At 42.8% G+C, this 54807-nt stretch overlaps 2 protein-coding genes across 3 annotated transcripts; one reads left to right on the forward strand and one right to left on the reverse strand.

The window, feature by feature from the left end:
• The first annotated feature begins 11712 nt into the window (after positions 1–11712).
• tac1 (tachykinin precursor 1) lies at positions 11713–15653 on the forward strand. The gene is made up of 5 exons (XM_034544962.1): positions 11713–11927; positions 13052–13154; positions 13238–13261; positions 15027–15083; positions 15165–15653. The coding sequence occupies exons 1-5, from the start codon at positions 11814–11816 to the stop codon at positions 15209–15211; spliced, it is 345 nt and encodes a 114-aa protein (XP_034400853.1). The 5' UTR covers positions 11713–11813; the 3' UTR covers positions 15212–15653.
• Positions 15654–15753: 100 nt separating this feature from the next.
• Positions 15754–31968, reverse strand: asns (asparagine synthetase). 2 transcript variants are annotated; one of them, XM_034544959.1, is made up of 12 exons: positions 31862–31968; positions 24968–25223; positions 22868–23105; positions 22594–22779; positions 22399–22500; positions 21956–22083; positions 21482–21608; positions 20368–20474; positions 19651–19751; positions 18858–18939; positions 18584–18739; positions 15754–17173 (listed from the first exon to the last, which is right to left on the reverse strand). In XM_034544959.1, the coding sequence occupies exons 2-12, from the start codon at positions 25214–25216 to the stop codon at positions 16964–16966; spliced, it is 1686 nt and encodes a 561-aa protein (XP_034400850.1). In that variant the 5' UTR covers positions 25217–25223; positions 31862–31968; the 3' UTR covers positions 15754–16963. The 2 variants fall into 2 exon arrangements, with proteins under 2 accessions (XP_034400850.1, XP_034400851.1); XM_034544960.1 differs by having other exon boundaries at positions 31761–31893.
• Positions 31969–54807: the final 22839 nt, after the last annotated feature.

The raw sequence follows: 54807 nt of genomic DNA on the forward strand, positions 1-54807 counted from the left end.
AGACTTTGGGTTACCGTGAATAAATTATGAAAACAGTCGTCAATCCAAGTCGTATTGGCCAGACATCGATACAGGGAACGTGTCTCATGTGAGCTCATAAGCAAGAAGGTAATAGACATCAGCTAACAAGATGATAAAGATAAGAATGAAACGATAAGGACCCACAACCATAAAATATTGATACTAATTACGGGCAAGAAAGTATGAAAATAGAGATGATCAACAGCAGCTGGACAAAGAGATACAGGTTGAATTGTTTGGATGCCGGTCTGTTGGACTATTGAAACAAATATTGTGTGGTTGATACTATAAATTGTACATGGTGGCATTGGTGGATAAAGTATATATACACAGTGAATAAAAGTACATTTATATGGTTGGTTGTTTTGTTTGTTATACAGTAGCTGTCAGGGTTAACTGCTGCCTCAGCACACAGGACATACCTTTTCCATAATTGGTCCATAAACATTACATAGAGCGTAAAAGTCACATTTTGTGTGGCTTCAGTTGGCCGAGGCGTCCACACACAGACCTCTCCAAAACACCTTTTATGTATGTTAACTTTATCCTCCTTCCCTTTGATGAGTCTTATGTTCACATGCCTCTGAATAACCCCGTTATCATCCATTATTAAATACATGTTCATCACACAGCAGCCGGAACGAAAGAAGCAGTAAAGTCATTAATTATTCATGAGGGACACATTTTTTAGGGTGGGAGACAGGGACTGAATCTCATATTTTATCTTATAAATATGACTCTCCTGAGCCTTACTGACGATTTTAGATTATGATTAGACTCGGAAGCTTTATTAATCCCCAGTGGGGAAACTCATTTTTTATCATCCAAAGTTATTTGTCCAGATTAATTTATTATCCAGATAGACTCCAATATATTTATATGACTGGACAATTTCTATCTGCTGACCCGCAATTATCGCTGGGGAGATCTTCTTCCTTCTGAAATCATTAACCAACTCTTTGGTATTTCCAACATTTAAGGTCACGCTCTTCATTATGAATAACTTTAGGCCGAATATAATTCTATGTTGGGATGGTGAAGCTTTTGAAGGCAAAGCTGAAGTCAGCAAAATGGATTGATGCAAAGTTGCCTGGTGGTTCCAGAGGAGGAGGGACTGGAGGAAACACGCCACAGCATCCACTGTACCGCATCATCCCAACAAACTGGTTGGGATCCAGCTATGGCATTGATCCTTCCAGTAATGTAAGTGGGGGAGTGGAGAGAGCTCCATGGTACCGAGCTTCAGCAGTTCAGCTTAGATACCATCTGGCCTTGGTGCCTCCCAGGTTTGCAACTGCCCAGTAGCTGTCAGACATCCTCCGGTGTGAAGGGGGAATGCACAGGTTCATGGAAGGGGGCGGTCTTTCAGCACCTCCTGACGGGCAGCATGGTGGTTATGGTATCATGGATTGTTTTGAGGGAAGCATAGTCCCGCCGCTTTTAGTTTGAAATCCAGGGTTTGGATTTTAGATACATGTATTGCATTTATGTTTTTCTGTGGGTATGGTGGTGGTAATGCAGAACTTCATGTGGACTGAACGCAGTCCAGAATGTTGTCTCACCTTGTGGGAATGTCCTCACACTGGTGGGGAAAGGGCAGAATAATGTCACATCTGCAGTTGTTGAAATCACTCACAATGAACACTGGGGCTTCAGGGTATTTTGCCAGCATCGAGCTAGCATTCCAGCTGTGCTGCTGCTCTGGTGTTAGCTCTGGTGTTAGCTCTGGATGTAGGCACAGCCAATGACCACGGTGGGGTCATTTGGATAAACTGAGATGCATTGCATTGTGGGGCAGTTGAGTATGTGCAGGCTCATACTCTGGGCATTTCTCGCACACACCTAAATATCCACATACAGTGCAGTGTGAAAACACTACATACTTAATTCTACGTCAGACTTAGTATGTATAGCATGCTATTCACTGGGTTAGCAGGTTGTGGTTTGTATTCACTCAATCAGACATGACAGCAGTGGTCGGTGGAGACACACATGGCGGAGAACTCTACCAAGTGCACTTAGTTTGTACTATACTTGCAGTTTATTAGAAGCCTTTGGCCGAAATCAATCATTACAGTTTCAATCCAGAAATATGAGTATGATAGACATAAAAAGATAAAATGACAAAATCAGTTAATGGTATTTACACACTTAAATATTTGTGGACACAGTTCATCATCCGTAAACACCGCTGTGTGTTCCGAGTGCAGCGCTGATTCACACTCTGCAATCCACAACAATGGAATATTAAATTGTACGGACCAGTAAAATCTATGAGATTAATATGTAGCTTCATACTTACTTAGCATTCTTTTTCACAAAGCCCATTTAATCCCAGGGAAAGGGAAAGACGGACATTACGTTTTATTAAGGCACGGGCTCTGAGACGTCCATTTGGACAAACTCAGGAGCATCATCTCGCTTGTGTCAGCACACTTGAAGAGAACAGGAGCAGGAGCAGGGAGGTGAGAACTGGTTCATGTAAGAAATGAGTGGCCATGAGAGTGTGTCGTGCAGAGCTGACGTGTCCCATCTGGAGCATCTTCAATAAAATTCCTCTAAAATGCGCCTCCAATGCTAGTGGAAGATAATCACCACAAAGCAACTTTCAAAAGGTGGTTAATTCTTTTATTCCCAATGTGTGTGTGCATTGTGTGGAATGGCAGATGAGTGCGGCAACTATTGTGGCAAAGTGGATTCCTGCAGATGTCACATTGCGTGACTCATTCATGCAGCATCCAAGAAAATTAAAGCGTCCTCACAAACTTCAAATTTGAAATTGTGTTGCGTGGCCTTTTGTGTGAGTCCACTTGTGAGAGAGGGACACAAAACTGTTGTTCTCCCCACTCCAGCAGGACTCCCCCCACTGCTGCATTCACCCTACTGTCCCATCCATGTACTTGACATTTCACGGCTGACAATAGCTCACTGAAGTCAACGGTGTGAAGTGCAGAGGACAATTGTACATCGACTCGTTCAAACGCCGCTCACACTGGAAGCAAACCCCACTCCTGCTGCTCCTGAGTGCTCGATGGCCGAGCACAGCCACTTCACTTTGCATCGCTCCGCTCAAACAAAAGTCATGGCTAGTGGGCGTTTTAGAGACAGTATTAGATGGTTGATCAATCATTTGCGAAAATGTGTGGAGAGTTGTGAACCTGAATCTAAATCTGTGAAATGTGCACTTGTGAGTCAGCAGAGAGCTCCGTTGAAAGATGACTTCTTTATGTTATGTCTATTTACTTTTTAACATGCGGAAATACACGTGTGTCCGATGTACTTCTCTAAACAAGACTAACTTGTTTTTGTCTCCACACACTTAGCGAGATATCAATGAGCTTTCTTCATCTGTAGAGATAGAGTAAGGAGTTCAGACATTTACTCCTTTGCACTCCTTGAGTAGAACGGCCCCTGTGGAGATGTGCCATGCAGCTCCAACTGGAAGGAAACCCTGGGTCATGCCCAGAGCACACTGGAGAGATTTTATAACCCATCTAGTTTTGGAACCCTTCGGGGGACCCCCAGAAAGAACTGAAGGACGCTGACGCTGGGGAGAGGGATGTCTGGGCTACCTCCCCTTACTGGTCTGATGCCACCGTGACCTGCACGCAGATAAGTGGCCGAACAGATGGATGCATTTGAATATGCACTGAAATTTGCACATGTAATTGGGACTTTGACATTAAAAAGTGTAAAGATATAGCTTCAACGGATGGAAAAAAGAGACTTTTCTGAAGTTACATTTTTAAGAAATCTTCTCAACTCTCTCTGAACTGACTAATGCCACACTTTTATCCTCTTTTTCCTCCAGTCGGTGGTTGATCTCCACAACAGGGCCATGGTTAGTGCCCTCAGTTGCCATATTATTTCATAATTAATCTCATCATCTTCTTGTGACTTCCCTTTTTATCATACAATAGGAAGTGGTTATTTGTTTGTCATAGGCAGTGGAAGAAAAGTCTTTGGCTCGCACTCAAAAATATGTTATCTCATACTTGTCCTGTGGATTAAACTTAACCTCATTATCTTTGGTGAGGCTTGTTTCTACCTTAATCTCTGAAAGTTATCAATATTTCCCACATCAGTCACCTGCCCACAAGTATCCATTATTCAGTTTATTTGTTCAGTTTATTTGTATAGCCCAATATCACAAATTACAAATTTGCCTCAGAGGGCTTTACAATCTGTACACATACGACATCCCTGTCCCAGGACCTCACATCGAATCAGGAAAAACTCCCCAAAAATAACCTTTGACAGGGAATTATCTAGATAGAGCCCAGGGGATCAACTCCATTAGAAGGTCACAACATTGTTCCTGCAAACAAACTCTCAGCAGAAAAGCCACAGAGAAAAAGAACAAATCCAAATACAAACTTAATGCAAGGCTATTTGTTTCCAGTGCCATAGCTGGTGAGACACAATAAGTAATGTAATCATTGTCAAGTATTATTTTCATTCAAAAAGTGACAGGTTCACAAAGTAATGGAAGATCTGTCAGACTTTGACAGTTTAATTTGAGTTTTGAATCTATTTCAAGATGAAGCTTTTTGAATATGTTTCTGCTCACACACAGACTGACAATTTGTAGCACTCGCCAAAATGTCTTTTTATTCTTACACCTTTTTGAGCAACTCAGGTAGAAAATTCAATACACTGAAATTTGCACATACAATTATCACCACCATGCAGGTGTTTTCTTCTCTGAACCCAATAAGCACCAACCAGGATTTCAACATTGATTTTTAGTTGAAAACTCTTAGACATTCAGATGTCTAAGACCTATTTTCACCGTCTTTTCAACTGGATATAATGCGGTTACAACATCAACGTGTCATAAAACACCAGTGTGTTTGAAAATGTTGATGGTTTGTTTGTTGTAGGTTGAAAGAGAAATGATATGAGTTACTGTCAATGGAATTCTCCAAAGTCATAAATTCACTGTTTGGCGAAATGTGGTCTTCACAAAGATGTGATTTGAACCCATTTAATGTTTCATATAAAATGTCATCAATATGGAACTATAGACTGTATGCTGCCAAAAGAAGCTCCCAGAACATCAGAGCAGTGTACCTTCTGTCTGTACATTCATGTCAAATAGAGTGTGTGTTTGCTGCTGGAACACAAATGCGCAGCTACATTGGCTTATACTGTTTCTACAACTTTGAAAGTTGATGGAATAAATATGAGGCTTCGCGCTATACATATGTTGGTACATATTCCATTAACACAGAGCAAAATTAGCACAATTTTCCACGATGAAGGCGAGGCTGCTAGCTTGTAGCGTTAGCATGTAAGCTTGTAATCTTGTAGCTACAGCAGCATGAACCAACAATAAACATAAACATGTGTGTAAGTTCATGTTGGAGACTGCCTTCATGGGTTGTCGCTGTAGCCTAAAGTTTATAAAAGTGTTTTATTTAACATTTTTGAATTACAAATTTTGTATTACGAAATATGATCTAAACATGCAACGTCTTTAAATAGTCGTTGAAGAAACTTTCACTTTTGAAAAAATTGACCATATTTGTGTTGTGTATCGGGTCATAAAGTTCAAGAATTTAATTAATATCATGATGCATTTAATAAACTGTAGTACATTTCTGTTTTTTATGACATTTATATACTAAAGAGCTGCGCTCACTAAATGTGGGGCTACTTGTGGTTCCTAGAGTCCTAAAAAGTAGGATGGGAGCCAGAGCCTTCAGTTATCAAGCTCCTCTTTTATGGAACCAGCTTCCACTTTCAGTCCAGGAGGCAGACACAGTCACCTCATTCAAGAATAGACTTAAGACTTTCCTGTTTAATAGTGCTTATAGTTAGGGCTGAATCAGGTTTGCCCTGGTCCAGCCCCTTGATATGCTGCTATAGGCTTATAGGCTGCTGGGGGATGTTTTAGGATACACTGAGCACCTATCTCCTCTTCTCTCTCTCCTTATGGATGAATTTACATCTCTCCATTGCACATTACTAACTCTGCTTCCTCCGGAGTCTTTGTTCCTTCACGTCTCATAGGGTCCATTGGACCTGCTGTGTCTGAAGCTGGTCCTGGGTCCTTGCCCCTGCTTCCTGCATCCAGCCTCTGGCCTAGGCCTCCTTCCCAATGGCCCTGAATCCTTCTCTTGCCTCAAAGGCCTGGCCTCATTGGTCTGGCCTCTTTCGCGGTGCCTCCTGCCTGGTGGGCCGGCCTCCTGCTTCCGTGGCCCAGCTGATGAACCCCGCCCACCCTCCCCTCTCTTTCTCCTTCTGTTTCATGTATTGTGGAATTCTGGATCGTGGTCCATGACTACTACTCATTATTCCTTCGGTTTCATGGACTGTGGAGGTCATATTCATTGAATGTGTTTATGTAACTCTGTAACACTGTTCATCTGTACACATGACATCTATTGCTTCTGTCCATCCGGGGAGAGGGATCCTCCTCTGTTTCTTCCCTTTTTCCTCGTGAAAGTTTTTTTTCGATTTTTTGGGGAGTTTTTCCTGATCCGATGTGAGGTCCTGGGACAGGGATGCTGTATGTGTACAAATTGTAATGGCAAATTAGTAATTTTGGGCTATACAAAATGAACTGAATTGAATTGAATTTAACTAAGCGAAAGCAACTACGATCAATGAGGAGATTGGAATAAGATGAAAACTTTTGATGATATGATATGGGCTAGTGTGCTGTTCATAACTGCCCCCCCCCCCCCCCCCCCCCCCCCCCTCTTCTTTTTATCAGGTGTTAAATCACTATGGTAGCCTATGGGCTCTAGGCTCAGAACTCAGGCAGCTCTAGAAAGCAGCTTGAATATTCGCAACGCTTTTGGTGTCATTCGCGCCAGAGAGGGGGCGTGGCTTATTTTTGTGGCTTTACTCCGTGGAAAGTTATAATTTCCACCACCCACCATGGAAGAAACAACCACTATATCGGCTTTGTGTCCATCTTTTACTCAATGGTATGGTCATCAACCTTTGAGACAGTCCTCCAAATCAAGCATTGTTTTTGTGTAGACAAATACAATATTTATTTAGATTTTCCTGAATGATACTCTTGCAAACCTTGTACTCCAGGTCAATCTTCACGTCAATAAATAAAACAATAACTCAATTAGGCCCAGTTGTCCTTGAAAATAAAAGTGAATACAACAAAAACCTGTCCAGAGAAGATCTTGTGACAGCAGGCATGGACACAGGAATACTACAAATGTAAAATAACATTACATTTGCTCAGCTGTGGTCATCATGACGGCACCCAGAGGTTTGAGCACCTGCGATGGTCAAATATAGCACTGTCATGAGTGATTTAGTGTAGCGAGAAAATACGGAGCCTCGTAAAATCAATTGCATTCCACACTGGGGGTGAGGGGAAGCAGATACAAGGTCTCTGGGTCTTAATTAAGATAAGGAGCTGACCCTTCTTTGAAGTTCTCGTACAAAACCAGACTCAGCACTTTTGTTGTTTGACCGGGGCTAAGGGGCGTAACCCTCATGTTGTGTAAGTAATGGTGTGACGTGTACTTCATTGAATCTTGTGTCACAGTTCCCTGAGAAGCTGTGTCATAACTTTCCTTCTTGCAAGAAATAAAACGGATACAGGCAACTTTGATTCAGACTTCATTCCTCCTCTCCCGATTGACCGAGACAATCTTCCATTGCACACCTGTTTGCCATTTTGGCCATCGTCATGAATAAAGTGACCATACTTTGAGCAATGGCCAGATATTGTTAGCATAAGATATGTTAAGTGCGAAAAACAGACTTGTTTCTAATATTCTTACAGGAAAAAATAAACAGACTATTCTTTTAATACAATGAGCTAAGCTAGCAGGCCAGAGATGGTGAGTGCAGAAACCAACACCTGCTAATTAGTGCTGAAACGCCATGTAAATAAAACTGGGATTCCACTTAAACCGAAAAAACTGGAGCACAGACTTATAGACATATTATTTGTCTGATATTTGCATGACAAATTCAGCCCACCCCTAATTATGCATAACTTTGAGCATTAATACAATTTTGGGGAGTTACCTATACATTCACTACCTGCACAGTTGTCTTGAAGGTTTGAATTAGCTATAGAGCCCAAAAGAGTTTTTTATACCAGGCTATAAACACGTTTGGAATTTCAACATGGGGACTATGGGGACTTAATAACTTCTGAAGCCAGCCTATGGCCACTGCCATTTTGGGCACTTCCTCATTGGCTTTTTCTTTTGGTGCCAGAGGTTGCCACTTTTGAGTTCCCACTTTGTAGGCACAGGTATGTATGCACAGGACTCACACAAAATACTTAACAGCACTGAACATTTCAGAGGATGTACAGTCGCCATGTTATCTCAGATAAAAGCTCCGGTTAGTGCAGCTGCTGCTGTTTGTTCCATTTCCAGCAATGGAAGCAACCTCTCGTGTTCAGGCAAATAATGTCCGTGATCTCTCGCAATTAAAGGTGCCAACCGACATTGTTGTCCAGGTTATAGTGACGCCACATATGAAATCCCTCATTTGGGTTTTTAGGGAGGAAATGACAAACGTGTTTTGGCGTTTATTTTAGAGGAACGGTTGCAACCTATCATTTTGTACAAAAAGGTCTCTCATAACTCCATAAGAAGGCTCATGGCTAGTGATATCATAACAGGTTCTCAGGCTGGAAAATGAACTTCACAAGGCCCCGTTGTGAAATATCTGGTGAGCGTATTATACCCACAAAGAATATCAACAGGCGTTAAATGGAAAACAAGTCAAAACGCTGTAGTGTACTTTGTGAGTTTGTCTGTATCTAAAGTTGGTAAGGTTAACACATGTATCATTTTGACATGAATAAATTATAGCCACATGATTTGCCAGACAGTGTAATTACAGTCAAAGTAATTACATCACACGCTCATTTGACAATGTCTTATATTACGTTACATACAAAGCAAGTATTACGGTTCACTGAAAGGGTTCTTCTGTGTACATTTCAAAAGACCCTCGTACTTATTTTCTGTTCTCGATAGTAAATATTTCTTCATCTCGGTTTTTTATTTACCATCTTATTGGCTGTTATAATTGAAATATAACTTGAATGTTTGATAGGATCCCTGTTTGCACCAGGGAGTTTCTGATTCACGTCGCTTGTGCATCAACTATTGGCACTGTGGTAAATTGGTCGTCTCTTCCAACAACCGACGTGCTTTGGCTTCATTCCATGCGCAAAATCAACGTATGCTCTAATATATTCATGCATCTCGGAGTCCCATTTGCTGCTGGATGCCTTATCAAAGTGAGAGGAGCATCCACAGTGAGCAACCACACAACCCATCGGATCCTATTACCCATGCAGCAGCGATAATGACAGCAAACACCTCCCGGTCTCTCTGGACCGACGTCCAACCACATTTCCTCACATCGTCGGCATATCTGTTTATCTCTGTGCCCAAACCTCCGTGGCTCCCCGCTCGCTTTACCTCCTGCTTCTTCCTTCTTAATCCTCCTCCTCCGTGGTAACTCCCTCCCGTGGTTCCAACAGCTCCATCACCTCTCTCTCTCTCCTCACCTCCCCCTTCCGTCTGTTAATTGGATGAGCTGTCACAGTTGTGAGGATGATTAAATTCCCAGTGCGGAGGGCCTCCATGAGCACAGAGCTCCCGTTGCTGTAAGTAAATGTGTATTAGTGTAAACCGATCCACAGTCGCACCACCTGCACGGCAAGTTCAACAGGACTTTATGCTTCCCACATGATGGGAATTTAGAAAAAAATATGATCATGGTTTGAACTCAAGGCTCTGAATTCTCAGAGATATTAATAACAAAATATACAGAATACCAACGTCAAATAGAGCTAGTCAATGCAAAGTGTCCTTCAAAAACACTCCAGTTGATATTGCGTCTTGGATAAATTGAACTAATAGATTAACAACACTTGCCATAGGAGAGAGACTGAGGTCCATGCCCACCCTGGGAAAAACATTTGCCAATAGCACATGGGTAAATAAAATTAACTCATTATTAATTAAATAAAGGCACTTGGGTAAATCAAGCACTCGTTGAGGTGCGTAGACACGGAACTTGATGTGGCAGAGTCGCCCTCTATTCATCCCCAACACCCTGCCCTTTAAAAAAACACCTTTCTGATGGAAATCAGTCACCCTCAGGTCACACGCCCTCTCCTTCCATTCACGCTTTGTAAACGGCCTTCTTTGAGCTGTCGGAAAAGGCTATATTATATAATGTCACAGCATTACATAATAAATGAGGTGTGAGTGTCGCCAAAGCAAATAAAAAAAACGATACTGTGTATTTACAGAAGGAAATAGATTTGCAATAATTTCCTCAACATGTCAAATGTGCACTTAACGTGATTGAAAACATATATCAAAAACCAGTAATGTGATCAAATGTCCTGGCTGATATTGTAACAACATTTCACTGATACTGTGCGGGTGCATTTGAGTCATAAAGTTTGTCGGAGGCTTTTAATGTCAGCTTTTCTGTTCATTTTCAGTTGGATTTCAAAACCATTTTTGAATGTGAAGTTGAGGCAGAAGAGACTTCAATAAGAACCATGTGGACTCAGGTGGAACAGAACATTTCACATAAATCCACTGTTTTCCCTTCACCGCTGGCTTGTGGATAACGCCATCTTCTGCAGCTTTTGTCTTCTTCTGATGACTTTACTGTAACATCCACTCTGGTCTGATGGACCAATCAGCGTGGGCGGCTTCATTTCCACATTGATTTAGTTTCATGGAAATTGGCCTGATCATAAAGCACCTCTTACCATCTGTTGTCGATTTAAATTTCGACATGAAGCATGGTTTACATTTCCAAACATGTCAGGACATGTTTAGTGTTTTCAATGGCCTAACACTGACAGTACACATTTAAAAAACAATACTTTTTTTACATTGTAATAGTATTTGTCCAAATTGTTACATTGTCAGCAAACAAAAAACAAAAAAACACCTGAAAAATGTTATTACAATATGAGTCAAGTTCACACTATTATTGAGTTGTATTACATTGTCAATCGGGTTAAGGTCGAGGCGTTATTACACTGCTGCTACAGACAGCTATGCCACATGCTATAGAAACACACGGTTCCGTCTTACTTCCGGGTGATCAAAGACACCGAGTGAGGACCACCCGACCAATCACTGAGGACAGACCGCAGGACGAGGCCCGGTGGCCCGAGCAGCCTCTACATGTGCCTGTTTGGAAGCGACACTTTCACTGCCACTGAATCACCAAATCAGAAAGAACACACCCGTGAATACAACACGAGCGTCCTTCTCTTCATTGGTCAGACTGTAACATGTCCTCCATCAAAGACTCCCAGCCATAAGGCCCCTCAACGACACTCAGCTGCCGGCTTACTCAAAGACTTTATGCATATCTCGGATCATATCGAGGCTTCAAGGTGGAGAACGTCCAGTGACGCACGACATTTACAGCGCGTGCAAACAAAAACAAAAAAGGGCTTTGCCTGTAACTTCCTCGCGAGTAATCACACTACCGGAGCGGCGGGTATATAAAGAGGCGCGCGCGAGGCTCTCCGGACAAGCAGAACGCACGAGACGAACAAGCCGCCTGCTGCAGTGGGGCTGAGCGCGCGCACAGCTTTTTGGGGATCCCGGCACGTCGTTTTCTTTTGACGCACGCACGCACGCACGCACGCACGCGCGCGCGCCATGGACTACTGTTGAGCTCTTTGGGAAAAGAAGCAGTGCGCGCACAGAACAGCTGCTGCTCGAGCCTCGAACCTCGCTCGTCTCCTCGTGCCATTGTTTCGAAGTTCCGCAGCAGCGAGTCCAGCTCGACCCCCGCCGGCCATGAGGAAGCTCCTTCCCGCCTTCATGGCGCTGCTCGCCGTCGCTCACGTGTTCTGCGAGGAAAAGGACCCCACGGAGGAGGCGGACTACTGGACGGCCACGAACGACATCCAGGTAGTCTGCTGCAACACACTTATTCATATTGGACAATTAGATACATTTGTATAGCTATGTGTACGTTGGGATTTCATGATTTGCTATAACTTCACACTGGTTATTAAAGAATATGCCACGTGTTCCTTTCATGCCTAGAGAGTAGGAACTCATATGCGTTCTTTAATCTTCTGGAGGAAAGTTGCATACAAACTGTAGATACTAGACTCTAGTTTTTGTTTGTTTTTACTTGAAGTTATTAAACGGGAGTTGCGCAATAATGATGAGATGTTTACAGATTATTAGAGTTGTGGGTTTTCTTTGAGTGTTTTTGTCATCTTTTAATCATGCTTTGCTCCCTCTCCATTCGCCATCATTATGAGCAGACTATGATGAATATGATGAAGACTGCTAACACGCTGTGTCACACTTCTCTACCTCCATTAATTGGAAGCAGTTGTGTGACTGATCAGTTTCAGTTTGTTCGAGAAAAAAAAGAGAGAAAAAGTGAGAGATAATGCTCCTCTGTGTTCTCCGTGCAGATTCAATAATATTCCAAAATGAGACACGGCAAATGCATAGTTTGATCAATAAAATGTGTTCAAATTGATTTGTATCAGAAAGACAGACAGACAGCTTTCTTATAGACCACCATCATGATGGAGACCGTCCGGCCGACCGGAAATTAAACCAGCCTTTAAGTGCACAGTAGTGGGAGCTGGAGCCCAAGCTTTGACATTGCGAGTTGGCAACGTGCCAAGCTGCTCCATCAGCAGCCTGAGCGGCCAGAGAGCCACTATCACTCACTGCCACTGAACGTGACATTAGTGGCCGGACTAATGCGCGCTGTGGAAATATATCCTGGAACACTTAAGGGAAGTTCAAAACTGCAGCGTTTATGGATTATTACTTAGTGCGTTGTGTGTGTGTGTGTGTGAGGGGGGGGGGGGGGTATATGATGTCAAATTAAGATGCATTCAGGAACAGTTAAAATGTTTGACTGCCATTTAATCATTTCTAACTGACCAGATAAAAATACATTTTCACTGCTTCATGTTCAAAATGTCTCCAACATGTTGGTGCTCTATGACATTAAATACACAGTAAAACGGATCCCCCCCCTCCCCCCTCCTCCTCCTCCTCAGGATGGCTGGCAAGCCAACGACCCACTGAGAGAAATCCTCCTGAGGATGACGAGAAAGCCGCGGCCGCACCAGTTCATCGGGCTGATGGGGAAGCGCTCCATGGGTACGACTCGCTCTCAGCACGCCGCCCGCTTGTCTTTTCCTGCGTGCGCCTGTTAACACACCGCTCTCTCTTTCCTCCCACAGCAAATGCACAGATCACCCGCAAGAGTAAGTAAAGCATCACATTCAGCTGTCATTTCATTAGCTTCTCCAAGTCAGTGAGAAGCTCCTCGACCCTATCGTCGTCACCGTCCGGTAAAGGAAACCCACCGTCTCCATAATTCATGCGTCTTCAGATAAACGGATTTTATGTGTTACGAAAATACTACTGTGCGGCATTTTAGAAATACTGAGGTCATAAGGGCCCCACCCCCCCTCCCCCGACACTAAAAAACAAAAGTTAAGTGTATTCTTATTCAAATGAAATCTTAGTGCTTTGTCAAAAAAAAAGTATTTTGTTGACTGAAAAATTATCACATCTAAAACATATGTAGACAAAGAAATACTGCAATCAGCCGAAGATATTTCCTCCACGTGTACATTTGTGACTGGATATCTTATAATATACCTTATATTTATATACCTTGCTTGGTGAACTGGAAATGGGTGAGCCGTTTGGTTTCAGGTGCAGAGAAATAGTGGAAGCACATCGGGGGGGGGGAAAGAGCCTTTCATATTTCACTCACAATAGTACAAATTAAATATGTATGTTTCCTTCAATGGTTAAGACAGAGTGGGTTGATCGGAGGGAGTTTTAATTAACTGAACAACAACCACAGAGGATTGTTCGCCAGCAAGGACGGCGGTCCAGAGACGACCGTGTGGGACTAAGAGGGACGAGATAAGGAGCGCTCGGGAACAGGAATGAGGAGGAGGGGATTTTCTCTTTTTGTTGTCTAAATTAGTCACTCACTCTGAAGCAACACACTGCGGCTTAAAGTGAGCATACATCTCATGCAGGCCTGACTAGAAGTCACTCATCATTAGGGAGGGGAGAGCTCCGAAATCAATGCCCCAAGGACATCCCAGAATGCAATTGGATTGTTTACGCTTGTGACGGATAAAGAGCATTCTACCCCCAATCTTCACTTTCACTCAACCGTCCTCCTCTCCATCTCCAGTCGGCGGGGGAATATTTGATAGATTTACCACTAACTCATCAGTCTAATGCAGATATTGATGTGTGTAATGTCAGATATTCCCTCAGGGCACTCAATAAATGTATAGCACCCCAATCCAATACATTCCCCCCCCTTCGTGATCATATTACAGTCCATTACTGTGATTGACAGAGGCCCCAGTCGGCCTGCGATGCAGCTGTCCGTCACATTTACAACACTGAAGAGCTGACAGGACGACAGTGAATACCTGAGATTCACAATAATAATCATCAAAATAGGCTTAAAACACTTAAAAATGGCACTAAGAAACCTGTTTTTATTCCATCCCAATTTCCTTTCTGTATTATTAAAAGCAGACTCCATTTTTCACTTCTCAAAGTAAAAACGCTCCTTTAGTCCACAAGTGATGCAAACCAGGAGAGCACAAGGTCATAAGGTCACACACAGAATACACACGGCTGCTTTTTTTATACACTCAATCCGAGGTTTCTAATCTGGGGACTGAGGTTCTAAAGGTTTTTAAAAGATGAGATGACTCAAATTAAAGTGGTAGTATTATACCCGGCAGTGTGGAGACAGCAGCTATGAACTAACATTAAAACCAATATGTAGGGAACTATTAACTGATGACTACGATGGTAGAAACATTTTAACAGCCGATGAGATCCGATATAAATCATCAGAAACGTTCTGACTTTTTAACAGTAGCTTTCTTCAGTGGACATGAGGAATTTTAACTTTTGACATCAGTGTTTCCAAAATTGTCTGCAGTTAACTTACGACGTTTCTAATCAAATCATCTTACTTTGAAGGGCATAAAGTCAACTCTTTTGTTGGCCTGATGGGGAAAAGGAGCCAAGAAGAGCCAGGTAGGTTGCATGCAGGGACACGTCTTCCTTTTGGAGCAAGCAAGGGGCCGTGTGACGCTAACGGGCTTCCTCCCTCTGCAGGCTCGCATGAGTGGAGCACAATACAGACGTACGACAAGCGCCGCTGAGCCTTCACCAGCCGGCACCTCGTCCAACCATTCCTCATCCGTGGGAGGGGGCACCACGGCGCTGGTTTCTCTTTTCATTCAAACTGTGTATAGATGTTAGTCGAATAAATATGATTCTGTTTTCCACATTGTAGTGACGTAGCGGTGCTGTGCCAGTTTACATTTGCCCCAGCAGAAGGTGGAGGAGCGGGGGGAAATGGCCTCGTTATCGATGTTAGTGGTTTCTGTGAGCGTTTTTCACCATCTGCCATGCTACAAAAGACTAAATGTTGTTGTGGACCATCAAAGCAAGGCTATGCTGTTGATTGTTCTATAAATACTACACACCGGTTCTCATTTTGGCTTTTAGAAGTTCTCCAGCTGGACACATGGTGTGATATGACAGGATACCTGTGTGTTATGGTTCAACAAATATTAAAATTATTTTCTTTACCGATTCAACTTTCGGCTTGCAAGTTGTGAATTCCTTGATTGAAAAACGACTACAAACTGTTGTTTAGAGGTGAAGTAAGGGCGCTCTCTGGTGGCCGACAGAGGCAGGACACGTCAGAAGTGAATTTATTTCAGCAGCAGCAACAAGTAGAAACCCAGTTGGGCAGGAGGCGGTGATGTGAGGTGGACAACATGATGTGAGCTGGACAACATGATGTGAGCTGGACAACATGATGTGAGGTGGACAACATGATGTGAGCTGGACAACATGATGTGAGGTGGACAACATGATGTGAGGTGGACAACATGATGTGAGGTGGACAACATGATGTGAGGTGGACAACATGATGTGAGGTGGACAACATGATGTGAGGTGGACAACATGATGTGAGGTGGACAACATGATGTGAGCTGGACAACATGATGTGAGCTGGACAACATGATGTGAGGTGGACAACATGATGTGAGCTGGACAACATGATGTGAGGTGGACAACATGATGTGAGCTGGACAACATGATGTGAGGTGGACAACATGATGCATCCAAACAGCCCGGCTGCGGACCAGAGCACCAATGTCTCGCACACATTTTGTAATCTGCCAGTCAGCAGCTCAAAATAAATCCATTTGAGGTTAAACTAAACCACCGTGGAGACACACGGCACATGGGTATGAAGTCCAGTGATAGTCTGAAGCTATTCAAATACATGTACAATATCATCACGCCTAAGGTCACCTATGAGGCCTGAAGTGTGGAACTCAGGTCAGTGCTTTGGGCGGGGCTACAAGGTGATTGACGGACAAAGACCAAGATGGCAACGGCCAAAATTCATTAACTGAATATTATGTATCAAACTGACACATTAAACTTAATATTTGCCAATCAGGGCTGTTTGTGCCTTCGAAAGTATTAGCCAGACATTGCAAACTGATATGCATATACATTTTGTTTTATTAATACCAGCCCCCTAACGGCTCATCATTCACGTGGGCTGCTGCCACCCAGTTCTATAGTTTTATTTTCAGATTGTAAAACGGGTTCACTGAATAAAGTCAACCCTGACATGATGGGCTGCCAGTGGGGACAAAGCTGTGACGCGTCCCATGTCTTTACGATCAACCCCCTAAAGCCGCAGGTCCGACTCATCGATACTTCAGCTGAGCCTAACAAACTCCATCACAAGGAGGGACACGAGTACGACACGCTCAGCACAACTCGCTCCAAATAAGCTCAAGTCAATCGGAGTTTAACAAAGTGAAGCTAACTATGACACAAAGTATGACACGGGTAGAATGCGCCCACACGGCTGCTCCAGCGAATCACTGCTCTTTATCAGGTTCGTAGATGGCCAGGGTGCGGGCCGATGGGTCGCTGGCGTTGGTCCAGCGCGGCATCCAGTAGTGGGAGAGCCACTCGGCCTGGCCGGGGTAGTGCTTCTCAAACACCTGCCTGAAGTAGTAGGCCTCTTTGGTGGCCGGCGGGTTGTGAGGGAACGTCTTGGAAGCCTTCTCCATCTGGTCGTCATTCACCTGAGAGACGGACAGAGCGCAGGTCAGACCCGGATGGCTTCCTGTGTACGTCGGGTAAATGTTGACATGTTATTCACAGCTAAATAAACAGACATTTGGATTAGAAAACCTTGCATGTATGCCTGCCAGTTCGCAATTTCCTTTCTCAAATCCCAAATAAAGGTTTTTTATCTCGGGCAAGTATCGAGAAAAGGCAGAGACAAACAATTATTGTAATGTAGAAATCAAGGTATGATTTGAGGTAAATGGGTTAAACACACCACATGAGGTGGTCCCTGAACACTCGTTTATCCACTCAGTGCTCCGAGGACGCACAGAGGCGCTTCTCGTTATCCGAAGGAACGCCAGAGGCCGGAGAAACTAAAACAACTGTGAAGAATCAAACACCATTAACCAACCCTCCACTAAGCTGAGGAGGGAGTGTAATTATCTGTAAACTCTTATCTCCTTTTCATAGACTACTGAATATCCTGTAAGCTATTTCATTTGGCAGCAACATATTATAAGATATAAGACCTATGGTCACAAAAATGCACCAGCAACACAAGTTATATAATGCTACATTTGGTTTGGTTTGTGTTCTTCCTGCAGCCACACTATTGTATTGTATTACTTCTACAGCTTTGACAGGTTGACTATGGCGCCTCCTGGTGGTTTCATCATTAAAGACATCATTAAAGAGCATTAATTATCGCCACTATACGACACAGGTTGCACAACGACCTGAAGTTGCGGCCCCATTTTGATATGCGTTGTATACATAAGCTTTATTATTATCAATCCCACAAGATGTGTTTTTTGATGAAACCTTCATTGCTCAACATGAGAGTAATAGCCTAATAGAATAGCACTGAAAAAATAGGATTTTCTACAAAACATGGTGGTTGTTGACAAAACTAAAAGCCAATGAGCTCGTAGATCAGGTGAGCGCCCGTCTTGCAGTCGGTGGAGTTGACGCGCGGCGCGCGGCTTCGCTCTCACGAGGTCGTCGTTGCCCACGTGAGTGACGTCAGAGCATTTAACCAGCATGCTGTCCTGGCTCGTCTCCAACAAGCCCATTAGAACTCCTTTCAACCGTGACAAAGGAAACGCAGACCAGATCCTCCCGCTCTTCCCTTTCACAATAAAAGCCCTGGACAAATACACTGCGTAACAGTTTACCAGAGGGGAATCCATAAAGCAGTTTACAGTAGCTTAAACTGAACAACAATGGCAGATGCTGCTCTGTGCCCAGAGGATCTTGGGAGTTGGTTGTCTGCTCAACCTTTTATCAAACAAGTGGTGCAACTGTCACAAATCTGCATCAGGTATGAATAGTTTTTATTCCTGTGTCGGTTGCACGAAGGCCTTCAACCTAAACTAGCGGCCAAAATGAACCCCGATGTGAAGGGAACACTGTTGAACACTTACCATGGACTCCAGGTGCTCCTGCAGGCACACGTACCACGACTTCTTCACTGACATCATACCGTCGCTGAAGGCCTCTTTGCGCCTCCACAGGATCTCATCTGGGATCAAGTTGAGATCCTTGAAGGAGTCCCTCAGGAGATGCTTCTCCACCCCATGCTGCGGAGGTAAGGACAACACTATTAACACACACACACACACACACACACACACACGCACGCACACACGCACGCACGCACGCACACACGCACACACACACGCACACACACACACACACCTTGGGGGTCCTCATCTCCTCGGGCAGGGAGAGGTAGTATGCTGTGAGTCTGTGGTCCAGGAACGGCACTCGGAGCTCCAGACTGAAAGACGGAACGCAGCGTCAGATGAGCTGAGACATGAATACAGAATTACATTCCATAACCAAATAATTCATGAAAAAGTGAAAGGATTGGAAGACATTTGGGTAAAAAAACTGAACTAGTGTTACTGTAGATGATCAATGGCCTTATTAGTATGACTCATTTTTTATTCAGAAACTTATTGAAAATAAGTATTACCTTATTGGCTTGGATGGACTCCATTATTGCAGATATTTAGGCCGGTATTAAGATATCATTAATCACATTCTGCCCTTAATTATAATGCGTGATTCATTTTGCCGTTGGTGCTGCTGTTGAACGCTCTTATGAATGATTTAAAGATGATTTAAAAAACCTTTCAGCCCTTCCATCAGGCCTGAAAAGGACATTCATCAAAAGCTGTTGCACTAATATTAATTAGTACCATTTTTTTTATGTCTGTCCATTATGTCAGCGGGTTTCTGCTTAATTAATTGACTTGCAGACGAACAAGAACAAAGCAGAGCCAACATTCAGAGCCGGGAGTAAACTACTAATTAAATGAGCTGAAACTATTCGTGGATCAATTAGTCAAACGACAGAAAACTAACGGGCAACTATTTTAATTATCAATTAACAGTTTAAGCCGTTTTTATTCGGCAAAGATAAACGCAGAATTGACGGTTCCAGCTTGACAACAAGACGCTTCTGTCCGGGAGGGGGAGGCGTTACCCGTGTGCAGCAGTGGTGCGGTCCGCACGCAGGACATCGAACAGGTAGAGCTCCTTCAGCAGCCGAACGCTGTCCTCTGCGGCCGCTTTGGGAGTTGGAGCCTGGAGGAGGAACTCGACTACGTCAGCAGCTCCACTCCACGTACAACAGCGCCTCCTTTCAAATATGCACGCCGAGCCCATGGCAATGTAACACGCCATTTATCTAGATTTATATTTATGATAACTGCATGGGTGAATAACTGAACGTCCAGCATGGCATCCCACCTGCTTGACCATAAAACCGTGAATATTGTGTACCGTCACACTACATCATACTGTCTCCCCTTAAATACAGAGACCTGGTTAGGTCGGCATTATACAGCCGTTACAAAGGTAATGGATACATCCCCAGAATAGCTTCAATAAAGACAGTGTGTCTTTATTGAAGCTATTCAATTAAAGACCTGATCCTCAAATACTGGAGTAAAAAAAGAGACACTTCTACGTCACTGAACTTCCTCCACTGGAGGTCAGCAAAGACTAGATGTTCAGCTGCTGCTGGTCATGTCTTAAGGCCGTCAGGGAGCCTAGTTGGCCCAAACCGTTGCTGTAATGGCTTCCTTGCGGAGCCCCAAACAAACTGCACACCTCTGTTTTGCATGGTGGCTTGTAAAATGTTGTGACGCTTATGTTTCATGGGTCATGAGCTTGCAAAAAGAAAAGGAGATTGACTTGCCTTGTGGAAGTAAAGGTATCCCTGAGTCAGCTCATCAGAGCCCTCTCCAGAGAAGATCACCACACTTTCGGACTTCTCCTTGATGTACTTGGAAATCAAGTACATCCCTACAGCGGAGGAAACAGGGAGAAGGGCTGACTTACAAGAAATGGAATCAGAAGACAAACTTCCTCAACTGAACCGTGAAGGTGTCCCAATACAAACCACACGCCACAGTGTTAATGATGAATAATAGTGCATGAAAGATGGCTACACTTATAAAGGATGATCTGAGCGGCCCTGATGATTGATTATGAACCATGTGACTCGGCTCATGCGACTAACAGATGGTCTTTTCCCGTGGAGCATTTTTCTCCACCAAAATGGAACAATAAATAATGGCATAGAGTGATGTCAACTTATGCTGTTAAAATAACAAATGACCACATTAAAAAAAACATATGGTCACATATTTAAATTAAATGCATGGTTAAAAAAATTATTTCTTTGTTTGCTCATGTACGATGGGATCTTAGCTCCTTTTTGTCAGACTTTGATAAAGTCGCATGATTGCAGTCATTCCTTGTGTTATGGTTTTATCAATGCCTATCATGATGCTGGGTCGATGCCTCTAAATGCCCCACGTGTTGCCTCCGTTGACCTCTTCCGTCATTCAAACTAATCTCACTGGATTCCACTGAGATTCAAACCAGCCAATCGGTAGGAAAAGGGATGCAGCGATGCAATAGGCCCATTTTTGTCATATCAATCAGCAGAAATGGGAGGCGACCTTCCAGAGATGTGGGAGCAAAGCAGCGAAGTGCTGCCGTGCACCTCGACTACTGAAATGCCCTGTTTGGCAAAATCAGTGGCCATTATAGAGTTAAAACCACTGTGAACAATGTTGAGTCTTTCTTAAACATAAGTGACAATAAAAGGTAGTTTATGCAGAAGGGATGTAGATATGGGAGACCAAATTAGTCCTCCTCCCAGTGTTATTACTTATTTCAACATAAAATGTAAGAAAAGACATTTAGTAGACGAAACAAATAGCAGTGACATTCCACAATTCTCAAGACCCAATTCAATATCCACAATAGGATATAGTATATACTGTATATATATATAACCTCACCAACAGAGGCGCGTACAGTGGTGATGTCATAGGTCTCCAGGTGATAGATGACTTCCTCCACAACTTGGATGCCTTCTTCTGCAGTGAAGTTCACTTCGTGGTGTTCGCTGCCGATGTGAGCTGCAACCTTATTTAATTGTTAAACAATTCAATGATAATTAAAATAGGTTCAATTAGTAGTGCTATAAAATATGTTATTTTCACAATTTTTTGTCACACATTTCTAGAGCAAGTATTTGTTAAGGATTTTCAAATAATTTGTGATTCTGGGCAATACAAAATAAACTGAATTGAATTGAATAGATAATTAGTTTTAAACCTTCTATAATCATTATTTTTTAATGGTGCTCAATGTCAAATTCAGAGGTTGTCCATTGCCTCCACATGGCTCTCAACATGGCGACGGCCGATCTGGCTGCTAGAAGCCACCGGTGCTGACTAACAATGGTGCGACGGCCTTCCATCAGAACCGACCTTACGAGCAGCCAAGACGTCTGGACTGTCCTCCGACCCGATGGAAAAGGTCTGGATGGGATACTGCAGCTTCTCCTCCTTGGCCAGCTTCACCAGCGTAGCAGCAACCAAACTGGAGTCCAGACCACCTGAAGAAGAGACAACATGAGTGAGCATGATCAACACAAACCACCGCCGCCGTCAATCAGAGGAAAACCATCACGTCCGCGATGTCACACCCTCCAGAGGTTTAGCTCGCTTTGGTTCAGGATGACTCGGGATGTCCCCCCTTGCTGCTGCAATCCGGTAAATGTCCCCACTAATACAGGATTATTTTGATCTTATCTTATGTTGACTTGATATGAGAAGCTGTTTTTTTTCTTAAATCACCCAGGGCAATTCTTTTTATTTAAGCGAAGGCTTATGTTCATATCAAGTATGTCATTTTCCATATTTGACATTACCTGACAGAAGACAGCCAATTCTCCTTTGAGCCATGAGACGTTTCCTCACAGAATTCTCAAACAGGGCTCTGATGTTGCCTTTCACCGTTTCCTCATCAGAACCTGCGGAGACGCCGGTGGGATTCAAACTCATTAAACATGGTTTACCAAAAGAGTGAACACACACACACTGGAGAACAGGGAGCACTTTCATACTCGTAGGCAGTCTCTCCACGGTGTCGTAGACGGCATGGGCGGGCTCTTTAGTGCAGCAGTGAAACGGCTCCATCTGAACCGACTGAACCTTTCCGCTCTGCTTCAAATCAAAGGCCTCGAAGTGGCCAGGGAGAAGGGCAACGATGTTGGCAGGGGACGCCGTAGCACGGGTGATGTCTGTGAGTCCTGTGAACGGAATAACAAACCAGTTGAGCACAAAAGAAGCTGTAAAACAAGTAGAGTATAAAAGACCTGTGATAAACTATCCCGTTACCTTTGGCTTCGGAGCAGACTGCGAGAAATCCGTCGTCCGTGAGGAATTTGAACAAAGGCCGGACGCCGTACGTGTCTCTTCCCAGAAAGACTTTTCGGTTGGCAGTGTCCAGCAGAATGAAGGCAAAGACACCGTCCAGGAGGGAAGCCATCTTCTGGATGCCGAAGCGGTCATACAGGTGCAGCAAGATCTCACCGTCCACTTTAGTCTGGTGGTCAAAGTCAAACTCCTTGCTCAGCTGAAAGGAAAAACAGAGCGGGTTATTTTAGAGACGTTATTGCAACCACCTTTGAACACACTGCGACGCCATTTACTGCTGCATAGTGTTTACTGGTGCACACCGGAAGTAAGGAATTATTCAATTCAATTTATTTTGTATAGCCCAAAAACACAAACTTTACAATCAGTACACATACGACATCCCTGACCTTTGACCTCACGTCGGATCAGGAAAAGCTCCCAAAAAAACAGAAACCCTTTCACGGGGGAAAAAGGGAAGAACCCTTCAGGAGAGCAACAGAGGAGGATCCCTCTCCCCGGATGGACAGAAGCAATAGATCATTATATATATTTATAATTAGATTTATTGTATTTGTTCGGAGGACCTCTGTCATGATTCGTATCGTATCTTGAGGACTCAATATGTTTCAAGTGTTCTGTAGAGTCTAACCAATGAGGCAGCAGGGGGGAAATATTGGCCAATAGTAGCTTACCACAGATATATCAGTATCTGTGTATATCACGTGTCAAACTCAAGGCCCGCGGCCCACATCCGGCCCTTGAATGAATTATCTTTGGCCCGCATGATAAAATCTATTTACTATTAGAGTTGGCCCTGACAGTATATCGCACGCACCACCATAATACTACAAATCCCACAATGCACTGTCCGTGTGTCGGCATGTCAATCGCGGGCCCGTCTGTATTGCATACCACTTGTGTCAACTTTCAACTATCCCTCTCCCCAAAAAATGGCTAAACGAAAGGTGTAATTTGAAAACAGGTGGGAGGCACAGTATATGTTCGCGGATGTAAAAGGAAAAGCTGTGTGTCTTCTGTGTGGAGACAGTGTGGCTGTAATGAAAGAATACAACATAAGAAGACACTATGAAACGAAGCACCAAGACAGATACAAGCATCTGGACACGACACAAGGCTACAGAAGGTAGAGGAGTTAAAAAGAAGTCCGGTGTCACAGCAGGCTATGTTCACTAAAGCCAAATCACAAAGCGAGGCTGCTGTAAAGGCCAGTTTTATTGTGGCAGCAGAGGTTGCAAAATTGCGACGCCGTGTGCCCAGAAAAAAAGGCAAGCATTTTTAAATGTGAGCCTAAGCCGAAACACCGATGCTGACCGTGTGCGTCACCTTGCTGCCAATCTCCAACAACAGCTTGTGGGAAAGGGAAAAGATTTCATCGCATACTCCCTCGCTGCGGATGAGAGCACCGACACTTCTGATACTGCCCAGCTGTCAATTTTCATCCGTGAAGTTTTCAATAAACGTTGAACCCATCTGGCTCTTGACTTTTCTTTATTTCGGCCCACTGTGTATTTGAGTTTTACACCCCTGGTGTATATGCAAGAAATTGCAAGATTGTTGTTTCCATCACAGTTTGTTCATGAGAGTTTATTTTACATTATAAAATGTCACACTCCATAATATCAAATATTTAGTTTATGCAAAAAAGGAATATCTGACATTATATCAATACAATCTGAAGTTATAATATCAGCATCAGCCACAAAAACTCTTGGTTAAGTTTTATGATAACTGGTTAGTTGTTAAATGAACAGCACTACGGCACTGAGATGTGATCCACTGGCAGAATAGAATATGAGATTAATAAGTATGTGTTCTTTACCTGTAGCTAAGAATAGTCTGTTTTTGTTGCCTTAGAATGAGCCGTTTACAGCCACACAGGGAGCGGGTTCTTTTTCGGGGTCCGCCATGTTTCTACAAGCTACACCATAGTTCTCCTAAACGTGCTCGGGACACGGGGGGAGTTTCAGTCGGTTGCAATCTGAAACCTCACCACCAGATGGCACTATATCCTCCTGCACGCGGGACCTTTAAGATACAGAAGTGGTCAGCATGTCTCACCGTGCGATGGTTGTAGATCTCTCCATTGTAGCAGAGCCACAAAAAAGGGAACTTCTTGATGCGTAAGGGCTGCATGCCATACAGCTGGTCCACAATAGCCAGCCGGTGGAAGCCGAAACAGCAGTTGGTGAAGCCGTTGACATTCTCAAAGCGGAAGGCATCAGGGCCCCTGTGAGCGATCCTCATGGCACTGGTGCACTGGACCGACAGACACTCATCACTGCCAAACAAAGCCCAGATTCCACACATTTCACAGCTGTGGAAGAGAAAAGACAGTGTTGATTAGTATGCCGTTTATAACAATACAATGAACCACTAATAATCTAAAATGTTAAATATCGTGGCGTACAAACTCAATGTCGTCCAGAACCAAGAACTACCTGTTGTTTTTTTTATTAAATTGTGGAAAACGAATACAATGTTCCCAAAGTTTTAGATTTCTGAGGAATCTAAAACTTTACTGAGTGTAAGGAGATTCATTTCACAGCATTGAATGTGCTACCCTTACCAGGCCTTTAAAATCATTATTGAGCAAGACTATTAATATGTAATCATAGAAAAAAATGCTGGTCTGCTCAGCAACCCTCCAGAACACTTGAATATGAGCTTCAACGATATTCAAATAGCAGACCTGTAACTCCTAAATCAGATTAACTGCGGCCGACTGGTCACATGTAACAAAAGGAGCAAAAGGCTACTGCACTGATTGCTGTGTTTTCTTAACGCAACAGACCTGGATGATCTCACCGACATATCTTGGATCAGTTTTTGTAGATGTGTGTGTGCCGACTCAAACCTTCAGCACATATAATCACAAGAGGTTTGCTGTGAAACCCGCAGCTCCGCCAGGTCAAGGAGGAGGTCTACAGGGGTAGGGGACAGACTCCTGTACAACCGAGCCAGAAACCAGCCGGCAACCTCCGGTTTGGCCGAGTAAAGCCGATGTGGATGTGTCTTCAAAACTGCATTCTCTCTACTGACCACCAGGAGGCAACTCCTCTGGTTGTATAGAAGTCTATATAAATGACTACTTCTCTCATGTTTACAAAGTTTACTGAGGGAATAAATCATGAGTTCATGGTCTCAATCTCTAGTTTCAAGTCTTCTTCAATACAGCATGATGTTCATTTAGTAAATGATGCTCCATTTAGAGTCAAACAGACCATAAAGCAGGGAGTGCTTTAGGGCGGGGCTTACTGTGATTGACAGGTTACTGCCGCTACTAGAGCCTTATATCGCATTTATACTTTACTCCTCTGCATTCCAAATATGGTAGCAAATGTTCATTGGTTGCGAAAATACAAGATGGCGACGACCAAATCGCCGAAATCAAGGCTTCATCCCATCAGTCCACAAACCAACGGGTCAAGATTACTCTGTACACTTCTTATACACAGCCTGTGCTCAAGAACACAGTGACAAAGGAGATCAGAGTAGCAAAGAGCAGCTACTCTGGATAGTTGAAAAACCTGTTTTTTAGCTATCACTGCTCCACACCCTTTACCCGCTCTGACTCCGTAACTTTTTCATCATGCCTACTCTCATTATAATGACTCATCTTGTCGATAGTGCTACAGGCTCACTGAGAATGACACTAGACTCGATAGCCCCACTGAAGAAAAAGACAGTGAGGCAAAGGAGGTTTGCTCCCTGGTATAACCCTCAGACCCGCGACCTAAAGCAAACTTCACGAAAGCTCGAAAGTATATGGCGTTCCACCAATCTGGAAGAATCACGCTTAGTTTGGCGAGATAGCCTTAAAAAACATATAAAAAGGCTCTCCGTAATGCCAGAGCAGCCTATTACTCATCAGTAATAGAGAAAAATAAGAACAACCCCAGGGTTCTCTTTAGCACTGTAGCCAGGCTGACAGAGAGTCACAGCTCTGTGGAGCCGTGTATTCCTATAGACCTCAGTAGTAATGACTTCATGAACTTCTTCAATGAAAAGATTTGAACTATTAGAGGCAAGATTGATGATCTCTTGCCCTCAACTACTGCCGATCTGTCCTTAAGAGGAGTGGCCTTGGAAACGGCTGTATGCCCTGGTGTATATTTGGATAGCTTTTCTCCCATTAACCTAGACCAATTGTCCTCAACGGTTTCTACTTCTAAACCGTCTACCTGTCTCTTAGACCCCATCCCAACGAGGCTGCTTAAAGACGTGTTGCCTTTAATTGGCACCTCACTGTTGGATATTGTTAATGTGTCTTTGCTAACAGGCCATGTACCACATTCCTTCAAAGTAGCTGTAATTAAACCTCTCCTGAAGAAGCCCACTCTTAATCCAGAGGTGTTGGCTAACTACAGACCAATCTCTAACCTTCCCTTCCTCTCTAAGATCCTTGAGAAAGTAGTCGCAAATCAGTTGTGTGACTTTCTACATCAGAATAGTTTATTTGAGGAGTTTTAGTCAGGATTTAGAAAACACCACAGCAGAGACAGCACTGGTGAAAATTACAAATGACCTCCTAATTGCATCAGATAAAGGACTCATCTCCGTACTGGTATTATTAGACCTTAGTGCTGATAGAGGACTCATCTCCGTACTTGTTTTGTTAGACCTTAGTGCTGCGTTCGACACCATTGATCATGACATCCTATTACAGAGACTGGATCAATCGGTTGGCATTTCAGGTACCGCACTAAGTTGGGTTAAATACTATTTATCAGATCGATCTCAATTTGTATTTGTAAACGATGAAGCCTCAATGACCACCAACGTTTATCACGGAGTTCCACAAGGTTCTGTGCTTGGACCAATTGTATTTACCTTATATATGCTTCCTTTGGGCAACATTACTAGGAAACACTCCATAAACTTTCATTATTATGCAGATGATACTCAATTATATTTATCGATCAAACCAGAGAAGACCAACCAGCTCTCTAAAATTCAAGAATGTCTTAAAGACATAAAAACATGGATGACCTCTAACTTCCTGATGACAAAACTGAAGTTATTTAACTCGGCCCTGAACACCTCAGAGATCAATTATCTGGTGATGTGGTTTCTGTAGATGGCATTGCCCTGGCATCCAACACCACTGTAAAGAATCTCAGCGTTATCTTTGACCGAGACTTGTCCTTTAACTCCCATGTTAAGCAAATCTCAAGGATTGCATTTTTTCATCTACGTAACATTTCAAAAATCAGGCACATCTTGTCCCAAAAACATGCAGAAAAGCTGGTCCACGCGTTTGTTACTTCCAGACTAGATTACTGCAACTCCTTATTATCAGGCTGCTCTAATAAGTCTCTTAAATCCTTCCAGTTGATCCAGAATGCTGCAGCTCGTGTACTCACAAAAACTAAGAAAAAAGATCTCATTACTCCTGTATTAGCTGCTCTGCACTGGCTCCCTGTAAAATCAAGAATCACATTTAAAATTCTTCTCCTCACCTACAAAGCCTTGATTGGTATCATCATATCTTAAGGAGTTTGTAGTACCATATTGCCCCACTAGAGAGCTGCGCTCACTAAATGCGGGGCTACTTGTGGTTCATAGAGTCCTAAAAAGTAGGATGGGAGCAAGAGCCTTCAGTTATCAAGCTCCTCTTTTATGGAACCAGCTTCCACTTTCAGTCCGGGAGGCAGACACAGTCACCTCATTTAAGAGTAGACTTAAGACTTTCCTGTTTGATAGTGCTTATAGTTAGGGCTGAATCAGGTTTGCCCTGGTCGAGCCCCTTGATATGCTGCTATAGGCTTATAGGCTGGTGGGGGATGTTTTAGGATACACTGAGCACCTATCTCATCTCCTCTCTCTCCTTATGGATGAATTTACATCTCTCCATTGCACCTTATTAACTCTGCTTCCTCCCCGGAGTCGTTGTGACTTCACGTCTCATAGGGTCCATTGGACCTGGAGGTGTCTGATGCCTGGTGAGCCGGCCTCCCGCGTTGGCCCTGCTGATGCGCCTCCTCTCTACCTCCTTCTGTTTCATGGATTGGAGTTCCATTCATACATTGTCATATTCATGTAATGTGTTTATGTAACTTTGTAAATGCTGTTCATCTGTACACATGACAAATGTGTGATCATTTAGAAAAAATCTTAATTGGTCCATCTGATTCTCAATATGGGTGGAGTCAGATACGGAACACATGTGCATCAGTCATTGCCTGGATTTATTGATAATAATATTTGTATTGACCTTTTAATATCCATAGGCCTCGCTGCCTGCCTGCTACCTGCTGCTTGCCTTGCTGCCTGCTTCTTGCCTTGCTGCGCTGCTTGCCTCGCTGCCTGCTTCTTGCCTCGCTGCCTGCTTCTTGCCTTGCTGCCTGCTTCTTGCCTCGCTGCCTGCTTCTTGCCTCGCTGCCTGCTGCGCTGCCTGCTTCTTGCCTTGCTGCCTGCTGCGCTGCTTGCCTCGCTGCCTGCTTCTTGCCTCCCTGCCTGCTTCTTGCCTCGCTGCCTGCTGCCTGCCTGCTGCCGCGCTGCCTGCTGCCGCGCTGCCTGCTGCCGCGCTGCCTGCTGCCGCGCTGCCTGCTGCCGCGCTGCCTGCTGCCGCGCTGCCTGCTGCCTGCCGCCTGCCGCCTGCCTCCCTACCTTGCCTTACGGACTGATCTCACGGTTTTGACCCTGCCAAAAGGGTGTATAATCAAATGATGAGAGGCAGTTTGTGCATCGGGTGGGCTTTGTAGTTTGGGGTTGGCAAATATTTATATTAATGTTGACTGTAAAACTTTGTATATAGTGTTTAAAATATCTTGACTGTAAAACGTATTTGTATATATTTTGTATGTCTTGAAGTCTTTCTATGTATTTTTTTATAAAGTCTTTTATTCCAAAATCTTGTGTTGTATAATGTTATGCTTGTTGACTGTTCAAGTTCCTGTACTTTTAAATGTTTTAAGTATAAAACAAACATAAAAGAGGGTTTATTTTCCTGCATTACAAGAGCATGTATAACTTTCAAACATTTTTGACAACATTTGTCATGTATGGCAATAATATAAAACTTAATACTCATCCAAATGTAATAATCTTACATAATGGCCAATTATGAAATATAAATGCTCATGCTATTGCTAATGCAGGTTTTGCTTAACTTCATGTAGCCTAAAATAAGCAAAAGACACTGGTGATGGTACTCATGGTTCCCTGGGATGGGGTTCAATTCCCTGTAGTGTCTTGCAAGTTTTTGCCGCTGTTGTATTGTCTGTTAAATCAGCGTTACAACAAACGGTACAAACGCGACAAACGGTAAAACGTACGACCGGCGGCCCTGCGTTCTCGGCCGAGCGGGTTGGTGTCCCGCCGGCGCCCCCGACTGGCGCGAATGCGCGAGGACCCGTTCATCGCTGCTCGCAGCTTAAATTTCTTTTTGAAGTACAAATATATGACTTGTAATGTGAAATATCTGCTAATCTAGACAGTAAAAAATGATTGTCAGTATGGATGGAGTGCTACATGTCCTTAACACATCTGCATTAGCCATTGCCTGGATTTATTGTAAAATTTATTTTTAATTAACTTTTAATATCAATATATTTTCTTTCAGAAATAAAAAGATACAACATCCATCCATCCATCCATTTTCAATACCGCTTATCCTCATTAGGGTCGCGGGGGCGCTGGAGCCTATCCCAGCTGACATAGGGCGAAGGCAGGGGACACCCTGGACAGGCCGCCAGTCCATCGAGGGCACATGTAGGGACATACAACCATTCACTCTCACATTCACACCTATGGGCAATGTTAAATATCTCCCAATCTAGACAGTAAAAATGTTTGATTGTCAGTATGGATGGAGTCCTCCATGTCCTTAACACATATGCATAAGCCATTGCCTTGATGTATTGCAAAATGTAATTTTATTTAACTTGTAATATCCATAAATGTTCCTTTTTAAGTATAAAGGTACGACATTTAATTTGGAATATCTCCTAATTGGTAAAGTAAATGTGTTTCATTTGCTGTGCATGTGTAGACAGAGATCCCTTCAACATCACTAATATTTGGAATTATTGAGGAAAGTATGTCTATAGCACCTCAAATATGCCAAAATCAACTTTTGTATCATACACATGTGAATTAGACATTGCTCGACATATTGAGACAATTATATTTTTACCAGAAATGATCTATTTGAAAGGTACAACATCAATTCCGTTCTTACTTTGTAAAATATCTGAATTGGTACAGTTAAGATATTTGGATGTGGTCAGAAATATTCTAAAAACATACATTTCAGTCAGTCATTTAGATATTAACACTCCATTCCATTAACACTTACATCAAAGAATAAAGACACTTTACACACAATGGAGTTGTATTTTCACCTTAATTCACTAGAAGCAGATCACATGTTTTATACTTAATGTGAATATTATTTATTTAATATATTTTCCATACAAGTATACGATTTGTCGACTTCTTATTTTAAAAACCAGATGTTGTGTCATGTGGATTTTTCCGCAAACTTTGCAAAAACCCTCGCACGCTCCCGATCTGGGTCGTTTGAACGTGTTTACCATAAATGTCTGCATATAGGCGCACAACAATGTCAGTGCCGGCTGATTTGACCACGGAGATCCGAGTGTCTACTGGGTCGACAAGCAGCGCTGCCGGCGGGGAGCTCCGCCCCGTGAATGCTGTCTCGTGCACTGATTTCTACGAACCAAAATGCTGCGGCTCTCATTAATACGACGAATTTGTTCGTAACAGTCACACCCAAACAATTCAGAGTGTGTCCGTAGTGATGCGCTGTGTGTGTGTGTGTGTGTGTGTGTGTGTGCGTGTGTGTGTGTGTGCGTGTGCGTGTGTATGTGTGTGTGTGTGTTCGTACCGTAAATTGAGTAGAAAACTCCATTCGAGTGAAAAGTCCCTATTTCCGTCTAACGCACGAGACAGACGTACGACACGGACTCGCTGAGCCACGTGACTTACCTTGTTTCTGCACACGTTTCCCGTAGCACTGACGGCTAAAACAGTAACCGCTCTCGGATGCACCGGCTCCCTACGGTCAAGACGCATAATGGTTATTCGGAAGTAGTGGCCGTGCCTTCAAAATAAGAGCGCACGTTGCCGCTGTGAGCGAAAAGCAACAATGCAGGGCACACATTATGTGTTGTAAAATCGAGAGAATACACTACAGCTGGACAATACAACAGTTAGTAGTTTATCGTATGGACATCATGTTCTGCTATAGATAACTTGCATACTAGCAGTGGTGAAATTATATAAATATGTGTCCCATTATGACTACATAGTGTATGTAGCCCATATATAATAAAATATAGTTTGAATTGTTTTGATTGCGGAGGCCTTTTCTTAGCTCATGAACAGTCAATTATCATCCTGATAGCTTGCGATTCTTCGGTATATGATTTATTTTGAAGTCTATATCCACGGACGAGGGGGATGCTACTGTAATTCTGCTAGCTTGATGGTGCAGCCTCATGTCCATCTGACAGTCAGTTGGATGTAATGTTGCATCACTTTCAGAGAGTGGTGAAGGGAGGATATAAATACTTCCTGTTGCTAGTAAAAGTCCTTCATATGTTACTTGAGTAAAAGTTGGTTGGCATATGAGGAAAATGCACTTAAGGGTTAACAATAGATATCACGATGAAACTTCCCCTCTTTATTATCAAGGCAATTCGTTTGGTTTTTGGCAAGATTCTATGAAATGTCTCATACAACAACTTTGAGCCGATTGCCTGGATACATTTAAATGAAGTGTATCATGCCTTAATGCCTTGATACACTTCACTTGGATGCCATGGATAGCCCCAGTCTAGACAGCATTGAATCACAGCAGTGGTTGTTGCAGACGCACCTTGAGGAGGTGTGTGCACCTTACTTCATCATGTTACAGATGAGGCATCATGTTTCGGTTGTCCATTCTCTCTGTTTGCAGGAACAATCTTTATTATCATGAACAATTGAGTTGTCTCAACAATGAACATACAAATATTACGAACATAATACAATTATTGTTCTATTTTTATCTTCCAAGGGACAGCTTAACAATTTATTTGTTTGGTCCAACTCATAGCTCAAAGCTCTTCATATTTATTGTGTGCAAAAATCCTAATTCGAAAAGAAACTCTAACTAAAGTTGTCAAATAATAAGGAAGTAAAAGTACTGTAAAGGGGGGCTTTGTATTTGGAGGGGTCGGTCATTAACTCCCTCTCTCTAGCCAATCACGGTGAGGCAATGTGAATGTTGGTCGAGGCTGGCCTGTGATTGGTGGAGCAGAGGGAAGGCGGGTTTGGGGAGTGAGTTAAGCTTGTTAGACAAGTATCGTGTTGATGTAAACTGTCCGTGCTGTTAGCATAAGACTGCCTCGTTGATGTGTTGGGGTATGCAAGGGAGGCGAGGGATCGCCTGAGAGAGTCTGCCTTTAAGATGGCTAGAGACGCGGGTATGAGTCCCTCATCAACGTTTCCCACCGTTGTGGTCATTGAGGCTTCATCGTTTACAAATATCAACTGAGATCGATCTGGTAAATAGGATTTAAACCAACTTAGTGCGGTACCTGAAATGCCAATCGACTGAGCCAGTCTCTGTAATAGGATTCAATTAAATTCAGATTATTTTATATAGCCCAATATCACAAATTATTATCCTCAAAGGGCGTCTCTCACTTCTTCTCTCATGCTGCCGGTTATCTATGCTGATAACCAAGGCAACCAAGGCATCAAGGTCCGTATAGAGGTCAAGAGGTGGGATCTGATCCTTGATGTCCTCAGAGAGACCACACAAGAAGGCGTCTGAGAGGGAGGGGACGTTCCATTGACTGTCCACGGCCATGGTGTGGAAGCGGATTGCATAATCAGCCGCCCGGCTGCTCCCCTGTCGGAGAGTCAGAAATCCCCGGGCCGACTCTCTGCCCGAGGTTCGGTGGTCGAACACCCTCCTTAAGGCTCCGGAAAACTAGCAGCAACTAACAGCCTGATGGTCCCACTCTGCTGTTGCCCACTCCCGTGCCCTCCCCAAGAGGTTAGTAATGAGAAACGCCACCCTGGACCGTTCGGTGGGGTAGGACGAGGGCTGGGAGCACAGAGAAAGGAAGGAGCGACAGGTGGCAGCGTCGCCATCATACCTCTCGATCTGTGCAACTCGAGGTTCGGGTTGCGAGTTAGGTGAGGGCCCTGGAGCCATTGGGGCCGGCGGGTCCGGCGGTGCTGGTCCAACTGGAGGCCGAGAGTCGAGCCTGGTGCGCACCTGGAGTTGGAGATCCTGCATCTGATCCATCATGGCAGTCTGATAAGCACTCTGACGGCCGTGGAGCTCCCGGATCCCACTGGTCAACCCGGATATTGACTGCTCGTGGTCGAATAGACGTCTTTCCTGCGCTTGGAGAGCTAAGCCCATGGCGCTGTCCTCTGCTGAGCCAGTCATGGCGAGATTGTTAGTGATGTGTCCTTTCGTGTCGAGGCTTCGAAGTGTGTGTCGAGTAATCCAGGATGACGTATGTGATGACGTTCGAAGCCTCGCGAGCCGGCCGTACCACGTGACTGATTCAAGAAGATGGTTTGTATTTGGTGGGTGATTCAAAATAAAAGGGGCAGCGAAACGCAACGGATTCCCCGATCACATTGTGTGGACTTGGGTCTTTATTGTCGCCTTTGTTTGCAAAGTATTCAAGCTTCTTTTTTTGCGATGGAACCAGCAAGAAAGAGGAGATGTTCCCCTGTCTGGGAACATTTTGAGCTGATCGCTCTTAATAAGGTATATGCACATAGTAATAATAACCATCGTAAAATATTCTCTCTACCCCAGCTTCATCTGTGCCCTGTAAAAGGGTATTTTCATAAGCCCAGCACTGTGGACATGTTGCTATTTTTAAATAAAAATGAATAAAATGTTGTCCCTAGTAACATAAGCACAGTCTCCCCAATTTGTTTCCACTTTCTCTTTTGACCCCGCCGTTGTATTATAAAGACAGACACCATATTAATAAGTTCATAATTCATGTATTGGCATCACAAACATCATTCGTTCATTTATTCAATTCAAAGCATCACACACACCAAAGTCATACTGTCGTTATAATCACTCTGCCTGTTTTACATTTATTGTCCACTTGATGGCGGAGTAGAGCAAATGAAGCATCATGAAGCTTCGGCCCATGAGTGAACCAATTGGATGGAAAGCTTCAATGCTTCAGGAAGCTTCATCTCGCCATCACTAAAGATTGCGCTATCACCGGGATGGAAGGGTAAGGCTCAGGCGCAGAGAAATAGGCAGGAGTCCAGGCACGTGAACAAAATAACTTTTACTGAGAACTCACAAGCACAAACACAGGCTGGAGAGGACAAGGGAAAGAATGGGAGTCTATAGAGGTGGGGAAACCACAGGTGTAGGGCATAAGTAATTAAGGAGGCAGAGGAGTGGCTGAGGGCGGGTGCAGGGAATGAGTGATTAGCAGACACTGGGGAGACAGACACAAAACTAACAGGGTCTTCCATGGAAATCTTTGCTAATTTCCATGATTGGGCGTATTAATATTCTGAAGATAAATATTCTTCCTAAATTCCTGTACCTCTTGGGGAAACGACTCCTCCATCCCAATACCCCCTATTTTGGGGAACAGAAACTTTACACTAGGTACTAACGACTCTGGTTTTAAGTTATGGGCAGACAGCGGTATCGGAAAGATTTCAGATTTGTACGATTATGATACTCATACTCTTTGAAGTTTGAGATCAAGCAAAAATTTAGCATAGCTACAAAACGTTTTTTCAAACATCTCCAGATAAGAAGCTTCGTAATAAAGACACGGCACTCTGTAAATCTTCCCTCTCCAAATTCTTTAGAAAAGATAGCTCTAAACCAGCATGGATCAGCTGGTCTGATCTCAAAGTTTTATCAGACTATCATCGCTGCAGCAAAAGAATCCTCTGATGACAAAAGGCTAGCGTGGTGTTCAGACCTAAATCCAAGTCCAAACAATACTCAAGGTTCAAGCTTCTCCAATATAAATGGTTGATGAAAACATACATCTCTCCAGAGTTACTACATCGCATTTACCCCAATACACCGGATGCTTGTGCTAAATGTGGGATACATAAAGGTAGGTTTGGCTCACTGCCTCTGGGAATGCGCCCTCATTCAAGATTTCTGGAAAGAGATTATTAATATTGTATCTATTTGTATCAACGAACAACTTCCATTATATCCAAAACGTTATCTCTTTGGGTGTTTCCCAGCAAACTGTACATTTAACAATAGAAAAAAGAAGATGGTAATATGTTGTCTTCCTGAAGCTAAACATAAAATTGCAATGGCTTGGAAATCTGCTCACAGGCCGAGCAAACACAATTGGATGGAGGGACTGCTGCAGTGTCTCGCCCTAGAGAAATGTGCATATGTAGTTAAAGGGAAATATAACACCTTTGCAAAGATTTGGAGCTTCTGGAGAGGGAAGATTTTGTTGTAACTGTTTTTTTTGTTTTGTTGTAAAAGTCTACCGTTTGTCACATCGGGGAATGTGGGATCAATCTATTTGTGGGGTCTAATATGTATCTATCTATGCATGTATATATCTGTCAGCCTCATACTGTTATATTTAATTTATTTATTTAGTTTCTGCTGAGAAGCAGTAAGCAATGCCTAACAACAAATCATGCCACTGATATCGCTATTTGAAATATCTTCTATATGTACTTTTTGATGTGCCTTGTCTTGTCCTGTCTTGTGTTTGTGTAATGTGAAAAAGACATTAAAAAAACATTTGTCAAAAAAAAGAAAGAGCACATTGTCCACTTCCTCACAATCTATCTTAAAAGTGTAAAAGTGTGAACAAAAGACTTCGGTGTACCCCAAAGCTCTCTCTGAACACATGACACTGTCTCATCATCAACCACCTCCACGTGGAAGAAATGACACATGTAAATGGTCCATCTAATCTATGATCAGCAACCACAGATGACCGGTTTCTCTCACCACCAGGTTACCTGGGTACCTGGGTGGTGGCAGCAACACCAAGGTCTCCCCATCAGCTGCACAGCGAAAAAATACACGTCACTTACTCTGTCAATAATTAGTGTGTTATATAATTGTGTGATATCAGCAAATCTGTAGTTTTACTTCATGGGGCCTGTTGGGAGCTGCCACCACCAGGGTCTGCTGCTGAGGGCCGGCTGTAGAGCAGGAGTGTACCCCTGTGTAGGAGGCCCCCCTCCTGTCTTCTTCAACTCGTCAAAGCATTGCATTGTGCATTTGTATACCAATATCTGATTAAAGCCAGCCGACTAACCGCTTTAAATTTTGTTTTTATATTTATTTCGTATTTATTCCCCATGTTCTTTTTACACAGCCGAAGTTACAGCTGAAATAAATGAATCCAGAGCTGCCAACTTTTCAAAAAACCTTGGAGTGAGATTTTGTCGGGGGTGACCAAAATGTTGCCGCGCACGCAGCCACACACGTTGGTGGCTCAAATATTAGGAAATTGGAATTAATTTGGCGTTGTACCCATGTTGTGCCCTGCCTTCTAGTGTTTTGTGGGGCCCATAGTCGTTGATAGGGGCGGCCTACTGGAGATGGACAACATTGGTTACATTCTGTGAAGCAAAGACATGGTGGTCCGCCTCCAGGACATGTTGGTTTAAGTAGATGTTATTTCATGCATTCTAGTGGATTTTTGGGTGGTATGCTAATGATGTGCAATACCTGAAATTATTCTGATTCATGTTCATCTGCTCATGACTTGCAGGGCCTTCTAGACTTGAGCTGAACATTCAACCAGAAAACTATTGTTGTGCCTCAATGACTGTCTATGTACCACGATATAGCCTAATTAATAGACCTGTGTTTAAGATTTGACCAAGGTAGGTTAATTGACATTTTGATTACAATGGTATTCAACTAATTTTTAACTGAAACCTAACCTATATTGTTAATAATTGTATTCTTAAGAGCAACAAAGCAAAAAATGACACAAGATTAGTTAGGGAGACATATTTTTTATTATGAAACAAAAAAGTGCAACAAATAAAGTGCTTAGACAGTAGCCTTTTTAACCAAAACAATGGTTTCAACAACAGAGATCAGAATTTTGTATGATTTGTGGGCAAGGATTTACTGGCCTGTGGCCTTCTTGGAGGCCTTGATGACCGCTGAGGGGGGCTCCCATCTGAAGCAGGGCTCCAGGTCGGCCATCTTTATGGCCATGATGGAGGACAGGGTGCCCTCCAATGCCAGGCTATTTCTGGTCTTTGTGACGGCAGCAAGCCTCTGAAATTCTTTGGCTCCTGTCACCTATTGAAAATGAACCAAGAACAAAATGGACAAATATACCACATTTTGTTTTCATTAATACTGTAAATATACTGTAACAAACTTCAGATACAACATGCATAGTTTGCATCATGTATGACACACTATATGCATGCATCAATAAAAGCAACAGATGTAGTCAAGCCACACCTGCCAAAAAAAATTTATACTTTATGTTTCCTTATTGCCATTCCAGCCCAGAAGTTGTCCATATCTCTTCATATCTCTCTCTGTCCTGTCTGTTGCTCCTCTGTCTGTTGCCCTGTTGTTTCTATAAATTGTTCTGGCTGTTCTGACTGGCTGGTTCTTTAACTAATATAATACATTTTGCTTTTGTCCTCGGCCAGGCAAAGGTCTTTTACGAGACATCTTTGCTACCTTAAAGAATTAAAATGTTTATTAATAACTACTCTCATTTACAAAAACATGCCTAATTCTATTGCACAAATTTCCTGTGTTGTTAAATTCTTTGTAATACATCTTACCTGTTCAAAGTGCTGTTTGGAAAATGATTGAGAGGGTCCTTTTCTTTGGCCTGTAAATAAAAAGATACATGCTATGTGAGCAGCCTTAATAAACAATGCTATGATGTGTTGAGCATGAAGTATACAAGAGGTTAACAAGGTGCTCTCCTGCTGCTTTATGACAGCTGAGTTTACATTCACCACACAAAACACAACAAATCATTTCTTTAAAGATGTAAAGTTTAAGAGAGTTAACATACCTTAGACTCTAATACCTTAGTCTCTAAGTTTAAGAGAGTTAACATACCTTAGTCTCTAAATTTAAGAGAGTTAAAATACCTTAGTCTCTAAGTTTAAGAGAGTTAACATACCTTAGTCTCTAAATTTAAGAGAGTTAACATACCTTAGTCTCTAAGTTTAAGAGAGTTAACATACCTTAGTGTCTACGTTTAAGAGAGTTAACATACCTTAGTCTCTAAGTTTAAGAGAGTTAACATACCGTAGTCTCTAAGTTTAAGAGAGTTAACATACCTTAGTGTCTAAGTTTAAGAGAGTTAACATACCGTAGTCTCTAAGTTTAAGAGAGTTAACATACCTTAGTGTCTACGTTTAAGAGAGTTAACATACCTTAGTCTCTAAGTTTAAGAGAGTTAACATACCGTAGTCTCTAAGTTTAAGAGAGTTAACATACCTTAGTCTCTAAGTTTAAGAGAGTTAACATACCTTAGTGTCTACGTTTAAGAGAGTTAACATACCTTAGTCTCTAAGTTTAAGAGAGTTAACATACCTTAGTCTCTAAGTTTAAGAGAGTTAACATACCGTAGTCTCTAAGTTTAAGAGAGTTAACATACCTTAGTCTCTAAGTTTAAGAGAGTTAACATACCTTAGTCTCTAAGTTTAAGAGTTAACATACCTTAGTCTCTAAGTTTAAGAGAGTTAACATACCGTAGTCTCTAAGTTTAAGAGTTAACATACCTTAGTCTCTAAGTTTAAGAGAGTTAACATACCTTAGTCTCTAAGTTTAAGAGAGTTAACATACCGTAGTCTCTAAGTTTAAGAGAGTTAACATACCTTAGTCTCTAAGTTTAAGAGAGTTAACATACCTTAGTCTCTAAGTTTAAGAGAGTTAACATACCTTAGTCTCTAAGTTTAAGAGAGTTAACATACCTTAGTCTCTGCTCCTCCAGAGTGTCTCTTTGAAAATCTTCTTCTGTTGCTAACTTCGGGATTCTTTGGGATAAATAGGATGTCTATGCAGTGAATAGGGTTACAGATGCGCTCCTTAGCGCCACCTATCGTCGGGGAGTTTGAAAAGGAACGAACGCGTCTCGGGGACAGACCTCCCACTCTGCCCCAAATCAGAATTTTTTTTTTGCCGTGAGAAATTGGCTGTGTGGCGTGAGTGCGTGTGAAAACATGCAAATGCGTGTGTCACACGGCAAAAACCGTGTCAGTTTAGTCTGTCTAAACTGGTGCTAATTTGTATTTGGAATTATGTTTTTGCCCCATGGTCCTTCTTGCCTAGGGCCCCCAGGGGGTCTAGAGACGCCCCTGTGTGTCACACAAAAACCGTGAGAGTTGGCAGCTCTGTGAATCCATAATTCTCAGACACGCCATTTATAATCTCCTCTTACAGCTAAGGAACGCATATTTACCGGAATACACACATGTGTTAGAGTCAGATCTACTCGTCTCTTCAGTGCTATTTTAAGAGAAAAAGAACTCTGCCACTCACATAAAGGACTATACTACAATATCAAGCGATATTATATCCCTATTAATTTAGCATACACACATTCCTGCATTCGGGGGTTCAACCGTGTTACTTATAACCGGAATTATTATGTCTCGTTCCATCTCTTAATAAACCATCTGTAAACTCATATCGCTATTGCGTGGTCCTTGTTAGTGAAACCAGCAGTGTAGGAGCGCTCAGCGGGATCACGGTTGTTAGTTCAGCCAGATAACCAAAAGATACCGTGGGAATCCTGGACGAGAACACAGAACCACATCTACAGTGATTCATAAAACCTGAAACTAAAAGGATGAGAAATATACCTCGAAGTTTGGTTTGGCTAGCGAGGAGTGCACTGAGTCTAGAGTGTGTAATTCTTCATGCGACCACTAGAGAGCAACACAACTCTGATGGGTGTCAGCCGTGAGAGACGCTGCCACAGGGAAAGGATCTGCCAGAGCATTTCAGTCCATTCAAAAGTGGAATCAAACTAGAACACTTTTTTTTTTTTTTTATGTAGATCAATTGTAATACAAAAAGAATACTGTGCAGCATCAATGTTTTGGTTTTCAAAACAACAGATCTAAATTACTTTTTGATTTTACCTGACCAGACCTTAATTAACTGGTTCAGATTTCTTTTATATTTTACAACAAATTCTCACTTTCACAAATATCTTCCACAGTTTTTGTCGCATTTTTATCATATTGTAGGCAAATGTTGCATCTATGAGAGGAATACAACAACCATCTACATCAGTCTTAAGTCTTTCCCACTACATCGTCCTCTTATGTCTTTAGAGTTTATAAATTCTGTGGCTCGATGAGTTGTCCTTTAACTACAGGGTTGGTGGTTCAATCCCCAGCTCAAAGTATCCTTGAGAGAGACACATGAGGTCAAGTTTCAGGTATGTCTCTGACGATTGTAATAATGGTTATATTAAAAGTGGGTTTTTAAAGTCATGTTTCTGCCTGTTATAGTGGTTTATGAGTGGAACAACGTGCAGATGTTTCTCACTGCTTAATATTTAACTAAAACATAGTTAAAATTAGCTCCACGAAAAGCACTAAGTGTATGAATGTTAGTTAGAATGGACAGGTGGCACCTTGCATGGTAGCTCTTCCCATCAGTGTATGAATGTTAGTTAGTCCTGATGGACAGGTGGCACCTTGCATGATAGCCAATCATTCAAACCAGTCTTATTCAAGGTCATAGATACGGTCATAAACCCCTCCCCCTGTCATTTTATTGATGCCTCACAAGAGATGTGTGAGAAGTTTTTAAATTATTTTAATAATAAGGTAAATGAAATAAGACAACAAATTACAAATTATCAAGGACACTGCACTTGGCTGGTTTTATTCTTACCTTTTAGAAAGATCGTACTCAGTCACCATAGGTAATCACTCGTCTTCCACGACTCACATTACCTGTGGTGTACCACAAGGTTCAATTTTAGGTCCACTTTTATTTTCTATCTACATGCTTCCACTCGGCCAAATCCTCCAGCGACACAACGTATCTTTTCATTGCTATGCAGACGACACACAGATATACCTTCCACTGAGACCTGGTGACCCAGAGAGCCTGGCTGCTGTCTTAGATTGTCTCTCTGACGTTAACTGCTGGATGGCACAACATTTCCTTTAGCTCAATAACTCCAAATCGGAAGTCATATTATGCAGTTCCCCAAACAATAACACCAGTCTCATCAAGAGTCAACTTGGTCCCCTGGCTGCTTATTTAAAACCTGTTGCCAGAAATTTGGGTGTAATGTTTGACTCTCAATTAAATGTTGAATCACAGATCAAAAAAATTGTCCAGTCCTGCTTCTTTCAATTAAGAAAAATCTCAAAAATCAAACCCATAATGTCACGCTCAGACCTGGAAAAAGTCATTCATGCACTCATTTTCTCTCGACTCGACTACTGTAACTCCCTCCTTTCCGGCATAAAAAATCCTTCTCCCGCCTCCAACTAGTCCAGAATGCAGCAGCTCGGCTTCTGACTGGTTCTAACAGACGGCATCACATGACTCCATTTCCTGGCCTCTAACAGACGGCATCACATGACTCCAGTCCTGGCCTCTAACAGACGGCATCACATGACTCCAGTCCTGGCCTCTAACAGACGGCATCACATGACTCCAGTCCTGGCCTCTAACAGACGGCATCACATGACTCCAGTCCTGGCCTCTAACAGACAGCATCACATGACTCCATTTCCTGGCCTCTAACAGACGGCATCACATGACTCCAGTCCTGGCCTCTCTCCACTGGCTCCCTGTTAGTTTTAGAATTAATTTTAAGATTTTGCTGATCACTTTTAAAGCACGCCTGGGTCTGGCCCCAAGCTACATCATTGAAATGTTAGGCCCATATGAGCCAGTTCGCAGCCTTAGATCCTCCGGTGGGGCCTTTTAAGGCCCCCTTCAAGGCCCTTCAAGGCCCTTCAAGGCCCTTCTGGCCGTTCCAAAGTCAAGGCTTAAATCAAAGGGTGACCGTGCTTTTGCCATCAGAGCCCCTCGACTTTGGAACGACCTACCTGAGGGGATAAGACTAGCAGAATCAGTAACATCTTTTAAATCACTTCTTAAAACCCATTTTTATAGAACTGCTTTTAAGTGATGTCGTCCTTTTATGCAGTTCTTTGGTTCCCCTATTTTAGTTTGTCTGTTCTGCTTTATTTTGTATTTGTATTTTTCTATTCCATTATTGTGTTCATTGCCTATATGGCATGGTCTCCTTTGCCTCCTGTATTATCTGAAATGTTTACTTGTATTTATGTTATGTTTTGCCTTGCTTCTATGTAGAGCACTTTTTAAGGTGCTTTTAAGGTTTAAAGGTGCTATATAAATACAGTTATTATTATCATTAGTGTATGAATGTTAGTTACTCCTGATGGACAGGTGGTACCGTGCATGGTAGCTCCTCCCATCGGTGTATGAATGTTAGTTAGAATGGACAGGTGGCACCTTGCATGGTAGCTCCTCCCATCAGTGTCTGAATGTTAGTTAGTCCTGATGAGCAGGTGGCACCTTCCATGATAGCTCCTCCCATCAGTGTATGAATGTTAGTTAGAATGGACAGGTGGTACCGTGCATGGTAGCTCCTCCCATCAGTGTATGAATGGGTGTGAACTGGTGAATGATGTCATATAGGGAGTTTGTACAGATCTTGCTCTAAATGATGTCCGTCACCTTCTCACTCCATTTCAACATGCATACTATTTCTTTTTACTTGCAGAAAAAGTATGCAATTTGGAACACAAATCAAAAAGTCAAAAAATGATGTCTATTCCTATAACCACTTTTCCTTGACCTCGATGGAAAACGTCACAAGGTCAAGGAAATATATGAAAGAGAGTTCAGAAGGATTTTGGAAACACTACATAATTATGGACTACCATGATAAAATAACATTGAAGCTGGACTACAAAGATCTCAGATTCCCCTTCACCCCATGCAGCAGCATTACGTCCATAAGCAGCTCCTTCAGTGACGGGCTGCTCCACCTGCGGTGTAAGAAGCAGAGATCCTTCCTTCCGGTTCACAATCCTCACCGCTCCCAGTCAACTGCACATCCCCAAACTGACAATTCACTCATGTGCAATATCAAAACTGGTCAATATCAATATTTCCTATGTGCAATAGTGTGAATTTAACTTCTGGGAATGAATGGGACGGATAAATCATTATCTTATCTTATCTTAACCATGGACACTCCCGTAAAAAATGTACAAGGTTGGAATTGGAATTGAAAAAGAGAGTATAAGCTACAAAACACAAAATGTATTAGATCAAAAATGTTTTAATTGTTTAAGTTTTGAAGAAGAGGTCTATGTGTGTATTTCTTCATCCTCAGACATGTAATATTTATTTATGTTGATCATCATCGTTTATGAGGATTTGTTTATTGGCTGTTATATATCATTGTTAATTTTTATTTTGTAAAAAATAATGAATACAAACAAAATGAAATGGTTGTCACTGTCCACTTATATTCATCAACATGAATCCCATTAGTATATGACTGTATGAAAATAGATTTCATGGACGTGTTATGTTCAAGAATCGTTGGGTGGACTCGAAGAAATATCCGGAGATAGCGAATTATAATAAAAAGTTTTTAATCGAAAATTACCAAAAATGTTGCTGCCACAAGGAATTGTGGGGCGCCATTATCTCCTTTCCTTTCATCGAGGGTGGTCCAGTGTATCCTCTGCTAAAGGAGATAAGAAAGGAAGCATTGAAGCACCTTTGCACCAGCACATAGTGTTCATTACCACCTCTACATTTACTATTCATTCAAGTCACAACTTTATGGGGCATTATGTGACAAAAATATTCAAATGTCATCCTTATAATACTTTTTTATTTATTTAACACACACACACTCACACATATATTTATAGGCTTTATATATTTTATTGTGTCAATCTCTACAAATGTTTGTATGAATACAAAATATATACAGTATATTTATATATATATATATATATATATATATATATATATATATATATATATATATATATATATATATATATATGAATCGTGGAGGCGTAAAATTGGCAGCCACAGTCTCCCTCCGGCCGCATGCCCACTTCCTCAAACCCATCCTTCTCTACCGGTCCACAAGATGCCTTCTGACTTCTGCCTCAACGCCACATCCACCAATGTTGCTTCATGCTATTTCTTTTAATCCTCTTTTCCCTGAAACCAGTCCTCCTCTGGACTCCACACAGCTTATGGACTATCACCTTTGAAATGAATAACTCTTTCTCTCTGCAGTTGTCTGCATTTGAGTCCTATTCCTCTTCCTCATACTGTCACAGTGTTTGTCCAACGCTGCTGGACATAAACTGTTATTCAAATACTTCATAATATCAGAAAGGTTATCCAGACCCTTTGAAAAAGTCATTTATGTTGGTATGTTGGTATACTTATTATATTAATTATTATAATAATAATAATAATAATTAATTATTAGATGAAAGTATGTCATGCTGGTTTTGATCCGTGTGTAAAGTATAATTTATCAGAATACATTTTCATTATCACAAGTAGACCAATGAGATGAGGCGATATACCCTCAAATCTTCCATTCTACAACATGGACAATAGCAGATAAATTATACTTCATGCACGGACTGCTTGTGAGGCATTATTTAATATTCATGCTTGAACGTTAAACTTAGCACGAGAGAGTGCCACCTGCCTCTTTATTCCAAGACGAAGCTGATTCCCTCTGCTTCGCCCTGTCCCTCCTTTGTTGGCGTGAAGCACTTCAATCTGAAACGTGCACCGCCAAAACAACGGTGCATGTTTCTTCCACGTCATCATTTGAGACACATCTTCACTGGAATGGCAGATGTCCGATGCACTCCCAGACAGACAGACAGACAGACATTTGAATCGATCAATATCCCTGTCATTGAGTAAAGTCTACTCCAAGTTCACACGTTCTCAGGGGCGTCTGCAGCCGGCTGCTCATTTTGTCCGGGGGAACTCCGCTGACCCCTGAGCCACTGCCGGGGATTGTCTTCATGCTAATCAGGAGGGGGAACCAATTCAACGTCGCACAATTCGATTAGACATCTGCATATTGAGCATCTGCACCCCATGAAAATCTGCCAATACCTATTCTCCCTCCCCCACATTATGTGCCCCATGACCCCGGGGGCAGCCTGTCCCTGGCCCCCACCCTCCTCCCCCTGTCTCCCCTCCTGACCCTGTCAGGCCCGGCTACAATACCTGAACCCGCCCCAGAGACGGGACGATTGGAGTTCAAGGTAAACGTCCCTTTCTCTGGGTCCGTCTGCAGGCTGCTCTGTGTGGCCCCGGTCCGGCCCTTGTCCTATAATCACATGCAGCGCTCTTTTTTATCATGCTTTTCTCTCTCTCACACACACACACACACACACGCACACACTCACACACACTCACACACACTACTTTCTTTCATTACAACTGTTTTTGAGAAGACACGACTTTGCCTGGAAAAGGAAGGGTTTCCTTTCTCTGGAGCTTTTCCATGTTAATCAATTGTGAACGCTGCTCTTATTCAGACATCTCTGACACTCGGACGATTTCCCTCCTCTCTCTTTTATTTTTTATTTCTCATATTAATTCATCTGGTCTTTCAGTGCAGAGAGAGAGAGAGAGGTAACATCTACCAGAGCCTGTTGCTAGAACTGATGATATATTTCAAGTTTAATTTTGGGAAATGTGTGAAGTTTATCATTTCACTAAAATATGGACATTTCTGCCCAATTCTGGTCTAATGTCTATTTGAAGACACTAATGATAATGGTAATAGGTTAACGCATCAACGGTTTCTGAAAGAAATCTATATGCAGATTGACATATAAACTACTCTGAATACCTTATTAAACATGCTTATAATCAGCTAAAAACATCCATTTATCAAGTTGCGTTTGTTCTTACAGAGAACTGCAATGTAATAATAATGTAATAGTGCTAAACCAACATTTGCCATAAGATTGAACATGTACAATGTACTGGCATTATCTCAAATCATTTCTGCATTAAGGATTAGTAGTCTCTTTGCTATCAATGGTTAATTTCTTAATGTAAGTTATGGAGCATGTGCAGCAAAAGCTATAAACACAAAACATTTGGTGGTTTTAGGAGCTATAATGAAGTGGTTTCCTTTTTTTTTTTCTTTGGCAAAAAAACAGCATTCAGCATCTCAACCAGTTTTCATTCCCATTCCTCACATACGGACACTCCTCAGGACCCCTTGGCCTAACTAACTAACATACATTAAGTACTTTATGTAACATATACTTACATAGATTAAAATAGGTCAATGTTTCTCCTGCCCCATCCATCCACCGTGTCTGCCCCTCGCCATGGAATCCGTCGCTCTTTGTATTACGTCAACTAAAAATACTTTTTCCCATAGACTTACATTGTGAAAGTGACAGCGGACCATGTTTTTGGAGTAAAATCAACTTCCCAGTATGAACACTTAAATAGCTCCTTAATTCACAAGTTATTTCCCTGTAGGCATAATGGACTGCTGTACATGTGAAACCAGCAGAAACCAAGAGTCTGGGAGGCGGGGTTAAAGAAAATCTTGAGTGCCCTTGCTCTCTGGCCACGAGGATGCGGAGCATCCGGGTAATGATATACCCAGCACTCTGCACTTTGTGGCCTTATGCGCCAATTTCATAGGAATGAACGGTATGCACTTCTCTTTACATTACATTACATTTCTTTATACATGGTCTAGTATTGAAGTGGATGGGTTTACATTGGAGCTACTTGACGTCAGTACCGGCATCTCAGATACCCTGTCCTCCTGGGGTTTGCCTACCGATAGTTTTAATAGCACAGCTGGAACAAGGCTTTGTGCTCCATGTAGCCAGGTGGAACTGACGCTGGGGGAACCGGCTGTCTGTGGCTTCTGGGTGCCACACGGGGCCCTCAAGCATCCAGGAACCAGGCCTGTACACACAGATTGAACCATCTTCTCATCTGTCTCAGGGTTTGACAGCAAACAAGTACATGTTCCTTGTTGATGAGTTGTTTTAAAGGAGGCCGTTACGCTAGTGCTCTCAGTGCTTTGTGGTTAAAAAAAAAAAAGACAAACGCTAAAGTCTGATGGAGTGAACGCTTCCAAAGCTCAACCTTAAAACACGTGTGCCAAGGTCGATGTGTGTTCCTCACTGCAGGCGTGTTAGTATGTGTGCCGCTGGTCACTTTGAACCTTGTCTCTCGGATTCTTGGCAGGAAGTGAGCGTCAGCAGCTCTCGGTCGTAAAAACTGCTTTTGGTCGCTCTCCCAGAGTGCACTGGGAGGGGAGAAGACAGAGCATCTCTGTGTCACCTCGCCGCGGCACGGGATGTGAGGAGATCATCGGGAATGTCAATAATCGCTCGAACCGAGGACGAGCTGCTGCAGCAGAGCCACCTGAATGTCAATTTCAGAGAAATTAAAATGCAGTTATGGCGCTGTGGTGTCCTAAATAAAGAAAAGATGATGCATGTTGTTTTATGTCTTTACCGTGAGCAGCCAATTCTAATTGCAACGTAACTTAATAGTTATCATGAGGGGAAAACATACCTAATAAATACATTGTGAACATTCTAAATTCAAAGTTTGTTTTTTCTACAAGATGTTACAAGACGAACAAAATTAAGCTGTATTTATACCTTAGGACCGCTATAAATTTAGATTATAGTTGGATACGCTATAAATAGCTCATTTTACTTCTTGATAGCACTGCAACACTATGTACTCTAGATCAGTGGTTCCCAAATTGGGGTACGTGAAATAAAAAATGTATATATTTAAAATTGGCATCCATTCAAAAAAAAAAGTTATATTATATTATACTATATTTTATTTCTCTCACTTCTACTTGTCTTTGTCTCATACTGACACGCTGTGTTCACATTGTGATATGGATTTGGACCACAGTGAGATAACTTTGATGGTTCTTGCCTCTCAACAACCTCCTGGTCAGCTTCCTCAAGGACAGGAGCTGACCACGTCGTTTTGTGACAGAAAATTCATTATTTTTTATATTAACGCACGTGGTAGTTTTAATGTAACAGAAACAGCTGCTCAAAAAATACAATCTGATCTGTGATAAAAACCTCTTCATATGCAGTTTGGAGAAAAGCTGTGATCAACTTATTAACGGTGCTATTACACACTTTTGCAACAATTTACAGCCAGTTAATGAATGTGTTGATGTTGTCATCTGTAAGGGGAGTGATGCATTTAATGTTTCTGTTTTGTTTGGAATAAACAGACTAAAAATGGCAAATTCAGGAAGAGCAGCACCAGACGAACAAAACGGGCCGAGAAAAGAACACAGAAAGATCCAAATAACAGATGAACAGATAACAAATATATACTATAATAAAAAGGATTTTATTCATGTCTTCACGTAATTTTTTACAAGTTAAATTAATTAATTGTTTTAAAAAAAATGTGTGCTATTGGATAAAAATGTACTTAACCAACTGATGTGAAACGTTTATTGGGGCCCGTGGATTCATATTTCCCATCCAAAGGATAATTTAGGCGTTCAATTGATTGAAGAACACAAATCCATTTTCAATCAAAAATCTTTCAATACAATTAGTGGACACTGTGAGATGTTTGCCTTCACTGGTAAAAAGTGAAACAGGAAAAAAAAAAAAAAGCAGGTTTTTCTCTCAAAAATGAATTGAGTCGTCAAAAATGTTTTTCATCTGCTGTGGAACTTGGGGCTCAGCGCTCTCCCATCGGGGTATATTTGTAGTTACAACACAATGTTCAAAAGCCTTTGTCCCTCATCCCATTGCTGTGATCTGCGTCTCAGGGCTCGTGGACAAAAGGTGTCAAACGGAGCGTTGGACTTGGCCCGCCACGTCCTCCCGAGGCTGCTCCTAATCCTATTACTGTGGGCTGTGGAGGAGTATGGATCCCAGCAACTATTAAAGTCTCAGGGGGCCCTGTGTGTTTACGCCGTGTATGTGTGTGTGTGTGTGTGTGTGTGTGTGTGTGTTCTTGTGTGTGTAATTGCATTGTAAGCGACTCCTTATCCACGTTGTCATAATGTGTTATCCACTGATGCGGCTCACGGTGTTGCCGTCGCTCTCTGTTTGCTATGGGGCAGGTGGACATTTCAATCGGTCTGTAGCCCCTTGATCCATCTGTGAGCTCCGCCTCGAACGGTTCAATTTGTTTGAGTGTTTGATGGTGCGCTGTGAAAGGTTATTTTATGAATAGTTGGAATGCTTTGCAGGGAAAAGGACATCAAATAAGTACTATTACTTTTTTCAATTTTGCAAATGTTGACATGTGACAAGTCTGCTGGCATGGCGGAGGTCAGATTGCTTGGATTGCGTCATGGTTTAGCGTGCCGTATTGTGTTTACTCGTACAAGGTTCACGCCACAATACACAATTTAAAAGGCCTTTTTTCAAAATGGTTTGTTTGTTGTCACCACATCTGTTAAAATACCAGAGCGAGAGTTAAGGCCTTTACACACCGCTTGTGTTTATTTCATGCGTTTAATTTGCCAAACTGTTTTTTGCAGTTTTTTTTCTCCACTTTCACACACAAGGTGAATTCTACGCGCTGAAAACGTAACCTCATTGTTTTTCAGAGTAAGGTGGATTTTTCTGTGATTTTGCAGCGTGAATAAAGGCATCAACCAATCACGTTGTGTGGAACGGACATATTCAAAATGTACACTATAGTCTACAACAACACAGAGGCTCTGTGGCCTTGGAACAGATGCACTCCTTTAGTCCTGACCTTTCACAATAAAAGCTTTGAACTCAAATTCACTCATTCACAGCATTTAACTCAAAGGAAACTCAATGAAATATGGTAGTTTACTAGCGTAACACCTGTAAGCTATTGTTGTGTGCACCAATTTAAAGTAAAGAAAATGGCTTGGATGCTCAATGTTTGCAGCCAAGTCGGTTGCATCTTCGTGACGCCCCGCTGTGTAAAGGGCTGAATGATAAATCAAACTGAAACTGGCTATATAAGGCAGTTTCTCATATATTTTGGAAATCTGCTAAATAGTGTCACCACTGTGACATATAAAGTCACACATTGAATGTTGTGGATCTTTTAATATCAGCTCCTCATTATGGATTCTCTGTCAGTGATTGCAGAAAGATAATCAACTCTATCATCAGAGCCAAAGTGTCCAAACGGTCGCTCTAGTGTCATTCTAACGGATTGGGGGAGTGGCTAAGTGGAAAGTGACACTAAGTGTCTTTTCCATCTACATTATAACAGAGTGGCTGGCAATATGCACAAGCAAAGTTAAATTCAACTTGATTGATTTATTTGATTGAGATTTGTTCCACAAAGAATCAATTAATCATTCAATTCATAACTGTATTTTCTTAAAGGTAAATAAACAGATTTTGTCAATAATACATCAACCTTACAGAAAGACACAAGCTGAAAGCATCAACTGTCCTCCAATGTTGTGTTACACACCACCAAGAATCCCTCTTTTCTCATATTCAGCTTTTTATGAACAAACTTATATTTGTTCACACATTTGATCTTAGCCGTGTAAACAGCAGTCAGTAGTGGTTCAGTGGAAATAAGCACATTAATGCCTAGACAGCAGATGAAGCAAGAAGTATGATCGAGAAGTGTTCTCCCATGTTCAACAAATTATTGATTTATTACCCGGCTTATTGTCTGTGAGCGGTTTGGAGCTCAAAATGACCCGAATGAAATGCGGTCGAATGGCCTTTTGTGTCCTCCGGGTATCACTTATCTGCCTAGAGTGCAGGCCACACAGACAGGCCGACGCACACGCAGCCGTCCACGTCCCCTCAATGGTCGCACTGGCGTGGACATTGAACAGAGTCAATTGCCTGTCAAATGCTATGTAGGTATGAGGCCTAATGCAGCGCGCCTCCCAAGGCCTGGACATTGTGGGGGCCCCACTCTGTGAACCCCACGGCCCCCCACAACCCCTCTTTCTCTTTTTCATCTCGCCGCCCCAGTTCAATGTTAATGTCCAGTTGTGTCCACTCTTCGGACGTCTCCCTCCCGAGAAGAAAGAGTGAAAAAGAGAAAGAAAACCAAACCTTCCCTCCTTCTTTTCTCACCCCGGCCTCCTCTTGTGTGCTGTCCAGCTGGCTGTGACCCTTGACCCCCTGAACCTCACTCCTGACCCCTGGACCCGTTCCCACGCCACGCCTTTTTGTGTCCACCTCGCCATGGCAACACCTTGGCCACTGCTGCTGCCACGGTAACAGATGGACAGGGGCCTGGAAATAACTTCATTCAGTGAGCACCATGGACAATCTGCCCTAGCCCCCCCCGACCCCCCCCTGTCTCACACACATCCAAGTACTTGGACACACAGCACCCCCAACCCATCTTTGACACCTCCTGTGCCACATTCTAACACCCCAATCCCCTTGGATGCATTCCCTCAGCAGGGGCCTCTGGGTATCAGGGCCTGATGGAGTCATTAACACAGAGATCCCAGATTCACCCTGGCACCTACATGGGAGTGAGAATAAGTTGCCGTTGTTGGCACAGAAAAGCCTAAAAAGACACCCGAAGTCACCCGCATATCCCATTTCACACTCCTGGTATTTATGGTCCGGGGGCGTAATAACTCTAACTTCATCACCGCGCCACAACTATCTCTCTGCTTCTTTTATTAGCCCTATTGTTTCTCACATCCTCCGATGAGACGCGGGGCTGGGGGGAGTTGTAAAGACACTGAGCTGAGCAGCGGGGGGCTCTGTTTGCTAACTCGGACACAAGCGACGAAATGAATAGCATCGCTGAGGAGCTCAATGACGATGCTCAATAATGAACTGCAACAGTTTTGGTGCTAATCAGTGACTAACCTCCAAACAAGCGTGCGCATGCTTTGTCTCCGTCTTGGGGGGGGGACACCTCTCGGACAGACACTGGGAATACATGAAAGCGGGCTTGTGTAATTACTTGTGCTGAATGGGCTCCGTGCACAGGAGGCGAGGGTCGACACTGTGGAAACACAGTCTTTGTAAAGGGACCCTCCTGCACTCCCTGCAGAGAGCAAACAAACAAGTAAACAAACAAAATGGCGACCGCCGACACCAAACGGAGATCTTCCATATCGTGTTTTTTTTTTTTTTTTAACTTTATCGAAGCAGAAAAAAGTCATGGAAATATGCCACTTCTTCTTGAGGCATTTTCATGAAAATGTTTACTTGAAATGTGTGTTGTTGTTTTTTTTTGTTAACTGGGCTGACTGAGAGGCAGGTGGGGTGGGGGAAAGGGGGGGGGGGGGGGGGGGGGTCATTAAAGACAACTGACCATTGAGGCCAAATCACACAAGCGAAGCTACTTATTCAATTTTTGGGGATTTTGTATCCCTACCCTTCCCTCTAGTTTCCCTCCCTCCCTCCCGTCCTGTGTTCAACACCCCCTCATCCTTCTCTACCTCCCCCTCCTTTCCCCCCCTCCCCACTGCCTCTCGCCCAGTTCATTGTACCCAAGGAGATTTTCTCTATTGAGGCCCAGTCTCTTAGGTAACCCCAGCGCTGCATGAAATGAGGAGAGGAAGAGAGCGAGAGACAGGGAATGAGAGAAAGAGAGAGAGAGAGAGGGCGGGGAAATTGAGAGAGAGAGGGGGGAAAGGAAATGTAAAGGCAGAGGGAGGGCGGGACAGAAAGGGTAGAAGAAGAAGAGGGAGAAGGACATAGGATCAGTGGAGGCAGAGGCGGGGAGAGTGAAAGATGGAGAAGTAGGACAAGTGTGGTCAGACGTCGACGGGCATGCAGCAAAGACTCGACCCGGAACCGAGGGAGGAAGAATGAGAGGCGAGGATGTCTATCACACATGTAAGGATGAATCCTCTGTGGCTCAGAGGGACTTTATCACCAGCTTTTTGCAAGTAATTCTTGATCCATATTTTTGGCCCCGAAGGGTCCAAACACCGGGCAAGACTGCGCTTTTGTCTTCTTGTCTTTTTCTTGTTTTTATTTTGTTTGCTTTGATATGAACAGGTGTTAATTTAGGTATTACACCTTCTTTTTGGTGTGCTTTTGAACAGTATTTTTGCAATGGGGTCCAGTGGTAACAGTACCGACATAGAAGTGTAAGCCAGATGAGTTTTCGGCCTTGAGGCCTCTTACGTCCACAGCCTGTGAAAGAGTTTTTGTCAGGAAAGTGGAGAAAACTATTTTTGTTGGAAAGAGATCATATAGAATACACATTTTTAATACATTTTCAATACCTAGCAAAACAAAGTTTGATATATTACTGGGAAGTAAGTTTCAACAATCATGTCTTATTGGCATTCATGAGAGAAAAGTATTTACTCCCATAAAGTACATAAAAGTCAAATGTTTTCTAGTTTACTATGTGACTATAAACACAATCAGATAGTATTTAAAGGCTTTTTTCCTTTTCACTTTTGTAATGTGTGGCGAGTCTTCTGGCGCTGTGATTTGAGTGTAACTTTGTTCTGAGCAGAGACTTGTTGGGAGAGGACTCTGAATCGCTGCCATCCTTTGTGGCCATGCTGCTCTGCACCTCAATGGTGGGCACACAGCACATGGGGTTCCCATGAATAGGCCAGGCCTCACCAAAGACCACATCATTTGGATAAAGACGGGCTCCCACAGAAAGAGAAAACACCTCACGGAGCGAATCAGATAAAGAGAAAATGTTGCATACGGCAAATCAGATTAGGGCGAGTCAGAGCTTTACTTTCTCCTTTTTCACTTTTTTCGCCCTCCTCCCCTCCTGCCTCCAACTCAGTTAATTTTACTACCGCTGCAGCTCATGTGTCTGATAATAATGCGCTCTGCTGCTGTGCTGAGTTATCATCTCAGGCTTTTGTCTCCTTTGATCTGTGTGACCGTTGGGGCACCCACTTCTTCTTTTGTGAAGGGTCACA

This window comes from Cyclopterus lumpus, chromosome 11, assembly GCF_009769545.1.
Source record: "Cyclopterus lumpus isolate fCycLum1 chromosome 11, fCycLum1.pri, whole genome shotgun sequence".
In the NCBI taxonomy this organism is placed as follows: Eukaryota; Metazoa; Chordata; class Actinopteri; order Perciformes; family Cyclopteridae; genus Cyclopterus; species Cyclopterus lumpus.

Coding starts and splice junctions, on each gene's coding strand:
- asns (XM_034544959.1), bottom strand. CDS start 25,216: ATGTGTGGAATCTGGGCTTTGTTTGGCAGTGATGAGTGTCTGTCGGTC. Junction 18,940..19,650: donor CGCACCACTGCTGCACACGG/GTAACGCCTCCC, acceptor TCCGTCTTTCAG/TCTGGAGCTCCGAGTGCCGT. Junction 18,740..18,857: donor AGGAGATGAGGACCCCCAAG/GTGTGTGTGTGT, acceptor TTACCTCCGCAG/CATGGGGTGGAGAAGCATCT.
- tac1 (XM_034544962.1), top strand. CDS start 11,814: ATGAGGAAGCTCCTTCCCGCCTTCATGGCGCTGCTCGCCGTCGCTCAC. Junction 13,262..15,026: donor TGCACAGATCACCCGCAAGA/GTAAGTAAAGCA, acceptor CTTACTTTGAAG/GGCATAAAGTCAACTCTTTT. Junction 15,084..15,164: donor AAGGAGCCAAGAAGAGCCAG/GTAGGTTGCATG, acceptor CTCCCTCTGCAG/GCTCGCATGAGTGGAGCACA.